At 44.2% G+C, this 70897-nt stretch overlaps 6 protein-coding genes across 6 annotated transcripts; 4 read left to right on the top strand and 2 right to left on the bottom strand.

Annotated features, from left to right (window-relative positions):
- Positions 1-736: 736 nt before the first annotated feature.
- LOC127770701 (uncharacterized) lies at positions 737-7015 on the bottom strand. Its single transcript, XM_052296513.1, has 7 exons — positions 5086-7015; positions 3273-3363; positions 2997-3154; positions 2861-2912; positions 2673-2755; positions 2495-2588; positions 737-1928 (listed from the first exon to the last, which is right to left on the bottom strand). The coding sequence occupies exons 1-7, from the start codon at positions 6409-6411 to the stop codon at positions 1375-1377; spliced, it is 2358 nt and encodes a 785-aa protein (XP_052152473.1). The 5' UTR covers positions 6412-7015; the 3' UTR covers positions 737-1374.
- Positions 7016-39432: 32417 nt separating this feature from the next.
- On the top strand, positions 39433-41913 carry LOC127769876 (ethylene-responsive transcription factor ERF054-like). The gene has a single exon (XM_052295537.1). The coding sequence runs from the start codon at positions 39950-39952 to the stop codon at positions 41351-41353; it is 1404 nt and encodes a 467-aa protein (XP_052151497.1). The 5' UTR covers positions 39433-39949; the 3' UTR covers positions 41354-41913.
- A 6305-nt stretch (positions 41914-48218) lies between these two features.
- Positions 48219-49034, top strand: LOC127771298 (ferredoxin-thioredoxin reductase, variable chain-like). The gene has a single exon (XM_052297180.1). It carries the CDS (start codon positions 48321-48323, stop codon positions 48813-48815), a length of 495 nt encoding a protein of 164 aa, XP_052153140.1. The 5' UTR covers positions 48219-48320; the 3' UTR covers positions 48816-49034.
- A 7648-nt stretch (positions 49035-56682) lies between these two features.
- Positions 56683-59348, top strand: LOC127769705 (uncharacterized protein At1g65710-like). Its single transcript, XM_052295326.1, has 2 exons — positions 56683-57827; positions 57923-59348. Exons 1-2 carry the CDS (start codon positions 56802-56804, stop codon positions 58859-58861), a joined length of 1965 nt encoding a protein of 654 aa, XP_052151286.1. The 5' UTR covers positions 56683-56801; the 3' UTR covers positions 58862-59348.
- A 1138-nt stretch (positions 59349-60486) lies between these two features.
- Positions 60487-65810, top strand: LOC127770714 (uncharacterized). The gene is made up of 7 exons (XM_052296527.1): positions 60487-60669; positions 60783-61258; positions 62011-62188; positions 62331-62413; positions 62500-62569; positions 62668-62804; positions 65663-65810. Exons 1-6 carry the CDS (start codon positions 60618-60620, stop codon positions 62787-62789), a joined length of 981 nt encoding a protein of 326 aa, XP_052152487.1. The 5' UTR covers positions 60487-60617; the 3' UTR covers positions 62790-62804; positions 65663-65810.
- Positions 63813-69347, bottom strand: LOC127770713 (ABC transporter G family member 11-like). Its single transcript, XM_052296525.1, has 10 exons — positions 68771-69347; positions 66795-67084; positions 66526-66697; positions 66245-66367; positions 66010-66138; positions 65660-65854; positions 65424-65510; positions 65070-65342; positions 64361-64468; positions 63813-64272 (listed from the first exon to the last, which is right to left on the bottom strand). Exons 1-10 carry the CDS (start codon positions 69203-69205, stop codon positions 63949-63951), a joined length of 2136 nt encoding a protein of 711 aa, XP_052152485.1. The 5' UTR covers positions 69206-69347; the 3' UTR covers positions 63813-63948.
- Between the last annotated feature and the right edge of the window lie 1550 nt (positions 69348-70897).

Raw genomic sequence — 70897 nt, 5'->3', positions numbered from 1 at the left:
CACTGCCATGTGTTGGAGTGCTTTTGCTTCTTGCAGACCATCTTGATCCTTCAAAATTGTTCTCTAATTTAACAACCGCTCTGAAAACCATCTCTTCGCTACCAGATTTTTCACAGAAATGATTAGTTTCGACATCTCATGCCTGCTGCTTTTGATTCATTATTACGTGAATACTTCCCGAAAATGAGGGGCGGCTTCTTTTTAGACCCTGTTTAGATGGGACTAAAACTTTTAAGTCCCTATCACATCGGATGTTTGAACACTAATTATAAATATTAAACGTAGACTATTAATAAAACCCATCCATAATCTTAGACTAATTCGCGAGACGAATCTATTAAGCCTAATTAATCCATGATTAGACTATGTGATGCTACAGTAAACATTCTCTAATTATGAATTAATTAGGCTTAAAAAATGTCTCGTAAATTAGCTTTTATTTATGTAATTAGTTTTATAAGTAGTCTATATTTAATACTCTAAATTAGTGTTTAAATAAGACTAAAGTTAAGTATCTGGATCCAAACACCACCTTAGTTCTGTGACTTCTGGTACCGACGTACCGTGGTCCGTGGCACGCGACTCCTTGAGACGCAGGGGCGTATATGACTGGATGGCGTTTTCTTGCAGCTACGGTCTACACACCTACACGAGAAGTTGAGAGCAATACATGGCGCACAGGCAAAGCATATATGGCGTACATGATTACAAAAGATAAAAGACACTGCCAGAAACAGCAAAAGAAAATGCTGAGCAGTAGACGATTGAACATTGAACGAGAGAACAAATACACCAGAAATGTAACTCAACTATTCCAGCCTTGTCCATGAGCAAGGACTACAAGCTCCAGAACCCAAAATTTTCATCTCTTTCTAATTACTTTACCCGCGTAACACTAAATACTGCAAGCCTGCGAAGCTAGTGTAAAGAATTTCACCACTCTATGCAACTCCTTTTTTCGCTTTTCTATTTGTGTACCACTGAGATTTCTTCTTACAAGAATATATAATAATAAAGAAAACAAGAGAAAGAAAAGGATAAAAAAGCTAAAACGGACTTGAGCGGGGGGAAACAGAGAAAAGATGGATGGCAAAGAGAGAGATCTCACTCCGACTGCCGGCGCCCGTCGCTCTTTCTGGGCCATTCCCATGTACAGTTTCGGGCAAATGAATTCAGCATACCTTGTGTGCCCAGGCCGTAGTAAGTTAGTCGAAGAACGGAGCTTTGTGCACCTTGGTAACAAGTAACCAGATCCAATCCCAGACCGCTGTGCAAATTGCCCACGTATCCTCCTAGCTATACACAAAAAATTATCTCTGCCGCAGGGGCAGCGACTACAGAGTACAGGCAGCATCTTCACCAGGATAATAGCTGCTATACTCGAACAGGAAACCCAAAATTCTGAAATGCTCTGATCTGGCCTCCACGGCCTGCCGTGACGATCACTAAACCCCAGGCCGACCGGCTTGGTGCTTGGCCAGCACCGTTGGGAAGGCTGGTACTGGACGGAGGGCTCTGCTTACTTGGTGTCATCAACTCTTCAGGCCAAGTTGCAGATGTTCTGTCACCACTGTGGTTTGAACTAGTGCTTAGGCCGTTGCCGCTTAGGCATTGGAAATCAGAGGAATCTTGCTGTTTGTCAGGTTGAGTGTGCTGCTGCGGTATGCTATCCTGCTCCTCGGTCTTCCTGGAATTTGTTCTGGACGTCATTGCTGATCCAGCAGATGGCAAAGCAACAGCTACAGTCACATCCTGGCAGTGGAAGTGTTCATACGAATTTGTGACAGACACAACGGCCTTGCTTCTGCCCTGTGCAGAATTGTCATCGTTTCTCCAGAAGTACACATGGGAATCCTCACTCGCAGAGATCACATACCTCCCGTTCGAAGACAGGCAAGCTGATATTTGGCTGTTGGTATTTCGAAAACCTGAAACGGTGCATGGTATCAGAATTCAGAAGACGTTAAACTCAAAACAACCAATGATAGAAGGTCACGGGGAAAGGTATACAGAAATTGGACTCATCGAAAGATGGATATAACTATTTTATAACATGTTAAGTGAACATTACAACTATTGCCTCAACAAAGTGGATTCTGACAGTTTTGGCACTTTGTTGAAAGAAAACGACAGGAGAAACTAGTTTTAACTAGTCACGTTCAAAATTTTAATCAATGAGCAGGGAATTGCAGTATTTGTGATCTGATGATCACAGCATGATTTGGTTACTGCAGACCTATTATGACTTCCTAGCATAACTCTATACACCTGGATTCCAGTGCAACACTGCAACAAAAAAAGAAGTGGTAAAAGTAACAAGTAACAAAGGTGGTTTATGGATGAATAAGAAGTTTGACTGGGACTGTACTTAGTACAACCAAAAAGAAGCAGGTAAGTAACATTCAGGAGTATTTGTATATCTGAGAAAAAGGATACTAAACCTTGAACAAAAACAATCTGATATGAATAAGTTCCAAGGCACAAAACTTAATACCTTTGAATTTATGAACTAGTTCAAAACCATCAACAACTCGTATTCGTGAATCTGCAGATGTGATGAGCACCTTTGAAGAACTTCCTGGGAGAAACTATTCAAGGAACTACAATTCAGTAAGAGAAGATCTGTGATCTGCACATAGTTTGCTTCATATTCAAAAGTGTGTTAGAAGCACCTGAAACCCTGTGATTTTCTTCTGATTGGACTTCCTTTTCTTATTTTGCAAGTCAATCTGTTTCTTTTGGAGAAGCTTGTTATCTGGCCATAAGATCGAGAGACAGGTTATTCCTGAAGGAAAAGTAAGCCAAAAACATACAGAAATACACTCGTAAGATATGAGGATCATGAGAGGGTGAGATATACCAGATGTATCATAAATATGACAGCTGCCCTTGTGGGAACCGACTAATGCTCTCTTCAGAAAATATGAGACAAGGTATTAGAGCTAACATACAAAAAGACCTTTTCGGTCACATACATCAGTATATAGTGTAGAAACCTGTCCATCAGGTGTATAGCAAGCAGCAGTGACCATTTCATGCAGATCATTCCAATCAACAATTTCACGTCCCGGAATGCTCCATATGCGAACCTTTTCATCCAGAGAACCACTAATGAAGTATCTATCATCAACAGGGTTGAATTGGATGCATGTCACTGAAACGCAAAGCAGCAAAGGAAAATTTAGAGTATTTTTCGCAGAGTGAGAAACGTCATATGTGCTTGGGGGAGAGAGAGAACACGCGAAACTGCTAATGTCAACTCGAGATCTTACCATAGTCACTATGTGAAAATGTTTTCAAACATGAAGTTCTTGACATATGCCATAACTTCACTGTTTTATCCATTGAAGATGAAAGTAAGTACTGCACGATGTTTGAAAAAGAAAGAAATTAAAATCTGGAATAGCTACAAAACCATAAGAATACCACTACAAGATTCATGGAATTGTAGCAATCATAATTTGGGGATGCATTGCTGGAAGCATGTTAACTGTTGTTGACAAATGTGAAGTCTGGATATGTAACTAGCCACATAAGGTATATAGAAACCATATATGTATAACTAGCTGCAAAAGGTAACTACCCTCTGGGTGTGTTCAATACTCCCTCTTCCCATCTTCTACTTTCTCGTTTTCCATGAGCATGCTTCCCGGACTACTAAATGGTGTGGTTTTTTGCAAAAAAAAAAAAGTTAATTTAAAAATCATATTAATCCATTTTTCATTTTTAAGCTAATACTTAATTAATCATGTGCTAATGAGCCGCTCCGTTTTGCATGCATGGGGAGAAGTTCCTATCTTCTCCAGCCAAACACAATGTAAAGCCAATTAGATACTAATATCTTCTTACAACAAGGGCCCAACAAATTAGGAGCATCTGATCATGCATTTGGACTTTCAAAGGGCAATGAACTGCTAGTAGGATGAACTAACATTCTCTCAATAGACATCTGAAATTTCAATACATAGTTGATGATGCGAGTCCTGGTTTCTAGACCATAACTCCATAAGTTACTGATGCGCATGAAATTCAAAGTCAATTGGTCAAGCAACATATGTCATCCATGTTATGCAGCATGCCATGCTGAATATGAAACATGCTAGAAGGATTTCCTGACAGTCCTACTTTGGACAAATAATGATATAACATGGTACCAAGTTAACTTCATCTATGTATACAGGAGTCACCAGAGTCATGCATCGGGACCTTTATTGAAACCTATATCCATCTTAAACATGAATAAATGAAATAACCTGTAACGTAGTACCAAAAGAAGGCTGAAACTCCTCTAAATATATTTATATTATCTACTAGTACTAGCATGGGAGATTATATTAAGGCTAAATGGATTTTGCAGAACAACATATTTTACATTGATTCATAGGACATAATCCAACAAACTTATTTTTCTAATTGTTACATTATCGCCATTTTAGGGATTACAGCATGCTGAAAGGTAGATCATAGCATTCCTGTGTATCTTATTAGTGAATCATTTCTAAAATTTAGTCACTAAATGAAAAACAGGAGTATTCATGTCACATCATGTAACAGATATAATAGAATTGATGAGCTTGGACATGGTAAGTAACTAGTCTATGGCAGAATTTGGGCAGTGCCTCTTCTATATGATGCAATCGATAGGAAGGCAATTCGCCAGATTGCTGCTTATGCACTTCTAACCTTCCTTCCAATGAACAAAGAAGGATTAGTTCAGAGCTAAAGGACACCAATTTGCATCAATATGCTCCATGTTTCAGAAGAACTACACCAAAGTGTGATAAGGATTGAACTGTACCAGCCCTTGACTACTCGATGCCAGTGTCTTGTTCTGACACAGTTGGACTAACAGTTATGACAAAGATGGTTTGATGGAAAACAATGCACTTCGAGGTTTCACCATAGATGTTAAGACTACAGTTGAAATTAACTGAGAGTTAAGAAGCACACTCTGTCACTACTAAATTTTAGTGGAATTTAGGTTGTGAGATTATGTTCAACCTTCACCCTTTTTCCTTTATAGGAGTATTCAAGGAGCATCAACAGTGGAGGAATTTTGAATGAACAGAAACCTTGTAACATTACCTGAGATTTAGACCAGCAGAGATCAAGCACATCCTCCGAATGCCCCTCAAAAGTTTTGACCGGTTTTTCTGATAGTGCGAACACATGCTCTGGAAACATCAACCGGTCAGAGCTCGCAGACTTCCGAGTTTCCAAGATTCTAGCCCGATGCTTCTTCTCCCAACAGCTTCCATCAACACTTGCCAATGCCAATATCGGCTCCGGCGAACCATTGCACACGACGGCAACAAGTTGATTGCACACCCCATTTCCCTCCCGTTTCCTCTCAAGCTCCGACACCTCCCAGACATGGATCACGCAATCCTCCCCAGCACTCGCGAGGTACCGCCCGTCGTGACTAAACTTTATGCTCCAGATGGACCCGTTGTGCGCCTGTATATCCTGGTTCATGAACAGCCCACTGAGCTCCTTGCATGTCTTCCCGTACTGCCGTACCTTGACACGCTCCGGGCCACGGCGCACGGCGCTGGCACTTTCCTGGCTGTCGTCTGTGGCTGAGCTGGACCGACGCCCTCCCTTTTCCGAGGAGGTGTCCTTCTCGTCGCTGCTTCGGCGGTCGCGGGAGCCGACCACCATGGAGCCAGCGACGTTGCGGATGCTCCGGAGCCAGCTGCCGCGCCGCCTGTGGCGCGTCGCGCCGTTGCTTGAATCAGAGCTGGACCTCTGGATGAGAGCGGACGCTCCGTTGCTCGAACCGGAGCTTGCCACGTTCTGGCGGCGCATGAGCTCCTGGACGATGCGGGAGCGACCGACGCAGAGGTCGAACTCCTCCATGGTGAGCTGCCTCCCCGTGCCCACCTCGCGGAGCGCGGACTCCTCCTTCACCACGAACTCGCTGCCGTCGTCGAGGTTTCGGATTAGGCACCTGGGGTCCGCGTCATCTCCCCCTGGCGTGGCCTCGGAGGAGTCGGACGATGTTTGGCGCGACCGGGCCGCGAGCGGGGGCTTGGTGGCGGAGGCCGGCACGCTGCCATCCGATCTGGATCGGGAGATGGGCGACACCGTCTCCGGCCGGATGGGCCCGTCGTAGGAGGCCGATCGACCCATCTCGAGGCGCGCCAGAGAGGGGTCACCGGAGAGCCCCATCATCTGGAGAAGCCTCCGGCGTCGTTCCTGCACGGGCGCTGGCTCCGACGTCCACACGTCGAGCGCCGCCGCCGCCGCCGCAGCAGCAGCAGCCGCCGCATCCGGACCTCGCCGCGGGTGGTCGTCGTCGTCCGAGGCCGAGGTGGAGGAGCAGGAGGAGGAGGAGAGCACGCGGTCCCGCGCCTCATAGAACACCTCCTCCTCCTCCTCCTCCTCCTCCTCCTCCTCGGCGCCGCTCATCTCCTCGCCCGCATTGACCACCGAGGCAGATCGAGCAGGCGCGCGGGGAATTGCCCGGCCGCCCGCTAGGGGCAAGGAGGCGACGGCGACGCACGCGACGGCGCGGCGAGGAGAGGAGCAACCGAGCGGCGGCGGCGGCGGTGGTGGCGTCAGATCCACCACGATTCCCGAACGCGCCCGCGCGCGACCGGTTCGTCGTCCGCCCAATCGCGACGGGTTCCTGCCCTCGCCCCCGCGCGCGCGTCAGCTGCTGCCTGTCTGCGCGACTGGTGGTTGGTGCTGGTGCCGTCGTCGTTGTTATTGCGGTGATGCCAACGCCTCCCCTCCCCTCCCCCCTCTCTGCCCGCCTCGCGTCGTCGTCATCGTCGGTTTTGTTACCACCGGGGGTTACTGTTTACTGTCGGGTTGGTGACTTGGTGGTACGCTCGTCCTTGGCCTTTCGGGGGCGCGGCCTCTCCTCCTCTCCTCTCTTGTCCTTGGGGATGGAGGGGGTAGAGGGAGTTAAAATTCCGCGACCGCGGGGGCCCAGGCTTCAGCGGGTTGTGCCCGGCCGCGGCGCGAGGCAGTGTTAACCGCTCGTGCCGTTTCGGGGAAGTGGACTAGGCAGGCAATGCGATTTTGGAAACGGAGAGGAGGTGGCGCGCCGTCGTTTGGTTTTACTTTTCGGTTTCCCGTCACCAGCAGCCGACGACGCGTCCTTTGGAGTATGCACATACCATTGACTTGTTGGCACTGTTTGATGGTGCCATTTGTCCTCTCTTCGTTTCAGCGTACTACCCTAGAATAGTACTCCTACCCCTGAGTATGCCAACGAAATCTCCACTCAGCATCTGTTAAGCCTTTTTTTTTTCCAATAGACGACCTGCAGCGGTGTGCACGATTTGAAGTTTCGTTGCGCAGATGCATTTGATAAACCGAAAGAAAGAAAGATGGAAAGAAAAGAGGAGATGCTAAACCCAAGCACGTAAAAAGAACGGATACACCTCCCAGGCTATACCAGGGTAGCACCACATGCACAGGGCCAGGACCATCACGCGCCCGGCGCACTGGCGCAGTACTCCATCAAAGCTCTCCCCCTCTATACCGACAACGGCATCCGATGCCCAAGCCGGCATCACCACGGCCGAGAGCTCTCAGTGGTGCCCGCGTTGCGCTTGCGCCCCCGTATACGTGAAGGCCTCAGAGAAAAGCAGAGGAAAACCCCCTCGGCCCGATCGAGCGACGCAGAGCGCGCGGTCCCCGTGGCGTGCAGAGGAGCACGGCACGGCGGCACGCACGCATCTGATGTCGCTCTGCCTCCTTTGGCCCCTGCGCGCGCGAGCGGTGCATAAGCCGTCGGCCCGCTCGGCCGGGCGCGGCATGATTAAGCAAAGCACAAAGCGCAAGCACAAACCACCCGGTCGAGTAGCTGTGGTGTCTCGTGCGCTAATCAAGCCGGCTTTCATCGAGACGCAGGCCGCGGACCACCCATGGTCCGGCCGGGCCCCGTCCATTTTTCTGCCCCTGTCAGCCAGAGGTAGTAGTAGCTCCTATAGTTTGCAGCTGGATTGTTACTGCTCCTATGAGATTCTCCTTGCTAGTACGTGCCACTAGCTGATTAATAAGGGATTAAGTTGTCCGTTTAATCGGGACGGATCACTCCAAGTATATGCGGTACAGCCGTGTAGTAGTAGTATATCCGTTACTTATTCGACGTCTGTGTTACTGTGTGATCGATCTGTTTCTATATAGACACAAAACACATTGTCGCTGTCTCAGTGTCTCGAACGTACTGAACACCGCGTGCTCATGAATGGCCGAGATAATTTGCAGAGTAAAATAGCGAGCGATCGGTTTCACGTTATGCGTCTCCTTGTGGAGTTGTGGTGTGCATCGATCCGCCGGAGCTTGGAATTGAGGGAAATGATGCGATGAAAACGAGGTTAACTACCACTGGATTGTCTGCCTGTACATGCCCCTGTTTTTATTGCTTTTGCGATTCATGCCCCTGTCGTTTTTGACGCCATGACCGTCCAGTGCGGTCTCCTTGCGATGGATGGCTACGCACCGAGCCACCGACCCATCGATATAGAGGTGGCGAATTATTGCGGGGTCAACAAAGCAAAGCCCATGCCTTTTGATCAAGGGTTTTTCGTCCTCTTTTATGGATTATACAGATCCTGAAAAGGACCGATAGAACAGCAACTGAGTTTCTTTAGAACAGCGACCGAGTAGGCCTGTATTTTGCGAGTTGTTTGTTCTTCTTACCAAGTAATTAAAAATCTCCGGTAGTAGGCGAATTTGGTAAGCAGCTGCAGCCAGACGTTACGCTTCTTACATGATAATTACTAGTATATTGGTGCAACTTGATGCACATTCGTAATCCGCTCCTAACCTGGCTCAGACTGCCCTTCCGCTGTACATACATACTTGCTGAGTTGTGCTCTGCTACAAAGTCAGCACCAAGCCACCAACAATTGCCACCCCAAACCTACATTAGCCACGTGAAGTAGGATTAGGGATGCTAATTAGCCGCATTTAACAATGCATCAAATCGCGCACATGAGGAAGACATTGGCGAATAGTATATTAGTAGTCGCAAAGCAAGCCTCCAAAGAGCTAGGTAGATACCTTTTTAGCTCTAAGCCTGGGATAATAATTTTACACCCACAGGAGTTTGACTAATAAGGTGGATGAGGACCAGGATTTGCAGTGCGAGCACGAATTAACTTTACTCTAATCAAGTCCAATCCCAGTGGCAAGAGTGGAAAGGCACGGTGTGATGACATGTGAACAAGAGTTGCCAGGATTGCAAGGGAAGGTAATGGATAAGATAAGTATACATCTACTCCGTACATAGCAACAGCACTAGGATCCTGATTAATTAACTCGCTAACTAACAGCTTAGTTCTAAGCAATTCTTTGGTTTCGGTGAAAGTAGAGAGTCAGAGAGGAAGGTAGATCGGGGAAAGCCTACCTACTAGCTGCATAGGGTGAGGGTGGTACTGGGTGGAAAAGGCTGAAAAGGATCACTAAAAACATGTGTCCCCATCAATGCATGCCCATGAATTTACCATGGCCATGGCTTATTGCTGCAATGGAAGCACCACATGTAAAGTGCTGCCAGATGACCTGTTGCTATCTTGGAAAACAGTTGCACGTCTCTGTATATCTTGCTTTGGACTTCTCCCAACCATTGACTGGTTACAATTAGGTTTGAGACTGCCTGATTAACTTACGACACGAATCCTTCTTATATCATGTGTACCTGCAGCATGATAGTCTATGCAAACTATACGATTAGCATCATTATATATTTTCTCTCACGTAATAGTATATATATTTTTATATTTTATTAATAAAATATATCGAAATGGTAACATAATTTAAAATTTTGTACTAAACGAACCAAACTAACCAATGGGTAATTTTCATATTGTATTATTTTTAAATTTTGAGTTTTAATTATTTCTAAATTGTATTCATATATAAACTCTAGACCCCTCTTTTAATATTCCTTGTTTTTAATTTTAAAGTTTTGCTATTTATAAATTATATTCCTATATGAACTCTAAGCCCTTCTTTCAATATTTCTTATTTATAAATTGCATTTATATATGGACACTACTCTCCTCTTTTAATATTTTTAAATTTCAAAATTTAATTATTTTAGAATTGTATTCCACTACACTCTTATTCTAATATTCCTTATTTTTTTACTCCCTCCGTTTCAGGTTATAAGATGTTTTGACTTTAGTCAAAGTCAAATTGCTTTAAGTTTGACTAAGTTTGTAGAAAAAAGTATAGCATTTTCAATCCAAGACAAATTTATTATGAAAATATATTCAATTATTAATTTGATGAAACTAATTTAGTATTATAAATATTACAATACTTGTCTATAAACTTAGTCAAACTTAAAACAGATTGACTTTTACTAAAGTCAAAACGTCTTATAACCTGAAACGGAGGGAGTAGTTCTTAATTCTAGCTATTTTCTAAATTGTATTTCTATATGAAATCATATAGACTCTTCTTCCAATCTTTCTTTCTTTTTTATTTTAACTTTTAGTTATTTATAAATGATATTTCTATATAGACTTTAAACTCTACTTTTATTTTACTTTTTATTCAATTGGTTCTAAATTTCTACATGGACACTAGACTTTTCTTCTAATATTCCTTATTTTTTAATTATGAATTTTCAATATTTCTAATTGTATTTCCATATGAACTCTAAACTCATCTTTCAATATTCCTATTTTTTAATTTATAATTTCAATTAATTCTAAATTATATTCATATATAAACTCTAAACTCTTTTTTCAATATTTCATACTTTTAAATTTTAAATTTTAGTTATTTCTAAGTTGTATTTCTATATAGACTATAACCTCTACTTTTATTTTTTTTAATTCCGAATTCAGATAGTTCTAGATTGTATATCTGTATGGACTCTAGTCTTCTCTCCCAATATTTGTTATTTTTTAATTTTAAATTTAAGCTTTTTTAAATTGTATTTCTATAAAGACTCTATTTTTTTTTCCTTTTCTCTGATTAATATGAAATTTTCTAAGGTGTGAGAGTGAACATGGAGGCTTCTTTTTTTATTACTTTAATATGTTGATAGATTATTGACCATTTAATGTGGGCTTTGTGATTCATGCACATAAGTAATCTTATCCTCCCTCTCTCCCTTCTTCCCCGCTCACACGCGAGTGAGTGAGCGGAAGATCGCCGTTTAGCCGCCACATTCCCCGCCTATCACATTAACCCCCACCTCATCAGTTAATCGGAAGGCGTGAATAGCGTTGGTGAGCCCCTCTCCTGGTGACGTCGTCCCCCTCCTCATTCTCACATGTCCTTATCTTCAAGCTAGCGGTAGCGAGGTGCCCCCTACCGTTGCATCCGCCACCACAAGCCATCGCCTCCTCACCACTCACATGGCTGTGTTGTTCGCCCCCCGCCCCCAACACCAATCCATTCCCAGCTACCACCCCTGTGGCTCCGCGCCGCCACCAGCATCTCACCACCCGCCCATATCCACTACTCGCTGCCATCCCTCTATGTTTTAGAGAAAGCCCCATCCCCTCCCTCCCCTAACCCCTCTTACTCCAACCCCTATCCCAAACTCTGACTTGTATGTCTTCTGTTAGAGTTCGTGCCCCGCAGGCGCTGGAGAAGAGAACATGCTCGTTAGAGTTGGATGAGAAGAAGCATGGGCATGCATCCGATGGTCTAAAATCCATAAGATTTCATACCAAAATTCTATTGAGTGCCATTTAGCAAATTTGATTAGGTTTTTCAACATACTTCTGCTTGGAGAAACATCGACCAGCCTGACACGTCAATTCTACTCTTCCACAACTAGAAGTGAGCAAAAATGACCGACACTGAAATTTAATTTCAGCTTGTGAAATCATTGTCATGGTTAATATTTGTGATGAACAATTGGCTTTGCAAATGATTTAATCAACAAATAGGTTTGAAAAGATGTGTGGATGTTGGTGTGAGTGCGTGTGACTAATGTGGGTCAGGTTGTGATATCTGTGCCCAGAAACGGTTGTTTTGTCTGATTGTGTGCAGGTGACTTGAGGTCAGCCTTGGTCAATGGTAAACACATAGTGAAGCAATAAAGTTGTCATCTACTTTGAGAGTTCTTCGATTTGTGTTTCTTCGATTTCAGGTGGCAGGGCGGCGATCTAACCGGTGGCGTGCGAGCAGTCCGACCGGCGGCGATAGGACTACGTCGAGATTTCCATCGATTTGAGGGTAACTTTTATTTCCGCTAAAAGTTTTTGGGTTTTTGGTTTTCCCTACCATTCACCCCCCTCTGATAGGCTTGGTTGCTTGTGTTCGATCCTACACAGCTAGGCTCTCACTAATCGAAATTATTACCATTATTTCGGTCATCACACAGCAACAGCCAATGATTCAAATTATTGTGACTAACTCGTTGTTTTTTATTTGTATGAATGAGCAAGAGAAAAATGTAGGAAACTTTCTTCCACAAATAGTCTTGATTTGAAGGGATCCTAAACTCTAATAATCCAATTAACATATTTTTATGTTTATTCCCATAAAATTTATTCTTCTCCAATTCTTTGTTTTGCATATGTATTTTTATCCTATTCATTTGTGTTTTTTTTTCTATTTATGTGTTTTTTTCAATCATGCATTTTAAACGGTGTTACCCTGTGCCTACTATCCATATCAACTAATTGCAACAATATCTTATTTATTTTCTCCACTGAATGATTTGTCAGTATTTCACTAATCACAACTACCAGAAACTTTTTATAGTTTATACTGTACTAGTTTGGGATGGAGTGAGTACTACCAGAAACGTTTTGCTTTGGACGGGGCCCACGGGGGAAGTAGGCAGTAAACAACGGGGCAAATTCAGCAACAGATATAGGGGCGTGAATGTTTTCCGCATATCACAGTTGTGCTTTTTCTAAAAAGGTTCCTGTCCGGAAAAGAAGAGAAAATTGACATTTTGCCATTATCTAAATAGGGTTTTGCTGAAATGCCACTGTCAAAAGTGGTTTCGTTAAAATGCCACCTTCAATCAGGGCAACACGTTGTAATGCCATTTTATCTATTTTTTCTCACTTTAATAATTTTTGTAATGCTTTTTCTTGCTGAGATGACCAACATACCTTGGTTCCTATCTCATTTCTCCCTCTATCTCTTCCTCCTCTCCGACTCTCCGTTGTAGTTGGTGGGCAGCGCCGGCGCCGGTGCCAGTGCCACTCGGTTTGGAATGAAATCAATGTAGTGGATGACAAATCTTTGGCTTTTTTATCACTCCTCCAAAGAAATCAATGTAGTACACAGTTTTTTATGAACAACTTGCATACATCAATAAGGAAAAAAGAAACAGAAAAACAGGTGAAAAAATTAATCCCCAAATCCACGCATCTATCAGAACCTTCAACGATTCCTCCCAGCTAGCTGCCAGTTGATTCAATGAAACATGCACATCTAACGTGGCTTTAGCTTCTGCTTCCTTCACATGCTTCATGCCTACGAGAGCTACAAGCTAGGAAGCAAAGCAGCAGGATGAAGGGATCCGACGAGTCGGCATCTTCCTCTGCGGATCCAGCAAGGCGAAGGCTGCAGCAGGTTCGTGAGACGGCTACGGCGAGAACGACTGCCCGCACCAGCTTCGTAAGACGACGGCGGCGGCGGCTGCGGCTGCTGTGCTCATGATGGTTGCGGCGACAACGACTGTGGCAACTTCGCGAGACAACGACGGCTGCTCGCGATGCTTCGTCTGGCGGCGGAGGAAGAGATAGAGAGAGAGACGAGGACGGGGATGGCGCCGACGTGGGTGGGGAAGGCTGCTCGGCTCGGCGGCGCAGCTGGGGACGGAGACAGCGCCGCCGCCGCCGTCCTCGTCCCCAGCCGCGCCGCCGCCGGCGCTACCCACCATTTGCAACGGATAGAAGGAAGAGATAGAGGGAGAGATGAGACTATCCAAGGGTATTTTGTTCCATCTCAGCAAGAAAAAACATTAAAAAATCATTAAAGTGAGAAGAAATAGATGAAATGGCGTTATAACGTGTTGCCCTGATTGAAGGTGTCATTTTAGCGAAACCACTTTTGAGAATGGCATTTCAGCAAAACTCTGTTTTAACAATGGCAAGATATCAATTTTCTCGGAAAAGAAAATGCTACTAGCCCGACCAACAATCATCATTTTTGAGATAAGTAAAACCATAAATGCGAGATGAAACGTGTGTAGCTCTCCGAGGTATGCCTGCTGCCTTCTCAAGACCGTCGCCGATTTCGTTGTCCCCGAATAGGGAGGCATCCTTCAGAGTACACAGTCTCAACCCATAGTGTACATAAATAATGTCTACAGTACAATATCAATAAGACATCACAATAAAAACTACATTCTATAATCCATGGTTCTTAAAGTGGGCTATTAATAAATACATCATCTCTCTTCTCTACCAATCATATTTATTCTTCATCTATTATGAAGACACTATTCTCTCTCAATACAAAACCTGATAGTGTCTAGTGCATAGGTTCTCGTGTTGAAGCTGTGTCTTGCATGAGACCCAGTTTCTTCCTCTTTTCACTCTCTCTCTTAATTAATATAGTGCCACATAAGTTAAAAGTCCTACATGACAATGTAGTTAATGCCATATACACCATCCTATGTGGAGGGTTGGGACTGCCCTAAGAGCATGTACAATAGTAAACTATTAGCTAGCTATAAACATATTTTAATGAGATAAAAGATGAGAGAATAGCAGCGGACTATAGATCTGTAGCCAGCTGCAGCATGGACTCCAAGATGCAATGTGTGTATGACAGGTGGGACATATGTTTATAGTATAGTAAGCAATTATTGTATGAATTAGCTATTAGATCGGTTATAGATGAATTGGAGCTAGTAGGGGACTATACTATTAAACTTGCTCATCTATAACCAATGTAATAGCCAATCCATACAGTAGTTGCTTACTATACAATTAATATCTGGTCCCACTGTCACACACACATTACGTTTTGGAGTCCGTGCTGCAGCTGGCTACAGATCTGTAGCCTGTTGCTCTTCTCTTTTCTTTTATCTCTTTAAAATATATTTATAGCTGGTTTATAGTATGCTATTGTACCTACTCTAAGTTGCACCACTCTACCAAAGTACCCGGTAATAATCCAGTATGCATTGTGCCGTATCCTCCCAGACGGCGGTGGCGTAGGCGTCGATCCACGCCCTCGGCCTCGGGCCAAAAGGGCAGTGAAGTGGCGTGGGTGGCGTACTGGCGTGTGGGGGTGTGGCCACGTTTGTGTGTGAGACGGCGGCAGTTTGCGAGAGTTCGGGGCACTGGGAGCTGTCAGTACGTCAGTGCAGGGCGCTGCCATATGGGCCCCACTATGAGATTAGGGCATTAGGCACCGGGAGTTTATTGATTACTCCGCGGGGAAACTTACTGTAGGAAAAGTGCTGGTCTCAGCAAAAACACATTGATTTGATATGGTATTATGCTAAAATTTTAGGTCCTGTTTAGATCGCACATAAAAATTTCACATCATACCACATCGAACATTTGAATACATGTATAAAGTATTAAATATAAACTGAAAAAATAACTAATTACACAGATTACGACTAATTTGCGAGACGAATCTTTTAAACCTAATTGCTCCATAATTTGACAATGTGGTGCTACAGTAAATATTTGCTAATGATAGATTAATTAGGTTTAATAAATTTGTCTTGCAGTTTACTGACGGATTCTGTAATTAGTTTTTTTATTAGTGCCCGAACACCCCATACAATAATTTATATAATATCCGATATAACACGCCAAAACTTTATAACATGTATGTATGTATCTATCTAGACACCCCTAACTGGTTGTATAGCTTGATGGCCTCCAATGTACGCGACAGCTTTCTCCGCATGTGACGGATAGATGCATTGTTATTTTTTGGACACTTGGCCAGATCCAGACTACGCATTTCTTTTTTGCATAGGACCATCCGTTGCCTATAGGCTATACCATAGCGTATACTCCGTAGCACTGTTGAGATGCGCGTTGAACCATGCAAAACAGACAGCCTCCACTGTAGGGAGGGAATGGCCGGTCGCTTGGTTCTGTACTTCTGTCGTTCTCGTTCTTCTCCAAATACTACTCCAGCTAGGTAAGGCAGTGTTGCAGTTTCCTTCGAACTTTTAAAAATTTCATTACATCAAATATTTGACATATATATAAAACATTAAATATGAAGAAAAAAACTAATTGCACAGTTTATATGTAAATTAGGAGATAAATCTTTTGAGTCTAATTACACTATGATTTAATAATATGGTGCTACAGTAAACATTTGCTAATGATAGATTAATTAGGTTTAATAAATTCATCTTGCAGTTTACATACGGAATCTGTAATTTGTTTTATTATTAGTCTACATTTAATACTTTAAATGTGTGTCTCTATACTTATAAAAATTTTAGCACATAAACTAAACACGGCCTAACTTAGGATGTGTCTTGAGACATCCGTAGTCCTTGTACACTCTACTACGACGGATCATCTCGTTACCTTAAATAGAATGGCATCTTATGTTTTAAATTTGGAATATTGCTCATGTACTGCTACTCCAAAACCTTAAACAGAAGTCATGGTAGGCGGAACCACTGTTTTCGTTTGCAAATATGATGTTTCGTTTATTAGCTAAAATATCATCAGAATGGAATATTTTCTGTTAGGTCGATGTATCTAGCTTTAATTAATAATGGTTATATTGAGAGAAACAAGATTATTTAGAAGCTTAAGATGCCACTTAAGATTAAGATTTTTATGTGGTACTTGCTTAAAGGGGTTGTGCTAACCAAGGATAATTTGGCAAGACGAAATTGGAATGGTAGTTTAAGATGTTGTTTTTGTATGAAAAATGAGACTATTCAACATCTTTTTATAAAGTGTCATTATACAAAATTTGTTTGGAGAGTAGTACAGTTCTCTCTTGGTTTATACCTTCCTACTACCATATCTAATATGTTTGATGGTTGGCTTTTGGGGTAGACAAGAAGAAGAGTAAACTCATACTTGTAGGAGCTTCTGCCATATGTTGGGTTCTGTGGTTGACTAGGAATGATATGGTTTCTGACAAATCACCATCTATCTCATATATGCAGGTAATTTTCAGGGCAACATATTGGCTCCGATTTTGGGCACAGCTGCAAATGTATGAAGATGATCGAGAGCTTATGAAGGTTGCATGTCGTAGGCTTGAGACAACGGTCATGCAACTCTTTGCAAACTATGGATGGAGATTCACAAATAGACTTAAATAAATGTGCTCTCCTTATCTTAGTTTGATTTTTTTATTTTGTTGGGTGTGTGTTTAATTCATTTGAACTACACTCAGTAATTGGGTGTTACTTTTGTAACAATTGGCTGTAACTCTGATGAGTAAAGACCGGGATGTTTTATTCTATTATTTAAAAAAAAATCTCGTTGGCGGAACCACTATTCTCACATGCATATTGGTCATCATCACATCATGCTCTGATTGACATCCTCGTCGCGCCCAACAAAATCATGGGGCCTTGCATGCATGCATATGCCTCCTCTCCAGCAGAACGTTAATTAGGCAGCAGCCTGCGAACCGCCGCCTGGTTCTTATGTCAACCAAGTTGGCGATCGAACACACCGCGTTGCCGTTGATGTCAATCGCCTTCCCCGCAGTGCAAATTGACACCCTACCTCCGATCGGTCGACACATGTTCTTGTAGCTAGCTTACGGCCGTCCTGCCTGCAGTGGATCGAGATCTGGAACGAACCCGGCCTATCGTGCCGGTCCACGTATATTGTATACTCCGCGACCGCGAGGAAGACGCTGCGGGAGCACGAGAGCTCTCGTACGACGACCGCGTGTGCTGGCCGGCGTCCCGCCATTCTTTTCTTCAACCGGTTGTTGTGCGTGTTGCACGCGCGAGTAGTCAAGCGTTTCTCTTATCTCGGCCACGCAACCGTGCCCGTGCCGGCGGCCAGGACGGTTTCCTTGTAGCTCTCACCTACCGTGTGTACCCTTGCAGTCTTGCAGATCGACCGAGGTCTGATTTAGTTCCCAACTTTTTCTTTAAACTTCTAATTTTTTCATCACATCAAAACTTTCTTACACACACAAACTTTTAACTTTTTCGTCCGATCGTTTCAATTTCAATCAAACTTCCAATTTTAGCGTGAACTAAACACACTCCAAGTGAGAGGGGTGAAGGCATTGGTGGAGGCAGCGTGTGGGGGCCGGGGGGGGGGGGGGTCTTTAGACCCCCCTACCCCCTAATAAACTATTAGAGACCCCATTAAGACCCCCCCTAAAATTTAAATCCATATATCTATTGTAAGGGGGCTAAAATAGACTTTGTCTAAGATTGTTATAAGGCTCAGAAAGCTGAGGAACCCCACTATAATTTTATCCTGACTTCACCACTGGATGAAGGCTGACAAAGCTAGACATGCATGCAGCTAGCTGCACGCGAAACTGCGGAGTTAGAGATGTGATAGGCACAATGTAGGACACGCATTTGCTATGTCCGGGAATTAGTTGGACCATGACAGTGGCATTAAGGGATCCAAGCATCCAGTAATCCAATGAGCTGAGAACATGGGTTGGTGTCACGGTGAGCCTGCTGCTTTGGTTTATTGTCTCCTTCATTGTTTGAGTGCGTACGAGCAAATTATTACTGTATGAGCGATGGCCCTGCTTCAGTACGTAGATCCATACATATACATAGTGCATGGTGCTATTTAATTAGGTTGCATGTATGGATTCTCAAAATAAATAGATTCCTAGTGTCCCTCCAAATCTCGTTTGTTCGTTCCCTAGTATCCCAACAAAAATTTAGTTTTTGGAGAGAAGATCAAAATACCGTTATTAATGAAAAAATACTATTGGTAGATGGATAGATAACATATTGAATGGAAAAAAGTTCTCGATTTATGAGAAAAGGTAGATAAAGATGAAAAATTAACTGATTTTGGGACAATATGATTAGACTCTAAAAACAACTTATTTTGAGACTTATGAAGTATTAACGATGGTATACTTAATCTATATTTGCCGCAAAGATTAAATAAAAAAACCATGTTAATTAAAAAAAACTTACTTTATTACTACATCGTAATATAACGAATTTTACTCATATAAAATATTTTATATTTTAGGATGAATATAGTAGATAATGATGAGTCTAGATTATGACGGTGTAATTTATATATTGTATCTTTGAAAACATACATAATCTAGGAGTTGCATATATTAATTAAATCTAGTTTTACTTTAAAATTTTATTATATGCAAAATATTATTGTGTACATAAAAGTTTTTTTTTGCCTGGCCATGTAAATAAAATATAGAGTAAGATAGCCCTCACAGAGCACAATTCTTTAAATTAGTGAATTTAACTTTTAGTTACATATTTTTGGTATACTTGTGCATGTTGTAGCTAGGTCCCACTCCCTCCACTCCAAAATGTAAGTGTATTGCTAGTTTTGTTCTAAGTCAAACTATTGTAATTCTGATTAAATTCATTGAATACTAATATTTATGATATCAAATGAGCATAATTAAGTCTATTATAAAATGTATGTTTATAATTTATTTATTCATTTTGATACTCCATCCATCCCAAAATAAATCAACTTCTAGAGTTTAAAAATTGTCCCAAAATAAACAAGTTTCTACCTTCTTACCTACCACCAATCCGCAAAATGAGAAATTCTATTACTTCAATACCCTTCTCCTACATATCCGCTAATATAACTTTCACATTAATTAAGGGTATTATGATATTCTATTTCTCTTCTTAAAGTCTTATTGGGATGTTAGGGTTTGAGACTTTTAGAGACATAGAAAGTATGCAGTAGATGTTAATATTACTTTTCTATTTGTATAGACTCGTTCAAACCTGATTTACGATGAAATTAGAAACACACTTAGGTTGTGTTATTTTCCCTCTTTTCCTAACTCACCTCTTTTTTTTCCGCACACGCTTTCAAACAGTTAAACAGTGTGTTTTTTGAAAATAAATTACAGGAAAATTACTTTAAAAAATCATATTAATCTATTTTTAAGTTTTTAGGCTAATATTTGATTAATCATGTGTTAATGGGTAACACCATTTTTCGTGCTCCCGAACTCAGCAAGCGATCATAAAAACGTAGTGACGGATCTCCGGAAAGCCGGAACACGAAACATTAGCTGCATGCATATATATCGTGAAACAATGAAACCAACATATAACCACAGCGGTACGTGGCTGTCACCTATGCTGTCCCTTCTGTTAATAATAGATCAACTCTAATAATGGAAGTGAACATTGCTTAAGCTTGGACCCTCCTGCAGGCAGAGTCATTCTAGCCTCCAACAGTACAACTGTACAAAATTCCTGTACGCACCAGCGCAGAAGTTTGCAAAGACCAAGAGTCGTCCTCCACGCCTAGGCTGTGGATCTTTATGCAACCAATACCGTTGATGCATCCTGCACGTCACTGGGATCTGGCTCGTAGTACGTGAACTCCTGCAGAGAGCTTCTGTGTGCAAACAGTAGGAAACATCGGATGCAGTCAGTGTGTGGTGGGTTTAGGTCTTTCGTACTGTCCCAGCTTTTTCTCTTTTACTCTCTTTCTCTCCCCCTCTCTTAGAAAAGTATTAGCATGCCGCTACTAATAAAACTGGTTAATTAGCTTCTCGTTGGTATATATATCCGCAGGGAAATGTCGCTCTTAAATTTAGTATCAGTATGCTTAGCTGTAATCGAAGTCCGATTGAGGAGAATAATGTGACATGGACTCTGCAGAAAAAATCGTATGAAACGGACCAATTCTGGACGGGTTTACTTACCGTGTCCACGGGCTCCAGCTAATGCGCTCCGCGGTGTTCCACCACAATTCAGCCCACGACGACCATGCATTATTGTACCATCAGGGCATCACGTACCGTGCTCATAAAGAAGGAACAATGGATCGACCGATCGACCGGCGCGCCACTCCGCCAATAATTCCCCCCATGACCCGGTCTCGATCGCTAGCTTTGTTCCAAAACCCACCACCATAGGTACCCATCCCCATCAGGGCCATCACCCGGAGATCGCCCGAACAGTTCGCCGGTTTGCCCGTTTGCCCCGTGCGCGCGGCGAAAGCACCAACTGAAAGCTAGCTACTACAGTAGCTATGTACGCCGGCTTCGCGGCCATTGCTTCTCGATAGCGGCATAGCGCGCGGGCCGCGGGGCACGGGGGCACGGCACGGCACGGCACGGCAAGAGGATGATGGCGATTGGCGGTTTTCCACGTGACGTCTCGCACGGCAGCACGCGGGTGACACGGGTGCGTGCAGATATAGGTATGTATGCGCATGCGTCGCACGACGAAAAATCCGAATGCTGGAGCAATGCACGCTAGGTAGCTACGCGATCCGATCGAGCCCGTGCCCCGTGGCCGTGGGTCGGGTGGCCGGTGGCGCGCCCACACCGGCAGGCGTACGTACGCATCGATCGCATTAACACCCCCCCTCGTCGGTCAGAGCTAACATGGTCAGAAGTGCGCCTAGAGTACTCGTACTATACTCCATGATCAGCAGCTTTACAACTACACAAGGCCCTTAAAGGCCATTGCCCACAGGCTGTACGTACCTGCTCTGCCAGTCTACTCTACTCTACTCCGATCTCCATGAGTGATGTGCAGTGACGTCGTCCCACGGTTAAATACGAACCGTTTCACTAGTAGCGCACCATCATGAGCATATCACATTTGACGCAGTGACAATAAGTATTCCTAGGCCATGTTTAGTTCACCCCCAACTACCCTAAACTTCCAATTTTTTATCACATCACATCAAAAACTTTCCTACACACATAAACTTCCAACTTTTTTTTTTCCAAATTCCCAACTTTTCCCTAACTTCCAACTATTTTCAGGAACTAAACACACCCCTACTCTCACAGCGTTCACGGTGCATATACGTGTTATTTAGATTAGACCTTCCACATCATAGATTTCATCCACCTTAGTTTCAGTCGCTACCAACTGAAGAACGCGGAGCCAAACAAAACACCGCATTCCTCGTCAGTGTTTGTCAGAGCTGCCTAAACTTTACGCGTGCCAGATGATGAAAAGGGAGAAAGGGAAGATGGCGACGGTCTAGCTACTGCCGCCGACGCCCGAGGCTAGAGCCGGCGGATCTGGCGAGCTCGGCGGTGCTATCGTCTGGTGAGGTAGCTTCATCCGCTCCGTCGAGGTCCGTTCATGCTCGACAGCCGCCGAAGAAGAGGAGGATGGGAGGGGGCTAAGGGAGGTGAGGACGTTGCTAGCTTCATCGGGCTCGCTGCCAGATCCCCCGAGCTCGCACGACCGTGAAGGAGTTTAGCAAAGAAGGAGGGCGTTGTGGAGCAGCCAGATCCACTCGGCATCGTCGCCGCTTGACCGCCCCGTCACTCGGGCTGCCCGACGCCGTCACCGCTCAGGTCGCCCGGCCGCCTGACGCTGTTGCTACTCGACCGCCGTGCTGCCTTGCGCCGGAGCCGCTTGGGCCGAGCCGGAAATCGGCCTCGGATTCCCGTGAGAAAAGAACAAGAGGAGAGAGATTGGGAGATGAAAAGGGAAAAACACGGTACCGGTGGGATCCACTGTAAGATAACTTTGCATCGTGAAGTATGTTGCTTATATAGTTTTTATCTAGTTGGCGGGTGAGGTTCGGTAAAATCTCAACACGCGCTGCTACTGCCCTTAGGGCTGATAGGTGAATTGCATGGCAGCAATTAATATCGGAAGGCTGATAGGTAGTGTACGGTTCGCATTTGTACAAAACATGTTCAGAAGATGAAGGAATGTGCTACGCTACGAGGACAATCGCATCGGCAAAGTTATACCGGACAGGCGCCACCCAGCTCACACCCAGTATCGCACACTGAATCACTGTGCGCATGTGCTGCTTGGACGGGATGATAACACGCAGCTCGACGTTCAAGCAGTAATGCAGATGCTGCAGCCTGCAGGGGACAAACATCCATACCTAATTAACTGTAGCCCTAGCTTAAAGTAGCCGCTTAAAGTAGCCGTACGTGTGCAGAATGCCACTGAGCGGATCTTATGAGTAGGAGTATATTTTTTATCAGATCGATTTGCGTGGTTGGTGTACGTGTGATGATTGAGAAGTATGCAGAACATTACAGATCAGATGGATCGCCATTCGCCACATGCATTGTACGCATCCAGGGGATTCGTGGACTTTTTGGAGGGACAAGCTGCGATGCATCACCACGGCTGCATTACTATATGGCCTATATATGTACGTGTTGTTAAACTATCAACCAAGCACGCGTCCTTATAGCTCAAATAAAACAAGGGACTATCTATACAACATTCGACTAAAAATTAGCTCAAAAATCTGTCAAATGTAACTGTAATATAATTACATATGTAATTTTCATAATTACACTATATTTGTACTATAATTACATATGTAAACTCGCATGTAATTATAGTATAAGTAAGATGTAAGTTCAATCTAGATCATAAAAATATAGTAGCCTAATGGGGTAGTCACGCCTTCATCCCATGAGGTCACATGATCGATTCCTAAATATGATTTTGTTTTTCTTTCTAAAAGTACATATCTTGATGCGTATTAAACTGTTAGTATGAATTTAGGACACATCCAACGATTTAAAAAGTGAAAGATTTAGCCATAAAAAATATGTCAACGAATATTTAGCAATTCCGATAAAACAATAACCTAAGTTGGTGGAATCTAGCTTCCTGTGTCAATGAGAACTAGAGAGCACGAGGGGGTCGATGCCCTTCCCTCCTGATTTGGCGAGTCGTTACTAAACTAGGATAAACTTGTGCCAAAACAAGCTGGTGCCAACTAATCCCTCTTTTGACTATTCCGACCTCCCTAATCAAGTAACCGGTCTACACAGAAAAGAGCAAGAGCTTTTGCCGCATTGGATATCTTATATATCTAGGCTCCTGTTTGTGTTCCTAAAAGGAGCTTCACGCATATAATTGGGAGCAACGAGATGCCTCGATCATGTGCTAACCCGCCCTGATGATGATCGATATATCGCCAGGCCGCCAGCTGCCGATGCAACCGCGCACCCACAAATCGCAATTCCAGGATAGTCAGTTTGTTTCGATCGGGCCCTCGCATGCACGATCACCTTCACACACGAGCGCACGTCCAATCCGGACCCGGCCTCATGCTTCAAGTGCAACTGATGAATGGATCTGCACTCTCATCCGTTCATAGCTAATCAGCCAACAAAAGATTTAACACTTAATTATAAAGTTGATTTTAGGATTAGGTTGTTTTTATCGTAGTCTACTTTTCAGCGTATACTTATATGGTACCTTTGAAACGTAAGACTAAGAAAATACAGGAATATGAAAAATAAAGGAGTATTATACGAATATATATTCAAAACAGATGATTGAAAAACACATAAAATTTATAGGAATGAGTGTTTGATTGAACGGTAGGAAAAACATTAGAATAAATTTGGATTAGAGTAAATTGGGTTGGTTTTACACTCTTGTATACATCTAACTTACACTAATTGAATAGACAAGTGGCCATGAGCTAATAGATTTAGTTCGATCCTGAATAGTTGGAACAACTTAGCTTAATGGCCTCAAAATGTGAAGTTTGGGATTATCCTCGGGTTTCCGTTTTTAAGAATATGCTTGTAACTTTCCTATTTACTGCTCGGCTATTATCAATGAAAAATGAGATAATAACTCTATTAATAATCACCGTTAGGCATTGAGCTTGAGAAACCTATTCTCCATCTATCCCTATTTTGTTTGTCCCAAAACACGGAGAAAAAAGATATCCATAATTATTTTTACTTTGCTATTTTTTTTTGTGGCTTATTAGTAGTAGCTCAAGGGCTAGTTTGAGGCTTCGAGGGATGTGCAGTTGCGTATGAACGTGTTGTTTACATCGTCGTAGCACCTAATCAGTAATCAAAGGCTTTGGGATATTACGGGTTGGTTTGGTTTGTTTTGTGGTCTAAATAGGTCTTACTAAATTTTGTCAATGTTAAATTTTGATAAGTTTTGACATGATTAATTTTGGTAAGTCTAATTTAGGCCTCAAATTAATCCAGCCCTACATTGCTTTGGTAGTTCACTCGAAACTGGGGCGTTGTCCCATGTTACTGATCTACTCCCTCCGTCCCAAAAAAAGGTAAAATATGGGTTTTCGTGTCCAATTTTGACTGTCCGTCTTATATGAATTTTGTTTATAATTTATATTTTTATTATTGTTAGATGATAAAACATGATTAATATTTTGTACGTGACTTGTCTTTTTAATTTTTTTTAATAATTTTTTTAAATAAGACGGACGGTCAAACGTTAGACACAGAAAACAAGGTTTGTTTTTATTATTATTATACGGAGGGAGTATGTGATCGCTGTGGCTGGCCATGGTCCTCCGGGAGCCGACAATCTGTTCACTGTGCTCCTTTCCGCCCCCTTTTCCCTATTCACGATGGATGCACGGCCTGACGCATATTCCGTCTCCGGTTGTCAGTCTGGTGGCTATTGCGTGGCGCTGCGAGACGAGACTTGTGATGCGTGACACGGACAGGTTCCCAGCACCTAGTAGTAGTATACTAGCGCCTCCATCTGCCGTCAATCGGCCGGCTGCTCCGGCTGCTGCTGCATGCGCTGAGCGATGGTACACGTCCACTGTATCCCATATGTGTCCCGTAGCTTTAACCGATTGGACATGGCCCTGTCTTGCTCGCTTGTCGATTTTGCCCGATGCGGCGTGGCCATGACGGTATTCTCACTTGCATGTGGGAGAATAGCTTTCTTCTTTAGATAACCGATGGGGGAATAGCTCGCATCGGGCTTTTTAGTTGAAGCTAATTAGCCGATTACAACGCGTACTGCCCGGCCACACCAATCTGATTCGAAGTTTTGTTAGCGTTAATGCGATCGCTGTGCGCGACTCGTGACATCTCCCATCACATGGGCCGATCGATCGCCAGCTCGAGGGATCGAAGCCGACAGCTGGATTGGCCGACGACGTTAATTTGGTTGGGGGGGGGGGGGGGGGGGGGGGGAGACAGGACGCCACGGTCTCCGTTGATGAGCAGCAGCGGAAGGATTCGATCGAATCAGACCACAGCGCCATTTGCTTGTGGCGGAGGAGACCGCGAGATCCGGGAAAGCAGAATTCGATGTGTGCACGCGCTATTGGAGGTTGGTGGTGATGATCCATCGGAATGCAGTGCACCTGATGTTTAATTAGGCGCATTCTCTGTCAATTGGCCCGGTACATATTTGTTTTTTTTTTAAAAAAATGATCCAACACACCTATAAAAGACAAAAAAAAAATGGTCGGCACAATTATCATTCCTTTATTATATATTTACATTCGCTAGCTGTCCGTAAAAGATGTAGTGCAATTAGTCCAAAGAATTCCATGAGACAAAGTTAACCGTCAAAACTCACTGTCCTAGACAACACTATTGTTTGCTTTTCAAATTATCAGTCATAGCTAAAATCTAAACGTAATTTTAGAGTTGAGTTGATTTTGATGTATCGTATTTCCAGCACGACTTTTAAATAGGTAAGAACACACATGTAAAAGGTTTTATCCATAAATTATTTTTTATCGCTAATAAACTTTACTGCATATAATTAGTTTTATGTGCAACTAGTATGGTGGCCTGCATAGATTACGCGGCTAGCATCGTTATATATATTTTTCATATAATAGCTTAAATATTTTCATATTTTATTATTAAAATATATTAAAAATAGCAACATAATTTTGAATTTTGTATTGTACTTATAGTTATTAATTGTTTTCTAGTTTCGAATTTTACTTATTTCTAAATTATATTCCTATATGGACTCACTCTTCTTCCAATCTTGCTTAATTTTTAAAATTTGAATTTTAGTTATTTATAAATTGTATTTTTATATGGACTCTAAATTCTACTTTTATTTTTTAAATTTTTTATTCTGATTTTCAGTTAGTTCTAAATTCCTATATGAACATTATACTCTTCTTCCAATATTCTTATTTCTAATTCCGAATTTCCATTATTATAAATTGTATTCCGATGTAGACTCTAAGTTTTTTTCCAATATTAATTTTTTAATTCCAAAATAAATTATATGCTTAATTGGACTCTAGTCTCTTCTCCCAATATTACTTATTTTCTAATTTTGAATTTTAGTTATTTCTAAAATGTATTTCTACTTGGACTCTAAACTCTATTTGTTTTTCTTAATTTCGACTTTCAATTTGTTCTAAATTCCTACACAAACTCTAGACTTTTCTTTCAATATTCCTATTTTTTAATTCCGAATCTCCATTGTTTCTAATTGTATTTCTATATGGACTCTAAGCTCATATTTTAATATTCTTTATTTTTAACTACTAATTTCAGCTTTTCTAAATTATATTCTATATGGGCTATAGAATCTTCTTCAAATATTTCTTATTTCTTATTTCAATTTTAGATATTTTTAAATTGTGGGACTCTGACTTCTAATTTAGTTTTCTTTTTTTTAATTCCGAATTTCAATTAGTTCTAAATTGTATACTTGTATGGACTCTAGTCTCCTCTTCCTATATTTTTTTTATTTTTAGTTTCAAATTTTTATTATTTCAAAATTGTATTTCTTTATGGACTCTACTTTTCTTTTTTTCCCGATTAATGTGAGAATTTCTTTATGTGAGGCTCCTTTTTGAATTACTTTAATAAGTTAATAGATAGTGTAACTATCTCATTTTAAGATTTATTGATGTAGTGCGTTTCAGCTTACCGTCTTATAATAATTTGGGCGGTCAAGTATTGGGTTTAACGCAGAAAGTGATATGGGCGAGAAAAAAACCAACAAAAGGTAGATAGAATCCGAAGTATACAAAAGATCAGTCATCGATCAAAACATTGGTTTTTGTGACCAATCATTTTTCAGGTCGATTGCTTGTATACCTAATTTTAACCAAAATACCTAATTTTAGCCCAAATTTAACCGCTGGCTTGATAGCCTACCACCTCAAGGGCCACCCACAGATATATGACTACTCCTAAACCCTAGATGTGATGGCTCAGTACCCTCCCTAGCTCAAGCTATATCGCCACCATGCTACACTGCAACCCCACCTATTTCCGTGGCGTGTCGTCTGCTGCTACGTCTCGTCGCTTGTTATGGTGTGCTACCGAGGTTCCTTCTTTTATCGTGCCACCACCTATTGCACCTCACCGTTGTCGCTGTTGTGCTTTTGTACCTTGCCTGTGATAATATATCGTTCGGTATAACAAATTTAGGTAGGTTAGTCAAACGAAAGACCAAACTATCGATTTAATTGAACTATTGGTTAGTTGTTTTATTTTACAAGTTCGGTTTCTCATTTTCTGAAGACCGAAAATTTTAAAGAATGAAGTCGCCGGACCAATTTTTTGGTTAAGACCAAATGCCAACCTCTAGATAGGAATATTGTAGCATGCACAACCTTATGTGACTTTCATACAGCAAACGTGATATGGTCGCAGGGTGTGTTCAATGATTGGACGGCCATGTTGTCAAGAGAGGGGTTTGGACGGGCTGTGACAAAAGATCTGCAAGCGTAATTGCACAGGTGCACATAGGGATATTATTAGATATAGATTCACATTCACAGGTCAGCTGTAGCCTATAGGTTTGTTTATTTGGTTAGTTATAGGCCGTTGGTTAGCTTTTTAAGGTTTAGCTAGGCTAGTTGCGTCATGTGTTTGGAGGCTTTTGAGAACCAGTGTCATGCATGTGTTGCTGTGATGTCATCAAAGTCATCCGGTTCTTCAGTTGTGATTGACAAATGACAACATCGTAGTATCTGATGGGCTGTTGTGGAGCAGGCAATTGGCCTGTCGCTTGGATCCGAGTGTTCAGTGATCATGGCCAAATCAAATAGGAGTGTACTGTGCGGACCAGTCGCAAGGGGCCTTGCCGACTGCGGGTTGAATTCTTTGCATAAAACTCGAATGGCGTATATATCAACCGAAATCGCAGTATAACAAGGGTTTTGAATTGTTTAATGTGGGATTTTTGACGAGGCGAAAGAAATAAAGCAGGAGGAGTTTTCAAACAAACTTTACATCTACCGTCCCTCAACTTTACACCGAATTTGTCTAACATCCCTTATCCTCAGTACCAGAAATCTTCACCCCTAAACTATACAAAACCTCCCAATCTAGATCCTATAGCAGTATAGACACCTGGTTTCGCTGACGTGACATCCTAGGCAGCAAAAATAAATAAATAAAGTATATGGGGCTCACATGTAAGTGAGAGAAAATGATGTGGGCCCCACATCTCTCGCTCAGCATTACCCTGCCCGTCACGGCCTGTCGTCGCCTACCCGCTGAAGAAGATGAGAGAAGAAAATAAGAGAGAAAAGAGAAGAAAAATGGAAGAATGAAGATATGTGGGGCTCACATTATTTTCTCTCACTTACATGTGGGCCCCATATACTTTATTTATTTATTTTTGCTGACTAGGATGTCACGTCAGCGAAACCAGGTGTCTATACTGCTATAGGATCTAGATTGGGAGGTTTTGTATAGTTTAGGGGTGAAGATTTCTGGTACTGAGGATAAGGGATGTTAGACAAATTCGGTGTAAAGTTGAGGGACGGTAGATGTAAAGTTTGTTTGAAAACTCCTCCTGCTTTATTCCTTTCGCCTCGTCAAAAATCCCACATTAAACAATTCAAAACCCTTGTTATACTGCGATTGAACGGTTTTGTACAGTTTAGGGGTGGAGATTTCTGGATTTTGAGGACAAGGGATGTCAAACAAACTCGGTATAAAGTTGAGGGGCGATAGGTGAACTTATTCCTTAGCTTTATTTGTCATCTCCTCATTAAAAGCCTCTTCCAGTGATCGCAGGGACTGAGCGGTCCAGGCCTAGATATTGGGCTTCAAAACAAGGTTCGAGGGTCCAAAGGTCTGCAGGTGGCCCATTATTGAAACCGTCGAAGTCTGAAGAATTTCCGGCGAATAGGCTATGCCGCAGTGAGGACTGAGCAGGGTCTTTTTTTGCGAACACGCGGTGAGGAGGGTCATGCACTCATGCTTAGGCTGTGGTCTTATCCCCAAGTTTCTTAACTCATCTCTCTCAGTTTTTCGTGCGCACGCTTTTCAAATTACTAAACGATATATTTTTTAAAAAAGTTTCTATACGAAAGTCGCTTAAATCATATTGATCTATTTTTGAAAAAAAGCTAATACTTAATTAATCATGCGCTAATGTATTGTTTCGTTTTTCGTGCGTATTGTTGGAAACAGGCTGGAGCGCGAACACAGGCTTAGTATTGTCAGAACATTACAGTTCACAGTGGAGGCATGGACTATATAGCTGTGCAATCAGCAAATCACGCAGATGCAGCCTGCCCGTCTGAACCGGCAATACACTGGAAAACTTGATCCTAGGCATATCTCTTATAGGTTCGCAGTGAAATGTCGCTATGTCAGATGCCACATTAATTCCGATTTTCACTTTGTGTTATTGCATCGCAATGATTGAGCAATATGTGTGCCGTTTAAGCAATATGTCATTTTTTTTATGGTTCGTTTAATCAATATGATGATGCCGATCATATCTTCTGGTTCCGGAGCCGGACGGATGAACAATTTAGCATAGATCATATTGATATATCTGCTCTTTAATTTAAGGGATCTAAAAAAAAGACCGCCAGAATTTAATTATTCTGTTCACCCTGCAGTGTCATTTTATTAGATCCTCTGATTACTCCTAATTAATTAGTTCCATTTGTAATTGACTTGGTGTTGTTCGTAATGTGTACTATGACCTACCTACAGTACACCATGCTGTATTTTCAATTTTTCATCTAGCATTCGCTGTTACGGTGCAAGCTAGTCAGCTGATGCTACAATAAAAGGTTCAAAATATTTTACCATTAGCTACTCTTGGTGCTTTCTACTCTGTCCTTTCCTAATATAAATATTTTTAGCATTCAAATTTTATATAGGAGTATAACATAAGCATCTTTGAAGTAGTAGTTGTCCCGTTCATCATATCTCATTTAATATTATCCGTTTTACCCTAAACACCTTACGGCTTGTTTGGCGATATGAGGGAAGGGGATTGGGAGTTTACATGAGGGAATTGATGGTGAGATTAAAATGAGAATTTGATTTTTAATCCCAGTATCTTGTTTGGTAGAGTTGGTGGAAATTGATAGGGAGTTTAGTTGGAGATTAGGTCATTAATGAAAATGGATGGCTGAGATTTATTTAGTCAAAGTAAAGGAGAAATTCCCTCCCAATTACCACCCCTACACAGGTATTGAAAAAAGAGGGAGTTCCTCCCTCAATTCTACATCCTCATCACACCAAAATTCCCATGTATCCCAACCAAACAAAGCAGTTAATAGTATCATCCTTCTAAACTTCCAATCCCTTCTAAAAACTCCCTCCAACCAAACGGGCTGTTAACGTACTCCCAGCCAGGTATTATAGTTTTTCTTTAAACCTTATTCTTTCTGCTATAAAAACCTAAAAATGCTTTAGATCTCATTGAAGCGTTACTGATCAGCTACTTTCTGTATTAGATCCAAAGCCAATCCAGAACCCAAGCAACCATTTTGCATCCACATCTCTTAAGTGTGAAGCGCGGATCAATCAAATATTCAAATGGATCTAATTAAGTGGTTCGCCCATAAAAAGGTAGACATCCAAGTAACAACGACTAACAAGTATCATGTTTTTGCTGTGAGTTAAAAGCTACTATTAATTACCCTAAAAAAGCCAGTTTTAATAAACAGCGATCAGAACCGATCAGCCTCAAGGATTGTCATATACAGTAGTCTTCTCTATTTACTTTTAAGGCGTAGTGCATTTCGTCAAGGTAAAGATTTGTACGTTCTGACTCATAAACGGACAAGAATGTACGTACGTAGGAGGAGTTGGTTATATTAAACGTGAAGGTTTCCGTCGATCTCTTCTTTCGCATGTTGTCTTCTTTATGCACCAATTATTCATTCGGTAAACACTAAATGCGAGATCACGTAAAGTTGTTTGAACCAGTTGCATGAATGTTTTTTTCTTGTCTTGCTGCTCACAGTTCAATTATCGTGGGTTATACCGTTATGTCGTTGTCAATTGACCAGTAAGGTAGAGTCCACCACGAAAAACATGCTTGTCAACAATCGCGACCCTCAATTAAAAATCCCATGCTTATCAAGATTGTCGTTTTACTGTCTGAAACAAATCCATTTTAATTCAGTTGGACGACATCATCTAAGCCACCCCTAGCACCGCTAGCTATATGATAGGATGACGAGATTCACCTTAGCAATCGTAAAGACAAGCAAAAGGCTAGCCCGAGTGCCCGACACACCCAAACTAAATTCACGTATGCTATACTCCACCGAGTCTAATCCTCTCAGCATCCTTAAAATTTAGTGTCTTTCTTTCTAAGATTTGTTAAAAAAAGTTATCTTCCAAATAAGAACCATTATATATTAATTTGTTATTTCCTTTTCGTTTTAGTTGTCAAATGAGGAAAATGACAGGGCTCGGGCGCCCAACAGGGGTGGAGCCGATCGGGCGCTCCCCCGCGCGCCCCTCCCCCCACGCGCGTGCATACAGGTCCTGGGCCTCACCGCATTCTCTACTCCACCTGCCATTGCAACAAATCACCCACATATTTTAGAAACCTTCTATTAAGAGAATTTGGTTTATTTTTTGTTCCACAAAAAATATTTCACCTAGTGTACTCACAATGTTTTACTATGTATAGATTTAATGTTGCAGTGAACTAAAATATTTCATTGCAACAAAAAAACCCACATATTTTGGAAACCCCCTATTAAGGGAATTCGTTTCATTTTTTGTTCCACCGAAAAATGTTTCACCTAGTGTATTTATAATGTTTTATTATGTATGGATCAAATGTTGCAGTGAACTGAAACATTCTTTCGCTATTTGCTGAAATATTGTTTATATATAAGGTAAAACAACATCCGATTTAAACGAGTGAAACATTTTCGATCTACTTAGTGGAACAATTCCGATATACCTGGTGGAACATCGTGCAACATTTAAAAATAATTTAATAATAAGCTATTTTTTTCATCGGAATATATCCATGTGTGGTCTAGTTTTGAAGATTTAATTGCAACGAATTTAATGATGCAATCGGATCATGATTTGGATAAGTAATTTAAGAGAAAAATCAGTTTAAAGTAGTTTTGCACGTAAATCGGGCGCTGATGTTGTGCTGACAACAGCGCCCAATTTTTCTCCAAACCGATCGGGCGCCCGACCCGTAGACTCGTCCGTCAAATGAATATCATTTTATTCTTTTCGTTTTCCCTCTACAATAATGAAAGGTATAATAGTATTTTAATATTTTACTCAATCTATTTTAACTAGATACTAAAACCCAACCCTTTAGGGCGGAGAGAGTACTATTAATATTAAATTTGTACAATTTATCTCTCTGATTGTTAGAAACTTCAAATTAATTAGGCGTGTAGGATTAAATGATACTTCCTATGTTTTTTGTTATAAGACATAGGTTAGAGCAAGGATTCGAAAATAGATATACAAAGCATAATCATAATTCACGACTCCAATTTCGTAAGTTCTTTTTACTAATAACATCAATTTCGTAAAAGAAAAACTATATTCCAATAAAATAATTGGTCAAAATCTTATCCCAATGAAATAAAATACATATTATTTTTTTTAACGGAGGGAGTTCTATATGTTTACTTATCACATACCTTTTTTATTCTTTAATTTTTATTAGGGCAATTTAATTCTCCAATTTATCTTAGTTGCTCCTTTTAATGCAACTGTTTGATTAATATTCTTCTGTTACTCCCTCCATATTAAAATACAGGGTGTACTTTGTTTTAAACAAGACTTTGACTAACAAATTTTTCTAATATATTATTTATGTGATAAAAAATATAATCATACAAAAGCTAGTTAATCAAAGTTTGTCCCAACAAAACAAAATATGTTCCTATATTTTAATTTTAAAATGAAGAGAGTATTTATCTATAAACATGCTTCAATAGCATTGTGATGTATATCAAACACGCAAGCACATGCTACCAATGTCAATATACCTGTTACAGATGTCCTTTGCTCATGAATATCCTATTTCTAAAGTCTAAAGATCTCATCTTCCATCTCTTCATTATAGTGATTCCGTTTATGGCGTGAGGTGAAGTGTGTATAGATTCTAGCAGCCCAGCTGACATTGTCAGTGGTACATACAAATAGGAATGTAGACCAGGGATCAATTGTGTTGATAATTTTGTTAATTTGTACTAGTATATGCGTTGCTAGCTTTCTTGGATGCTCTGATGCTCAGATGCAAATGCAGCATAACATTACAATCGAATACTAAATTCTCATTGTAGCGATTTGTTGAGCGAAGACTTAATTTAGCCATGCGTACATACTGCGTAATCCAAAGAGTTTAGGTGAAACTGAAAGGCCTTTTTTTATTCCCTTGTGAAGTACATATGTTTTATATTTGAAGATGTCATTACCACGGAATTTGTTATCACTGTCGGTTTTTCGTCTGGATTAGGCCGTCGACAATGTTAAATGAGAGCAACATCATTAGTTTTAGAACCGATGTATCATTGCCAGTTCATGGTGTAATTATATGGCAATAAGTGAAGTATCACTACCAATTTGTGGAGCATATTGCAAGTGAAATATGGACAATCATTGCTGGTCTCCTCGTGAACCGTTTGTGTTATCGGCTCATAGCAAGTTTTTATAGTGGAGGTGATAGCCACCTCTAAATTTATACACATCATCTAGTTTTTAATTAAGAAGTAATGTATACAACATGATACTTCAATCACACTTACCCCAATACAACATGATAATTTTACTTCTCTTAATCTATTGGTCTATTTGTTTCATCTCCCTTGGAGTACATAGCTCAGACAGTCTGCACAATGGTGTACCTTAGTCCAGTCGATATTATCAATGTCGGTTGGTGGCAAGAAGTGACAGTGTTGTACCACTATCGGTTCGTGCCGTGGGGCAAGCAGTGATCGAGAGTGTTCCATTGTCTTTTCGTGACGCAACCAACTGTGATACTAAGGGCCTGTTAGGCACAGCTCTAGCTGGAGCTGGAGCTCAGCCAAATAGTTTTAACTCCACCAAAAAATGGGAGTGGAGCTGAGTGGAGCTCTCTCACAAAATGAACTAGAGTTGTGGAGCTGGGTTTAGACAGCTCCACAACTCCACTCCAGATCCAACTCGATCCTAAAGTTAAATTTAGGAGTTGGAACTGTACCAAACAGGCTCTCTAACACTTCCGTTTAGTGCCACTAACCTAGAAATAATGAGTGTCACTGCCGGTTCTTGCCGGTTTGGGCAGGAAATCGTGAGAAACTGTGGTAAATGGGCAATGGTAGAACCGGAAGTGATGATTGTTTCTGTGATAGTGTGCCAACAATAAACATTTTTTCTTTGGTCATAAATATTTAACAAGATTTTATCATTTTCTATTGAAATTTTGACCACCAATATATAAATTCTTAAATATGTACTTTGTTTAAAAAATTGTATAGGTAGATTGGTACTGGAGAGTAGCATCATAATAATTATGACCGTATGAAGTATGTATATATAGGGCGTGGTTCAATGGCGGTGGGTGACGTGTAAACGTGCTATGCTTTCTCTCACAAAGCTTACGAGAGCATACAATGCGCATTTGCCCCCAAAATTAGTTTGATATAGTACTATAGCCAAGCCTCACATTGAGTACTCGTTGTGCGCGCGAGCTAAATAGTTGCAAGCAACGCGTATTTTTCGTACCTTGCAAGAGTGTGAAAGTTGGACGCGACAGAATCATCTCACCTTCGATGGAGACTGGGGAGTAAGTGGTGACCAGTACGTAGTAATATACCTGCTCCTCAACGCAATCTATATGTGGCGTGTACTAAGTTGTGGCTAGTCAAAACCACTTGTACAATTTCGGGCTCGATCGATAAATATCCCAACGCGGCAGCCTACGGCAGCACGCCTCGAGTGCTAATGACTTTGCGCGGTGGCGGCGCGTGCAGCTTGACGTCGCGCTGCTATAAAAAGGGAAGGAAAAAAAAAAAGAAGTCATCGCGCGCACTACTTACATGCGGCAAGGTCAGCGCCGGAGCTGCCAATGCACGCGATCCATCGAGCAATAAGCTAGCCCTGCACGGAATTGAAACCACACAACGCCAGCTTGGTCGGTCGCGGCTGACGGCGCCGGCGCCCACACCACCGTTGCAACGGCCCCGGCCACGCGCGCGCGCCCGGCGCACGCACAGCACATACATGGGCTTAGCCACAAGCGCACGTAGCTAGTCGTACGTCGCGGCCGGTGCTCCGTTGGGAGTGGGTGGGGTTGGGCGGCTGTCCACCGTCACGCGGGGCGGCCGACGTGGGTGGTGGTGGCCGCGCGGGCCAGCAGCCTGCAGCTTCGATGCCCTGCCGTATTTTGTACTAATAGATTTTTGTGTGGCAGTGTGGCACACTGGCACGTATGCGCGCGGACTTTTTTCCGTGCTGGTAGGGTGTGTTTAGTTTCTGAAATAAGTTGGAAGTTAGAAGTTTGGAAAAAAAAGTTGAAAGTTTATATGTATATGAAAATTTTTATGTGATATGATGTAATGGAAAGTTGAGAATAGTAGAGATTACTAGAGATTAGGCCCTGTTTAGTTCCCAAAAACTTTTCGCAAAAACATCACATCAAATCTTTGAACACATGTATGGAGTATTAAATATAGATAAAAAGAAAAATAAATTACACAGTTTGTATGTAAATCGTGAGACGAATCTGTTGAGCCTAATTAGTCCATGATTAGTCATAAGTGCTACAGTAACCCACATATACTAATGGCGGCTTAATTAGTCTCAAAATATTCGTCTCTCGGTTTCCAGTCGAGTTATGAAATTAGTTTTTTCATTCGTATCAAAAAATTTCTTCCGACATCCGGTTAAACGTCCGATGTGACACTCAAAAATTTTTATTTCAGCGACTAAACAGCCCCTAATGCCTGTGCCGCTCTTGCCGAAAGCGATGCGAGATCGGCGCCGGCCCCGGCCTCGGCCGGCTGCTGCGAGAGTTAGGTATCTGGGCAGGATGTACGTACTCACGCACGCGTGCCCCAAGACCAAAAAGAAAGCTGGGGAGCGGTCGCGAACCAACGGCCACTAGCTGCTTCGATCTCGGTCGATCGATCTGGCTAGCTCCTCCTTTTTGTCACATATCTCCCCGGGGAATCTGAAATTGGTCGATGGAAGTGGACCGGCAATCACACAATGCCTTGATGCATCCATGGCTTGATCTTTCGAGAATCAAGTGACAGCGTTGCCTGCGGCGCCAATCGATCGCTATACGAGTAGCCGGAGAAGATCGATGCGTGCTTTCCTCGGAGGCTTTAAACTCACCGGTTTTCGGTACCGTCAGATGGCGATCGAGCAGCCAGAGAAGGTCAGATATGCGTGCATTCCCGGGGAGCTTTAATTCACCGGTTCTCTGTACCGTGAGATGGCGACTTACCATGAGAGCTTTGTGCTCGTCGTGGTCTCAGTCTCGTTCGGCCTTTCACAGATGGGAGAATAACAATAATCGTTGCTAGTATTGACTATTTTACTTCGTTTTCAGTTTCATCATAGTACTAATTGAAGTTCATAAGGACCTACAAGGTCTACGTACCCTTTCATCAACGTTACCCCGATATGGCAGCTGACCCTCGTATCAGTATCTGATACGCGCCCGGATACGGATACGTGCGGGATACGGCCGGATACATATCCCATACGTATCCCTCATTTTTCTCTTTTTTAGATAATTAAAAAAATACCGATACTTCTTCGATACGGCGGGATACGTACATGATACGGGGAGCCCTAAATCACACAGAACAAAACGCATCTCCCGTTCTCCCCCTCCAAACGCGCCGCCGCTCGCAAAACCCAATCCCCATCGCAGGGCCGCCCGGCCGCCCCGACCACGCCGTCGCTGCGTCGCCTCGCCGCCGGCCCGCCCTACGCCGTCGCTGCGCCGCCTTGCCGCGGGCCTGCCGCCAGCGACTGGCGCCGCGCCGCGCCGTGCACGCCTACGCCGTCGCTGCGCTGCCTCGCCGGCGCCGCGCCGCGGCCTATAGCCTTCTCCGCGCCCCCTCCTCTGCACTCTCCTCCAGGAGCTCCAGACTCCTCCACGAGGCATCGCGCCGCTGCCTCTGATCAATCCTGCATCACCTCCGACGACGACGACGTTGAGGACTTGAGGTAAATCCTGCATCATCTACTATGTGAACAATGTTGTCTAATGTCTACCATCTATTTGAAGAACTATGTTATTTTCATGATTTCATCTACTGTGTAGTCTTGCACTTATTTATACATGCCTCTTCAATAAATGATGACTTGGTGAGATGCTGTGAGCCTGTGAATCTGTCGTACTGAGATATCATATATATGATGATTGGTGCATTGGTGGTTTGATGCTATTTGCTTCCTATTTTTTTAGTCTATATTCTACACTCAATTTTTTAATATGTATATATATATATATATATATATCCCCGTATCCATGTTTTTGGAAAGATGGTGTATCCCGGAATCACCGTGTCGCGTATCTGTATCAGCGTATCGGGGTAACGTAGCCTTTCATAACCGCGATTGTTCCAAAGAAAACAGCAGAGTTTACATCATTAGATATACAGCTCGTAAAATAGCAAGCTAACCTCACCGTGATGATGCAGTGCATGTAGCAAGTGACCGCAAGGTGATCAGGAGAGGAAGCCAACAGGCGTGCTTAATTAGCCTCTGAGAGAAAAGGAGAGAGATATATCGCTAGCCCTGATCGAGAAATTCACGCCGATGGATCGTCCAGACAAATCACGTGGTGAGGTGCCTAATTAAGCAGCTAACAGTACGACAAAAGAAGCTCTGATTATGTTAGCCTGTTAATAATTTATGCGACAAAGCTTATCACTTCCCTTAACTAATTCGGGGAGATAAGATATTATACAGTTCTAACAGTTCGATATGATTTAATTAATCCATTCCCCTTCTGGCATGCCGCTAGAACATGCCAATCGCGAAGCCCTACAAGCCGGGTTGTCATATGTCATTAAGAAAACTAATCTCCCTAGGCCCTTCGTCACCTACTGAATATGTTATTAACACGGTCCAACAGGATTCAGGAACATCAGAATTTTCCTCTTTTTTCTTAAACATGAAACTAACAAAGCAATTATTGGCAGCGTGATCGGATTGGCGGAAAACTCATAAACTCGAGTATAAAAACGAGCCACTAAGCTAGTCCTCTCGAGAGATTGGAGTACAAGGAAAGCAATGGGAGGGGTCAATCTAGCAAAGCCCACATTGACAAGTATTTCTTTCCAGATCAGTACCGTCCACGCAGCCGTGACAGCAACAGAAGGACGCCATGTCGCGATCCTGACATCGTCCTTGAGATTCGTGCTCCCGTGACGTGTCGGCATCGGAGGGCCCCTCGTCGGGGTCAATGGGCGGTGGGGCCAGACCACCGACCGGGATCTTTTTCCTGGCGCGCAGAACCGTTTGTTTCCGCCCTCTCTTTTTTCACAGGAGCACCGGTCTCTGGCTTTTCTCTCGACCTTTTTATAAGCGCGGGGGTTATCGGTCGCACGCGTCGCGGAATCAGAACCAAACCCCACCACCACACAAACGCATGCGCGCGCGCGCTCCCCCGCGCGCGCCGCACCGGTCGCCCACTCGCCCGCGGACGCCAAGCGATCGTCTCGTCTCGCACTGTTTCACCGGTCGCCCAATCGCCACCCCGCCCGTACGTCTATACAGCGTGGCAAGAGGTGCAAGTTGGTGTCAGGATCAGTTTAATTACAAGGTTGTCTGATCTATATATTGCTGCAGCACGGCGGGCGCGGGGTACGTTTGGCTGCACCCTGTCTCGCGGCTGATACGTTTGCACAGGCGTTCAGATACAGCCGATACACCGGCGGCGCTAGCTGCGTTTCTTCTCCGCATGGACGCTCCGAGCGGCGAGAGCGGCGGCGGCGGCGGCGGCGGCGGTGGTGGCAGGAGGTGGAAGGGGAAGGGGGTGACGCCCATACAGCCGCGGCGGCAGCTGGGGACGGTTTTGGAGGACTCGTCGGCGGCATTGCTGCGGCCGCTCAAGAAGATTGGGCGGAGCCCCGACCGCCTCCTCCGCTCCGCATCGTCGCTCTCCACGTCCTCGTCGGCTCCGCCTTCGCCTCGCTCTTCTTCGGCTTCCGATGCTCCAGTCCGCGTCATCTCGTCGTCGCCGTCGTCGCCCTCGCCACCGTCGGCGCGACACGTCTTCCCCTTCGCGTACGAGGCCTCCACGACGACGGTGGGTGGGAGCCCAAGGCTCCACCCGCTGTCGTGGCAGCAATCCAGCATGTCCCAGCCCGCGTCGCCACAGCAACAGCAGCAGCAGCCGTTGCAGCACCAGCAGATGATATCGTTCGGCGCGTCGCCTCCGTGCTCGACGACGCAGTTCGTCGTCCCGGAGAACGCGCAGCAGCAGCAGATGCTGCTGCGGTACTGGAGCGAGGCGCTGAACCTGAGCCCGCGCGGTGGCCCCGGTGGCGTGCCACCGTGGCTGTACCAGCAGCTGCTCCGGGTCCCGCCACCGCCGCAGAAGCTTTACCGCGGCGTGCGGCAGAGGCACTGGGGGAAGTGGGTCGCGGAGATCCGCCTGCCACGGAACCGCACGCGGCTGTGGCTTGGCACCTTCGACACCGCCGAGGACGCCGCCATGGCGTACGACCGCGAGGCCTTCAAGCTCCGCGGCGAGAACGCGCGGCTCAACTTTCCGGACCGGTTCCTTGGGAAGGGCCGCGCCGGCGGGAGCGGCCGCACCAGCGTAAGCTCCTCGGCCGCTGCCGCCGCGTCGTGCTCGTCGTCGTCGCCATCGCCACCGGAGACACCTGACGACGCAAACACGCAGCAACAAGCTCCTCAGCAGCGAGAACAGCGGGACACGGCAGGAGTGTCCATGGAGAAGAAACAACCACAGCCTCCAGCTCCAACCTCTCGTCAAGAAGGGTGCTCTGGCGGCGACGCAGCTGCGCCGTACCCGGCCGAAATGCTTCACGCGCCGGCGGCGTGCGGCGGCATGTGGGTTGCTCCCGACGAGTCATGGTTCAGCACGTGGGGCCCTGGCAGCTCCTTCTGGGACGACTACGACATGGACAACGCTCGCGGCCTCTTCCTCCACCCTCGCTTCACCGGTGACGAAACTAGCATGGATCATTCCGGCACGCAAGCAACCGTGCCGGCAGTGGCAGCAACAGCGGCAGGGATGAGCATGCCATGCGATGATGTTCCGGTAACCTCTTCTTCTTCAGATCTCCCTCCCCAAGGGACACCTCAGACTCCTACCTTCATGTGGAAGGAGGACTAAGCATGCATGCACACAGCCACGCACCTCGACGAGACGACTATCTCTTCCATCTCCCATCGACTTCGACGATCTCTTTCATTACTCATCGACTTCAACCACAAAGGTATGATTAGGGTAGGGATGCTTGCAGATTGCAGTTTTAAAGACAATTTTGCAGCATCACACAGCTCTACGTACAACAGCCACACCTATATCAATTCTCAAGACTTCTAAACCACAAGGGAACCCCTGTTCTAGGCTGTGATTTTTAGGTCAGCTTGTTGGGGTGACCACAGTACAATTCCCTTTATTTCGTATCTTCCCAAGATTGTGTGTGTCAGATATTCGTTGAACTCGACTTCAAAAGATTTGAAGTATTCATGTTTTCTTTACTCATGCGATGGCTTTGTCGATCTAACTAGGTATTGATTCTTGGGGAGATTAATTACTACTTCAGTTAATTTACTAGCTACTAGAATATTTCATGCATGTATGTGTTCAGGTGATGATTAGTTTTACTTATATTTAATTATCCTGTACCCTCCGTTTTCTGGAACATCTCTGGCATTCCACTGTTTTTGTGTATACTCTGGGAAGGTGATTAGTAACTTCATACTATTTGCTTCTCGAGATATTTAGTGCAGATAGTTCAGAGCAAACGATGCCAAACTGTTGCGAATCGTGTACTAAAGGCAAGCACATTATAACTCTCGTAAGTTCGAGCGAGCAGAGCAGCCGGGGAGTTCTTGTCAACTACACAACTCACAACGTATGTACGTGACAGCGTGCGCAACTGAATCACACGGCAAAATAATCAAGGCATGCCGCAACTTGACTATGGCAGCGTCAACACGATAGGTGGCCAACCACTTATATCAGATGCAACCCTGCAAGTGGTAGTCCGACACTCCGACTGATAGGAACGTGCGCTGCCATATGCCGCCATGTATATGTAACCGTGAACTTAACTTACGTGCCTTTAGTGCTGTACGTGCAGGGAAACGCGCGAGTCCTCCCCGGCAGCGGCTGCGACGGTGCGAGCACACTCTCGTTCTCTCCGATCGACCAATCAACGACCTCAGAGCATCTCCAACAGTCTCCCCATCTTACTCTCCAAGCCAAATTTTAGCCATTCTAGCCAAAAAAATGTGCTCCAACAGCCTCTCTAACCCTAAACCCTATCCGGCTGGCCAAAACCCCCCCTCCACTAGCCAAATTTGGCTAGCCACAAATCACTGGCCAATCGTGGGCCCCACACAGATTCCCCACCACCCCCCATCTCCTTCGTCTCTCCAGCGGTCCAGCCACGACTCGACGCCGCCGCCGCCGTGCACAGCCACGATCTCAACGCCACCGCCGGCGCAGCCACGACCTCCTCGATGCGGCGCAGAAGGGCAGGCCGGTGGCGGAGAGAACGACGGCGCGCGTCTTGAACCCACGCGGAAGCGCCACCATCGTTGTCGAGGTCGCCAGCCGCTGTCGCCGTCGTCTGCACCGTCGCCAGTTGTCGCCATCCACCGCCGTCGTCCCCGAGGTTGCCGTTGCCGTCGTTTGGATCCGGCTCTGCCCGACCTCCGTTGCCTCCGGCGCGACGTGGGTTCGGGGCGGCGCGGCGTGGATTCGGGAGGAGGGGGCAACCTCTGTCGCGCGGCCTCCGCCGCCTCCGCCTACACCTCCCCGGCGCTGCGGGTGCGGCTCGGGAGGGCGGCGAAGAGGCAGGCTTGGCCCTGCACGCCATCGCCGTCGTTGAAGCTGGAGGTGGCGGCGGCGGCGGGTCTCGGATGCGCAGGAGCAGGATGGCCCTCGCCTTCGGCGATAGCAGCGGTGGTGGGCTGGACGGCGCCGGCGGCGTCTCGCTTCGTCGTGGTGGTGGCAACGGTGCCCCCCGGCTTGCGTCAGCCCTGAGAAGGGGAAAAAAGGAGAGAGGGGCTGACGCGTGGGTCCCATGGCTAAAATGGAGAGGATGAATGGAGAAACTGTTGGAGTGAAAGGCAAATTTGACTCTCTAATTTTTTAGATGGATGGCCAAATGAGTATTTGGAGAGCTCAAAATAGCCAATCTGTTGGAGATGCTCTCACTCACGCCGCCACGCGAGCGCTCGTTAAATTCGTCGTCACCAGGTGTAGCCGTGTAGGAGTCCCAGCACCACGCCCGCCGCAGTCTGTGTTGTGTGTTCCTCCTGGGTGGGTGGCGATCGAGTTTGATCGGCGGCATGCCGCATGCCTCCCACGGACATGTGCGGTTGCGCGCTGCCGTCGGTGTCCGCGGATCCAATCTGCTGATGCCGTGCCGTAACTTGTGAGGTAGTAGGAGAGTACTGTGGACATGCATCCTGGACCTGGACTACTGGAGTTCTAGCGGTCTACTAGTGGATATGCATGTTGCCGCAGATTAGGCCTAGATAATCATGGCCTCTGGGCCCTGGGGTCCAAAAAAAGCTTTAGACGTTTAGATTTGTGAAGGACTTGATAGGCCCATGGTATGGAAGTGGTTGAATCCTTCGGACCACTTTAATGGGCCGAACAGTCAATAGGCCTCTCCGGAGAGAATGCTAATTAGCGCAGACGTGCTAATTAGATATCTCCGGCCCAGTTAGTCGCGTGCGGTTCCAGCCGGCCCACCAGTGAAAAAGAAGTCTTACTTTTCCAACCAAAAAAAAAAAAAAACGTTGGGAGCACATGCTGACGCGGTATTGGAGGAAAAATCGCATTCCATAATAACCGTATTAATTAATCTTTTCTTTTTTTTATTGCAAATTTGAAAATTACGTGAAATTTTAATCATTTAACGCAGATTTGAAAACCTTTCAACTCAAAATTTGAATTTTTTGAAGTCAAAATTTGAAAACTTTCAACTTTTCATTTAAAATTTGAAAACTTTTGATCTAGATTTGAAAACTTCAAGTCAAATTTGAAAACTTTCAACACAAGATTGAAAACTTTCAACTTGAAATTTAAATTTTTCGAAATCAAATTTTGAAAACTTTCTACTTTTCATCTCAAATTTGAAAAACTTTCAACTCAAATTTAAAACTTTCAATCCATATTTGAAAACTTTCAACCCAGATTTGAAAACTTTCAAGTCAAATTTGAAAACTTTCAACTTAAAATTTGAAAACTTTCAAATCAAATTTCAAAACTTTCAAGTTAAAATTAAAAACTTTCAATTCTATATTTGTAAAGAGGTATGCGAAAGATTGAAAAAAAATAGGAAGAAACGAAAAAACGCGTCGAGAAAAATTACAAAAAAAGAAAAAAAAAGGGCGCGCGGGGGCCTAGTTGACGCGCGCACAAGCTAGATTGCTGGCGCGTACGCGCGCGCTAGGAGCCCCCCTCTCCGGAGTCCTGAACCTACTCCGTTGCGTCTGTTGTCTCGTCCACGATTTCGGGGTTCACGTGTTGTCATCATTGTAGACCACTCATGTAACAAATGTATCCAAAATCTGTCTATTACTAACTTATAATAAATTAGTAGAAAAATGAGCCTCTATGTTCACTCTCACGATATAGAAAATCCCACATTAATCGAAAGAAAATATGAAAAAAAAAATGAAAATGAAAGTGTATTAGAATTAGGTTGTGTAAACGGACAAGAAAATTTTAAGTGGAAACGGACAAGAAAAAAAATGAAACAAAAGTCAAAGGAATGATATAAATATTGTGCAACAGACCAAGATTCTTTGAAATCCACGTGATACAAACTAACCATAATTATAGTACTTTGTATGGCCATCAGTTATCCGTTATCAAAATTTAAACAATACTTACATGTCAACAAAATCATACTCCAAGCACAACAAATTAATTCAAACTAACAATTAGCACCATAGAAACCTTTTCACCGCAGTCCGCTTCGTCAACATTAACTAGCAGAAATCCTCTCTTCGCAATCCAATTAATTCAATCACGCCGACAATCATTCCTTTCAATTAATTTTGTCTTAATAATTAATTGAAATTGTCATATTAATCAGACAAAAGCAAAAAGAAATGGTGAATAGCTAATATGGTTCCTGAAATTTCGCTTCGGGCTCACTTTAGTCCTTGAGGTTTCAAATCGTCCAAATTAATCATTTGGGTTAATATAGTCCTTGGACCCATAAAAAATACCACGTGAATACGCCAAGTCATTCTCGCATGCAGCGGTATGAATGAAACGAACATTCTACCCTTATATACCATATAGAAAAGAAATAAAAGACACAAACAAAATAATAACAGGCTAGCCCAAGCCCAACATTGTTGCGGAGGGTGGCCGACAAAGGAATTTATACAATCAGTGCTTGGCTGCAGCAATCGTAAGTGACAACTCTAAAACGATCATACATGTGTGAAATACTTGTTTTCTTTTTTTTTCTTTCTTTTCTATATGCTATATAAGGGTAGAATGGTCATTTCATTCATATCGCTGCATGCGAGGATGACTTGACATGCTCACGTGACACTTTTTGAGGGTCCAAGTACTATATTAACCCAATTGATTAATTTGGAGAATTTGTTTGGACGATTTGAAACCTCAAAAATTAAACTGAGCCTGAAACGAAACTGCATGCACCATATTAGTTATTCACCCAAAAAGAAAAAAGCCAAATCGAAAAATAATTTAAAGTATAGGAAATTCGAATTTAGAAAGGAAAAGAAAGAGTCAAACTAGAAATACAAAGTTCAAAATTAGAAAAAAAAATAAAGGTAAAAAAAGAAGAGTTCATGTACAAATACAATTTTGACAAAAAAAAAAAAGAGGGGAGTCTGTCAGTGTTACGGATAAGGTATACCCTTTATACTTGGATATACGTTGTATACTGATACGGTATACCCGCGCGTACACGGATAGTTCCTGTATACGTTAAGGAAATCTATTATGTGATAGAAACAGAATCCACAGATAGAAGGAGTCCTACTCGGACAATACTGGGTCTTTACCATATCGTGAGGGGTCCGATATCTCCGAGTCCTACTTAGAGATCAACTGACCCGCGGTATAAAAGGGACCCCTTGGGCAGTACTGAAGGCATCGAATCTCACCGCCAACATATCCACCACAGCCTACAGAGTCGGAGCTTATAGGAGCCAAGTCGCCGGGTGATCTAGTCGAGCCAACTCGACTACGGTCTCGTCGGTATCATCGAGTTCCACCATTCCCTTTGTAATCTGTGGTTTCCATCATATAATCCCATACCAACTGGATAAGGGCTATTACCTACCAAGGGGCCTGAACCAGTATAATCCTTATCTTTTGTTTGCTTGATGTCGTATTACGTAGATCCTCGTTCCAACGTACCCCAATACCCTCTATATCCGGTCTACGGGTATCCCCCGTCGACAGAGTCCAAAGTGAAATACACTTAAAAATTTCTGAAATTAAAAGGAGACCCCAAGTGGAAATACAATTTAAGAAAACAAGAAATACAGATTTAAAAAATAGTAAAGGAAAGGAGGAAGAGTCCATGTAGAAATACAGTTTTTAAAAATTTTAAATTCAAATTTAAAACAAATGATAAAATAGAAGATTGGATTTGTAAATACAATTTGAATATCTGAAATTTAGAAAATAAAAAAAACTCCATATACAACACAATATGGGTTGATAAAATTTGGAATAAAAATATAATAAAGTTACTCAATTTGATTTCTGTACAACGTCATACCTAAATTAGTCAATCACAAAATTTTAGAATAAAATAAACAGATATGCAAATAAGTGTCCATGTAAAATTTATACAATAAAAGGCCTGTCGACGTTTGATGTCGTGATTTTGGTATTTGCATAGTATGGGGATCGTTGGTACTAGGATATATGCGAGATTGTAGTAAAAGAGATGGTGATGAGGATTTTTATACAAGTTCGGGCCCTGAATTGTCAGGTAATAACCCTACATCATGTTGGCCGAAGCCGGTATTAGTCTTATTCACCATAATTACACCAGTACAATATTTGGGGTAGCCTATCTAACTGTTGTCGACATGGCGGTCTGAAGGTCTGACTCGTAGTCGACAACAGGGTAGTCTTCCTCCTCGAATCCGTGCCCGGCGAGATCAGAGATAGCGCTTTCGTCTCTCCTGACAGTATCCGGAGACACCGTAGGGGACTAGCCGTGCTTATCCCTGAAGTCGATATCCGGCGTCTTGTCTTGGCGTATGTTGACTTGTATTGGCTTTGTGGCTTTGTGGCGTCTATGTTGTCCGTGTCCCCTCTCCTCTCAGGGGGCCTTGTATTTATACCCATAGGTGTCTTCTTGTCCAAGTAGAACTAGGGAAACCAATATGGATACAATCCGAGTAGTCCTTATCGTTTTCATGTAGAACTCTAGTCATCATTCCTTATACGGAACTCCTCCTATATCCGAAGGTTGTTTCCGTATAACACATGGTATGTGGTGGGTCATGTCGAGATTTAGTCAACTACTATTAGGTATGTGGTATCTATAACCCTGACAAGGCCCAAATTTAAATACAACATATAAACACCCAAAGTTGTGATTGAAATACCAAAAGATAATAAAGATTATTGGAAGACGAATCTAGACTCTATATAGGAATATAATTTAGAAATAACTTAAATTTGATATTAAAAATAACTACTATCATGTATGTACAATACAATTTGAATATTCCACATTACTAGTTTGGTAAAGTGAGTACAAAATTTAAAATTATTGTCATTTTAATATATTTTAATAATAAAATAAGAAATATATATATGCTATTATATAAGAAAAATATAAGAATGCTAGCCACCATGCTAGTGTTAAAGAAAAGGGGATCAGATTATTGCAAATTTGAATACAATTTGCTAGAAAAAAAAAATCTTAATCTCAAGGATGCATGAAATTCGGCTTCTTTAAACTGGTTGGCTCGGAGGACCAAATGACCCTTGGGATGGTCGCAGGTCAGTGTAGACATCCACCTCGCCAATTGCCATCAACCCCCAACCTTCAGCTGGCTCGGCAATCGGCATCTCTTATCCTCACGTGCGCACCACCTGCTCGATGAAATTCCCCACACGGCCACCAACCGTGCCGATGGCACCCGCCACCGCCACCGCCGTGGCGTCCCCCTCCACCTCCTCCCGGCTCCTACACCGCAGCCTCCTCTCGCCAACACCCACGGCCGCTCGCTGCCTCCGGCCGCCGCTGTGCCGCGGGCGCCTCCGCACCGTTCGCCAGGTTGTCGCCAACGGCGACGTCTCCTCGCCGTCCTCGGACGTGGCCGCCGAGGAGTCCGCGGCGGCCCCCAAGATCGGCAAGCGCGTGCGCGTCACGGCGCCGGTACGCGTCCACCACGTCTCCAAGGCGCCGGACCTGGACATCTGTGGCATGGAGGGTGTGGTCAAGCAGTACGTCGGCATCTGGAAGGGCAAACGCATCACGGCCAATCTCCCCTTCAAGGTGGAGTTCGAGCTCAGGGTGGATGGGCAGGACAAACCGGTCCGGTTCTTCGCCCACCTTCGAGAGGACGAATTCGAGCTCGTCGAAGACGAATAGCTGAATAGGTCTCTTTTACAGAATAATGTGCTCTCGTCGTCTGCAGTCTGCAGATGCAGTATCTGTATATTAGAAGAGAAGATTGAAGAGGGTGCGAGGAGATCGCAAGTAAGTTGTTGTTTGTTTACTTGTCGCGTGCTCTTCCTCACTCTTTTGTAGTTCTGTTAAACACCAACATTTTGAGATTTGAGAAACTGAGAACGGTTCGGATTATGACAATTATGAATGAAAGTGGTTATACTGATGGTTCTGTTGTTGGCTGCATTCAGTAGTATTTTTTCCAGTTATCTTTTCAAGAGAATTCGCTGCTTATAAGAATATGTTACTCATCAGGATGGAAATCAATCTCTCTGACTAGCGTAACCTTTTAGCATTTGATTGGAATATCGGATCGTATTTATCTATTGGTCTGTTCACTTGAACATTTATCCCACAGTCCCAATTTCAATTGTTATGAGCTTATTTAGTTGCTGCAGTAATAGCATTGAGAACTTGGCTCAGGGTTGCTAGCCAACTAAACTAGACATGTTAATTCTTAGTAGCACAATTGGTTTCTCAAGACCTCGGTTATTGTTGGTGGCTCGGTTTACTCCACAAACTAGTAAATTACCAGTAGTGTTCACCAGGATTTTACCGTAGGCTTGTTTCGTCCCTCTGCCCATCAAATGTGGCCTTGCTGAGTTAGCCTTCCATGTTTCCAATTGAGTTACATGGTTTGAAATGTATTCACTGTTCTGGTTGAATTCCCTTGAATCTTGATCTGTCGAGTGAGAGCCATGCTTTAGGTTTGGCCTGTGCACATACATGTTTGGACCTGACCAAACATAGATGGCACATGAACTGGATTGTGGAGGGTATTTAAGCTACTGTAGTTTGCCTCAACTTTAGACCTTGTGATTAGGTCCTGTGTGAAGGTAAAGTGCACATAGTTATTTATAGCACATGTTGGTGGTGATTCTCTCCAGATATATTACACCAGGTCATTAATGCTGGAAAACTTACTTATGTGGATATACTTTCTCCTCGTCCTCTACGGTGCTTGATGGAGTGCTTACTTATAAGCAATAGCTTGATGAAGGGACTATTACTTTTTAAGTCTATAATATGGATGATCTGAATATATTCTTTGTAGGTGATAAAGGGATCTTGCATATTATCTTATCCAAGGAGATGAGTGTTATATTGCACTATATCTTTCAAGTCTGGTTTGATCTAGAAATTAGACATTTGCTTCTCTATGCTTTCAGGTGCTAGAAAAATAGCGTAAGTTCTTTCTTTTAATTTTTTTCTAGTTCATTCACAAAGTTAGTACACATCACCATAGGTTGCTAACCTGCTATTGCAGTCTGGATGTGATCAAGAGTGAGAGTTTGTCTTGGGGCCTTATCGATTGCCCTATGGCTTATATTAATTTTAAGCCAAAGCCAAAATTTTAATTTTGAAACTTGATTTTGAAATTGACTTTGATGTTTTTTCAACATAGTTATTTTTTTTCAAGTTTGGCTTTTAAGTCGATAAGAACATTTATACAAAAGTTTTACTCATATATCATTTTTTAATTGCTAATAAGCCGTTATGACTTATAATAACCCGTAAGCAACCGATGGGGACCTTGCTGTGAGACCTTTATTTTTGTTGATTGGGGGGGGGGGGGGGTAGATTCTTTTTATTGTGCAAGAAATTATCACAACTCTTTTTCTTTACCGGTAAATACATGGGAAATCCTATATGTTTTCTTTTCCCATTTATAATGAGAATATGCAAGGGAATTATATAAAGAAAAGTAAATCGTCAACTTTCTCTATTTTTTTACAAACCTTCAACAAGGACCAATAAGTGGTTTTTTAAGACTATCTATCATTCATCTTTAAACGGATACTTCCAATTGTGAAAACTCATTCTTAAAAGTATAAACGAACTTTTGATTTTGCATGATTGTGACGTGAATCATACCTTGATGAGGGTCAAATTCAAGCTGAGTTCAACCATTCCTAATGTTCTTTTTAGTTTGCATGCTGGTGGTGATATACTGATTCTGTGGAGGCAATTTACTGTGGGAGATGATAGTAACAAATTCTAGAGATTCAAGCTGAGTTCAACCATTCCTAATGTTCTTTTTAGTTTGCATGCTGGTGGTGATATACTGATTCTGTGGAGGCAATTTACTGTGGGAGATGATAGTAACAAATTCTAGAGGTCTGACATAATGTTCATTCGAAGGAAAATATTTTCTTCATTTCCTTTATGTTGAACAAAATATATTGAAAGAAGAGTAATCAGGTTTTGTCCCTTTATTTCCGAACAGATGTTTTTGTGGTTCATTGGTATGGATTTCTGAAAGAACATGCATCTGTTCTGGCATGATCTATCACATCCTGCATTATTTGTTGATCATAAGGTCTCAACTTGTGGATTTGGTTTCCCCTTCTGCTGGATCCTGAGTTTCTGTTGGAACGTGTTCACATTCTGAAACATTGTTCATTTATCATATTTCTGTTGAAGGTTACACTTCAACATAGTAACTGACAGTATGCTGCATTTTTCTTCCATTCTCTGGATGTATAGTTAATCAGGTCAATATACACGTAGAAATTAGAGAAAAATCTTTATTTATCGTTGCATAATGGGAATTAATGCTTACATTACCACATGGAACTTGGTCATTCTCTGAATCGACGGAATTGCATCAGATATTCCAAAAGGTCTTATCTGAACAAAGCTTTCTTCTTTTATTTTACACTATCGCACTATATTAATATGCTTTGGTCATGAGACTGTCTTCCAAATGAGGCATGTGATATGTCTTTTATTCGTTTTAGGCGCTCGTACAAATTACAATCATGTGTTCCATGTCTCCCATTAATACGTAGGAATGTAGGATTATGTTGACAGTTGTGATCATCAAAAGTTGGGTGTCATGAGGGTAGAGAATGAGACATGAGGTAGCAGTGCATTGTACTTCTAGCGGGTAAGCGTTTTGTTTACTTTGCTAGATCCTGTTTTCGTTCAGCTTTTCAGCTTTTGTGAATGCGCCAACTTTGTACAGTAAACGTCAGCTTGGGTTCTGCTGAAAACTTTGGATTCTATTATTACCAAGTGAAAGAAAGTTGGTGATTTTATCTCTCAGGCCATCACCAATGCGGTGCTTCGGACCGTGCCCCTAGCGACAGCCGTTCGCTTTTCCGTCGGCGTCGTCTCCTTGCGATGGAACGCGTCCCTCTGGTAGGGGACACGGCTCTCTCCGCGCCTCACCAGCTTTTCATGGGAGACGCAGCCAGGCGTCGCGCTGAGCGCGTATGGAGTTCGTGGGTACGGCGTCGTCCCCCCAAATTTCCCCTTGCACCCTCGCCTCACTCTCGCTCTCCCCTCGGTCTCGTCGCGTCGCGCCCGACATCGCTGGTGCCGCGCCCACCACCGGCGGGACCGCCACCGTCGATGCATTGCTGATGGCCTTAGAGAGAGAGAGAAGAAAGAGGCGATGGCGACGACGACGACGACGGATCCACGACGGCGACGACCGGATATGGCCACCGAACGCTGCAGCAGCTGTCGGCCACCAGCCGGCGACGGGCGGAGATGGCTTCGAGGAGCCCGTGCTCACCGCCTCGCGCGCCTTGCCCGGCCTCCTCCGCCGGCGCCTTGCCCGTCCTTGCCGGCGTTGCGGGGGGCCCAGATCCGCCCACTACGGCGCCGAATCTGGCGCCCCCGACCGGCCACAGCGCAAGGCGGAGGATGCCGGGGAGGACGCCAACGGGATAGAGGGAGAGAGAGGGGCGACGGTGGACGCCGGCAACGGGAGAGGCGGCCCTCCTCGTCGTCCTCGCCGATGCTCCCGTGGCGCCCCGTGACGCCGCTCCCCGGGTCTGACGAGGCCAAGGACCGCGCCATCGCCGAGCAAGGGGATGTGCGGCACGCCTCGCGTCTCCGGTGAGCGGCGGCGCGCTGGATCTAGCGCGGTGTGGCGTGGGATCGGAGGGGGGGCGTGGGATCTGGCGACGGCGGGAGCACGGAGCGGCGGTGGAAAAACGGGAGAAGGGGTAGAGACAGGCGACAGACAGAGGAGAGTGGCGAGCGGCGGCAGCGAGAGGGAGAGTGAGAGAGAGAGACGAGCGGCGGAGGGGAGGAGGCGAGCACGCGTGGAGGCGGAGGGGAGGAGGCGCGCCGGTAAATGAGGGGAAGAGAGAGAGAGGGGGGGAGAAGAGAGGGGTAGTATAGTAAAATACCTACGTGGGCTCTTTGGGCTAGGGACACTCGTTGGACCACTAGTGGTATCCTCTATTATAAGGGGAGTTTCCCAGAGAGTACCCTCAGTAAGTGAGGGCACCTATAGAGTGTCCCTGATTGTAGATGCCCTCAGCCCATTCGATGTGTTGGAAAATAATGCTATGCAATCGACTTTGGAGTGCCCTTCTACAGTTGTACTCACCTGACGTGAATGGTCCACTTGCGAGTTAACCCTTGATGCATGGTTGATGGCTGTTGCCGTTAGAGCAATCCTAACCCAGGAACTATGAAGTCAGAGCCATTGTTTCGACATATTTGCAAACGAAAAATAATTTGTGAATAAAATTTTTATATACGTGTTCTTAGCGATCTAAAAGCAAATGCTGAAAAATAAACTTCGATGAAAATACTATAAAATCAGCTTCAATTTTAAAGTTGAAAATTTAAATTTTGACGCATAAGCATAAGCATAAGTGAAAAGATGAGACCATATAGCTTCTTCGTTTGCCCCAGTTCGCATGTGAGAGTTGCTAGTAGGCATGGTAATGAAATGTTCAGATGCACGTACTCCCTTCGTCTCAAAAAAATGAATAAGATGTGACACATTATAGTACAACGACTCTGGGCTGAGGTCACATAGAATAAGATGTGACACATTATAGTACAACGACTCTGGGCTGAGGTCACATACAATACTAGGTTTATTTTTTATGGGAATAAGGAAGCACTGCGTGAGCTGAAGTTTTATCCGGCTGGTTCGAGGAGGTAAGCGTACTTGAAATTCAGTGGGATACTCCAATCCGGTCAAATTGATAAGAGAATGTCAACGAATCAAGGGTGACGGAATCGTCTTCTACCCCAGGAACTGAAACATCAGCTGCGAATTCCCATCACGTGAAAAACTGAGATGCTCTCCAAACAAAGCTCGGCGAGTCGCTCCAAGCCACCAATGGTTTGCTTGTTTGCAAGCGACGAATGTACTGTACAGGATTACAACGGTCGACCCATTTAAGTTCAAAATAATATAAAGAACTAACTGTGTAGCCCGCGCAATTGCGCGGCTAGCAGAAAAAAAATCATATATTTTTTTAAGTATAATTTTACTTAAAATTTATTAAAGAGCTATCTCAATGTTAAGACTTTGAAAGACCAAACCTTATCATCCTCGTGTTTCTAATTACATAGTTTTTAAAATCACACCAGTTGCTACCTCTTATGTCATCTCCTTCTTTATTTGCTTGCTCGATCTATCACCATTTCTATTTATTATTCTTAGAGCCTTTAAAAATTGGATTTTATAGTTTTTAGAGTTTATTGTCACGTTGGGTTTCGTTTTTATAATTTCTAGATGTCCCGTCAAATGTTGCCATTATACTCCCGTCCACTATCTCTTCTCTTTATTGTCATTGAGATTTTAAAAATCGAACATAATTATTGTTTGGGTTCATTTTTACTTTCTAGAAGTCCCGTCATACCGTCAGCGGTTTTGCCATTATGCTCCTCTACGGCTCGCTGCTACCTCCCTTCTTTATTGTCATTGAGATTTTAAAATCGAACATGATTATTATTGGTTTTCTTTTTACTTTGTAGAAGTTCCGAACCTTTAAAAATTGGACTTGTAGTTTTATTTTTTATAATTTTTAGAAGTCCCGTCAAACGATGCCACTATGCCCCTCTGCAGCCCTCGTCCGCCGCCTACTCTTTATTTTCATTGTGATTCTAAAAATCGAACATAACTATCATTGCAATTTATTTTTTATTTTCTGGAAGTCCCGTCAACCGTTGGAGGCTCTGCAACTGTACTCTTATACACCCCGCCCACTGCTTCTCCTTTTTATTGTCATTAAGATTTTAAAAATCGAAAATAATTATCAATGTTGTTTTTTTTCTTTTTACTTTCTAGAAGTCCCGGCAACCGCTTTACTTGTTTGCTTCACGTCCTGCCTGATGTCCCTCCTTTTAATCGTCATTAGGATTCTATTTGGTGTTTCATTAACAATTTTTATATGCCATATCAACCGCCACCAACTCTACTTATTTATAGGCCTGTTACTTAATTTATCTCGTCGTGTGTTTTAGATGGTCTTTTTTTTCAATAGTCTTTATTTTTATCACAAATTTTAGTTATTTATAAATTTTATTCCTAATTGAAATCTTTTTTTTTCTAATTTCAGAATTTATTTTTTTCTAAAAAAATTAGTTAATACCATATTGTGTTCTTTTAATGTTTTTATTTCTTATTTTCAACTTCAGTTGTTTCAAAATTGTATTTCTACTTAAACTCTCTTTTAGTTTTTCTAATTTTGGATATTATTATATTTTTATTCGAAATTTTAATTAATCTCGTATTGGGTCCTTATATGTATTCTTCTTTCAATATTGCTTATTTTTAATTCCGAATTTCAGCTAATTTTAAATTATATTCCTACTTGAACTCTTCTTTATTTTCTTTTGCCTTAATTTCGGATTTATTTTTCTTTTTATTCCGAATTTTAATTAATCTCGTATTGGGTTCTTATATGGACTGTTCTTTTAATATTCATTATTTTTAATTCCGAATTTCAGTTATTTTTAAATTGTATTCCTACTTGGACTCGCGTTTCCTTTTCTAATTTTGGCTTTTAATTTATTTTTATTTAGAATTTTGATTAATCTCGTATTGGGTTCTTATATGAAAACTTCTTTCAATATTGCTAATTTTTAATTCCGAATTTCAGCTATTTTTAAATTGTATTTCTATTTGGACTCTTCTTTCCTTTTCTAATTTTGGTTTTTATTTTATTTTTATTTTGAATTTTGATAAATCTCGTATTGGGTTCTTATATGGAAACTTCTTTCAATATTGCTTATTTTTTAATTCCGAATTTCAGCTATTTTTAGATTGTATTTCTACTTGGACTCTTCTTTTCTTTTTTTTTCTTTTTCTCCGATTAATGTGGGAATTTCTAACCCCCACAACGAACGTGGTGCCTCCTTTCAAAGCTGTTTTAATAATATAATAGATAGATAGATAGTAGATAGATAGATAGATAGATAGATAGATAATAGATAGATAGATAGATAGATAGATGCGAGATGGTCCATCGGCATCCATCTATCACCCGGCCTTCTCTCAGAACAGTGAAGTACCCCAGTAGAGTACATACTAGCAATACGACTCAATTTTGAATCCACTCAATAGCTGATACAGTACTCCTACTAGCTGGTTGAACGGTAGGACTACACACACAGTACAGTGTGCTTCCTTCCAGATGCATCAACGCGTGCCTCTGCCACCTTGGGACCAGACAGCTGAGTAATTATGGTGTATTTTGCAGTAAAGAACTCCTTTTTGGGAAATTATCAGCACAAATCCCTGGGATTAGTATGGATCCAAATTCTCCCTGGGGGAGTAGATGACGAGAACCGTAGCTACTGTAAATTTGGAGGTAGCACTTGTAACTTCAAGCTTGTTCAGTGAGTTGTACTGTTACTGTTACTGTACGCCGTGCCAAAGCATACTCCGTCACCCCAACGGCTTTCTCCTGTGGAGCACGCGCATCGTGCGCCGCTGCGGCCGCGCACGAACCCCGACGACGCAACAGAAAAATTTGAAATCCACCCACCCCTCCCCCCTCCCCCCTGCCTCCTCCGTCCACCGCAGCTGGCTTCACCTTTTCCTCGGTTGCTACAGACGCCACGGTTCAAAACACACTCTCCAACGCACAAAAAACCCTCCCCTAATCATCCACGCCTCACCGGAGCCAAACACCGCCACCACCCATGGGTCTCTGTTTCAGCAAGAAGCAGCAAGTGAGGCGGCGGCGAGAGGAGCAGCAGCAGCCGCCGTGCCATGAGGCCAGGAAGGCCGGCGGCGGCAAGAAAGCTGGTGCTAAGGAGGTCGCTATAGTCCCGGAGGCGGCCAAGAGGGCGCCGCCGCCCAGGAAGGCTGTTCCCAAGGCGGAGGAGCCGGCGGCCGACAAGAGGACGGTGTTCGTCGTCAAGGCGGCCGCGGCCGCGGCTGCTGCCGAGGTCGCCGCCTCGGCGAGCGGCGAGGCGGCGGATGAGGAGGCGAAGAGGCCCGCCCCGGAGGAGGAGGAGGCGAAGCCCATCGTCGTCAGCAGGGTGCCGGTGCGGACCTCGAGCTGCACCAAGGAAGAGGTGGACGCCATCCTGATCCAGTGCGGCCGGCTCAGCCGGAGCTCGTCGTCGTCGGGGAAGGTGGCGTCGGGTGAGGGCGGCGGCGGGCACCGGAGGTACTCTGGATCTAAGAGGAGCTACGATTTCGACCGCGAGAGGAGGGGCGGCGGCGGCGGCGGCGTGGACGACGACTGCGACTGGGAGAGGCAGGGCGCCGCCGTGTCCAGGCCGTCGCCGCGCCGGAGGACGCCGGAGCGGAAGCGGTCGGGGAGCCACGAGAGGAGCGGCGGAAGTGGAAGCAGGAGAGTGAGCCGGTCGCCAGGGAGGCGCGCGGACAGCGTCCCCGCGACGGCGAGCGGCGAGCGGGCCTCGCGGCAGCAGCCGGGGAAGATGGTGTCGGTCCCGGCCAGGGAGAAGGGGCGGGCGCCGTCGCCCGTGCCGGCCGCGTCCGGGAAGAGGTACCCGTCGCCCAGGTCCAACTCCCCGGCGAGGACGGGGGCCGCGGGTAATGAGAACGCCGCCGCGCAGCTGGCGCACGGGCCGTCTCTGAGCCGGAGCTCGTCGCGGAAGGCCGAGCACTCGCCGTACCGTCGCAACCCCATGGCGGAGCTCGACGAGAACACGCTCGGCAACCACCACAGTTGCAACAACAATGGCAGGCCCCAAAAGGTAACAGACGCATGAAAGCTTCACACTTCAGTTCACCCAATCTGAGCCATCATTTCTCCTCGCCGAATTACTCAAACCATCGAAATGCATTGCAGAAACCTACGGAGAGTGGCGGCGCCCTGCCGCAGAAGGTGGCGGAGCGGGCTAAAGATCAGGTAGCCGCAAGCCGGACGGCGGCGAAGGAGAAGCAGGAGATCGTGGAGGTGCCCGTGGCATCATCAGACACCAAAGGGGGGAATTCCGGGAGGATGAAGGCGACGCACTCGGTGAGCATTGTGGCCGAGAGCGTCGTCAACCAGAAGGGCCGGTCGTCGAGGAGATCTTCCCACGACTTCGACAACAATGGCAACTCGTACGCATCCCTGCTCCTCGAGGACATCCAGAACTACCACCAGCAGAGCACCGGCTCCGCCGCCGCCCCGGCGCCAGCGTTCTCGCTCCCGGCCTGCGTGTCCAAGGCCTGCTCCATCCTCGAGGCGGTCGCGGACCTCAACTCCTCGTCGTCGGAGAACAAGAGCTTCGAGCTGGACCGGTCGGCCAACGACAAGTGCTCGGCAAACGGGAGGTACGGCGACGGCAAGGTCGCCGGCGGCGGCACGCTCGTCGTCGAGTCGGAGGTTGTTGTGAAGGACGACCTGATGGAGCCGAGCCTGCACAGGTACGTCTCCGTGCGTGACATCCGAGGCGAGGCGGAGCCGCAGGAATCCGCCGGGAGCAACAGCTTTGCCGGCAACGCGTGGACGCCCTCGTGGGAGCCCAGTTCCGTCGATTCCACCGACCGGACATGGACGGCGTCGCAGTCCAACAACGGCGACGAGGTGGAGCAGCTCAGCAGCGGCGCGGTCAGCCCACTGGAGCTGTCGTGGCAGGGCAAGCAGAAGCTCCCGTCGCAGGAGCCAAGTGGTGGTGGCCGTTCGCGGGTGGGTCCAACTGGCAATGCTCAACGCGGACGCAGCGCTCATCGTGGCGGCGGAGGCGCTGTCAATGCGCGATCCGATGTTCGTGCTGCTCCGGTGAGCTCATCGATTGCTTAACAATGTCAGGTGGAGATTGTAGTCAGGTTCTCATCTTTGTAGGGGCAAGATAGGTTGCCGTTTCAGCTTTGAGTTTGCGTTCTTTCTGGTGATGATACATTGTTTAGGATGTAACCATGGCGGTGACATTTGCAATGTATACTTTGTTGTTCATTTCGCTGAGCTTTGGTGATCGATTTCATTATGATTTGGTGATCGGTGGTTGATCTCCTGATAATTTTATTGATCTTTGGATGAATTTCTTGTCAGGAATAGAATGCTGTAATTTCTGATGCTGATTTGCAGAGTACTATGCATGACTGCTAGGGCTGCTGTAACCATTTTGGTACTGCGACAGCCATGAGGAACGCATCAGTTATCCAGTTACTCCAGTCAGTTCGAGTTGGGCTGACAGATCAGTCCTGAATTCAGTTCTCAATGAAAACCATCTCAGTGTTTATACATACGTATGGAGCATCAAATGTAGATGAGAAAAAACCAATTGCACAATCCAACTGTAAAATTACGAGACGAATCTTTTGGGCGTAATTACACCATGATTTGACAATATAGTGTTACAGTAAACATTTGCTAATGACGGATTAATTAAGCTCAAAAGGTTCATCTCATAGTTTACAGGCGGAATCTGTACTTTGTTTTGTTATTAGTCTACGTTTAATACTTCAAATATATATTCGTATACTTAAAAAAAATTTGGCACACGAACTAAGCGCAGCCTTCGTTTACATTTCCTCATAGCTACAGACGAAAATCAAATGTAAATTCAAGGAAGGAAATAAAAAATTGGCGGTCCTAATTGCTATACGAATTTGTCAATTTGGACTTGACTATCTGGTGACATGCTACCATGAAATTTGCACCAGGTTCCAGCCCAAGGGGATGTGGCTTCTCTATTCCGATCCATGTCCCGTAGTCAATCAACGGTAGATGTCATCTGTGGTGGGTCACACACGTCATATTCGTCTTCTCGATTGGTTTCTCATCTCGTTGTTCATACATCATACTACATCCTTATTATTGCCTCCTCTCTCTCATGCCGTTAAACACGGAGGGATCAATCAAATCAAAATAGAATAACTGTGTAAAAACCATCGTTCAAACATAGTTTTGTGTGATTTGACGACCAAAACATGTTGTTTAAAGCGGAGTAGAGATTACTGAAACCAATCTGGAATCATTTTTCTTCCCGAGTTGCTTTGCCGTTGTGTACTTTCAGCGGCTTTGGTTCGTGTTCCTCGCTGAAACGATAGACAAAAATCACTCACAAAGTAAAGCGCCCAACAGAAATCACTCAGGATTGCAAGAGATTGGAGGGGAGAATGAAATCTCCATTTTCGTTTTCGATGGAGATGATTCCTCCAATATTTATTCTCTGACATGTACCAAGTACCATGGCCTGTAAAGAAGGGAGAAGATGAAAGGAAAAGGCTGCGGGTGATTAGGACCAAAACCATAGCCCATGTCAGCCGCATCCGACCCAAAGGGCCTAAATTTCCGATAGGCCGAGACCATAGCCCATGTTTCTCTCTAGAAAGAAGACGGCCCATTACATCAAGGCCCAAGCGAGGCGTGACAAAGAAGGACCCGAACTGCGGAACTGCTGCTACACATCAACGGATCAACCCTTGTCCTTCACTCGCGAAGTCCCCTCGAACTCCCAGGCGCGCAAAAAGTCCCCTGGGGAACTTCCAGCGGCGCACCCACCGCCAGCAGCAGCAGCTTCGCCGCCCGCCGACGCCGTAGCGGAGGGCAAGCCATGAAGTTCAAGGCCTTCTTCACCGACGACGGCATCGCTCTCCTCGACAAGCGTAAGGCCCTCGGGGGGCACGACTTTTCCTCCGCCGATCCCAATCTCTCTCTCTCTACCCCGCAATTCGTCGAGCACCTCACGCGCGTCGCGCCGTCTTGTCTGCCCCCGCAGGGTTCCTGCCGGCGATGGACAAGGTGGGCCGCGTGTGCCACGTCTACCTCACGCCCACGCACGCCATGCTCCTCCACAACCTCCTCGGACCCACGGGGACGGGGCCCGACGGCGGAGGGCCGCAGTGCGTCGCGCAGTTCGCCAAGGACCTCCTCTTCCGGGAGTACAGCGTGTCGTCGCGGAACGGCAACCGCGTGGCCTTCGCCGTCGACGTCGCGCTGCTCCACCGCGCCCTCCGCAGCGCGCTCGCCGTCCACGCCCAGTCGCCGGCCGCCGGGGACGCCTCAGCCGCGATACAGGTGAAGCTCGTCAACAAGCTGCCGGCCGGGTCCCGGTCTGCCTCGCCGTTCCTCACTTTCGAGACCAAGGGAGCCCGCTCTGCTGTCGTGCAGGACGTGCCCATCTCGCGGCCCCTTTCACGCTCCGACGTCGAGCGGCTGCAGGCTGCCCTCGACTCCGCCCAAGAGCTCCCTCAGGTGCGATGCATTTTACTGAAATGCTCGTGATATTTCATTAGATTATAGATTTCCTCGGAGTCGGATTTGGACGCCCAAATGTGGAACTAGTTAATCAAAGTTGAATAGGTTTTCACTGAACAATCTCTGCTGGGATTATTTTGGCTTTAGATGGAGGCATCAAATGTACATCCCTTAGTGTAGGCTTTTCTCATTCGAAAGCTTGAACTATGGAATTAGTGATGAGTTGGATTCAACTTGGGCTGCCTTATCAAATTGAAACTTGAAACCTCACGTGACATACTCATAGTTCACTATAGCAAAAGCACTAGTCCAGTTTATTTCAGTCATAAGAAACTAACTGCATTATTTGTTTGTACCTTGAGAAAATTTATAAATAGCCAACAAGACGCAGGATCACCGATCACAGGCGGTACACACTAAGTTAGTATTACAGAAGCAAAATGTAGAATAGCAAGTATACTAGTCTGGAACTGCCATTCATGTTTTATTTTCGTCCTGAAATCTTAGTCATGCTTCTTTATAATACCATGTCAAGGAGACTAAATTAGACACCCCAACTAAGTTTTCCTGGGGAATTGTGTATTCACTCAGGGAGGTTTATGTTGATTTAATATAAACGTCAAGAATCACAGACAACTAAAAGTATCTTCTATTTCGATGATTCTAATCTCTAAATTTATTCTTCTTTGCAAAAATTGTAGCCCTAAATCCTAATGGATGTTGATACTTGGTTTCTGTTCTTTCTGTAGACTCTAGTTCAGGTTCCAGATCTGCCACAGTTGCAGAGTTTGGTCGATCGTCTAAAAAATGTCGGCGATCTTCTGACAGTAGCTGTTACTCAATATGGTGACTTACATCTACACGTTGCCACTTCTCTTGTTACTGTTGGTTCAGAATTCAGGAAACTTCGTATCCTTGGTGTTCGTGGTAAGCTGCTCTACATTCCAAAGCAAGTGTCAATAATGTCTTTTTAGCAGTGCTGTCATTATGTTGAAATTACCTTTTTGTTTTAACGTGAATGAAATTACTTATCTTATCCATATTTTTATATGAATTTTCTGCATTTCAGCAACCGCACCTGTCGGTGATCAAAATTTGAGTGCTTCCACTCGTACCGATATGGCAATTGAGAGAGGGGAGGCGCTCTCAGTGGTATTACTCCTAAGAGCTTCACATTTTTTTTTTTACCATTTTTCATGCAGCTGTTCACAAGTTTCTGTCTTTCTGTGTTTTTACAGCAAGTGAATATGAAGCACCTAGCTAAAAGTCTACAATGTCATTTGGCTAAGCCCGACTGTACCTTCTATGGTGTGCTTTCCAGCTATTTCTGTAATCTTACTGACAAGTTCCAAATTTGTGTTGGAGAGTCACTTTTTGCTTAAATACTGTCCTTTTCAATGGCACAGGTATTGCTGCTGGTGGTGCTTGCTTGACTGTGATATTCCAGTATTTCATTCCAGGAACTAGACTGACGGACAAGTCCATTAGCTTCTACTGCAGGCTTCCAGTCCTTGACCCTGGCAGTTAAACATATTACAGCGTGGTAATTACTGACTTGCTTCTGATATCATCTAAGGATATGCAATACTATTAGCTTAGCTACTGTACCTTTCTGTTCAATATCTTACTATCTTATGTGTTATGACTTGCTTGTGGACTCAATATATGTTGGCTCAGCAATAATTCGCTATTTGGAACATAGCATTTTTATTATCGATACCTGCAAAACTGAACTGCTTCCACTCGTTGTTGTGATATCACTTCGTTCCAAGTTGAGCCAGTCTCCTATGCATGCGATCTATTTCCTAACTACTATTTACAATCCCACTGCTTCAAACATCCAGATCTCAGTATCATAGAAAAATAAAAGGAAACCAGATTTACGGTAAATGATAATTACGGAATTATGTTTTTTATTAACCGAGTACAAAATTTTCAGTACTTCCCTTTTGAGTGTATGAAGATAGTAAGCATTTTTGGAGCAGATGAAACATTTTTTTATCAATGATTGCATGGGGCAAATGTATACTCTTGAGCCCCATGTCCTTGGTCTGGCATAAGAGGGACCAAAATCACTGGAATCATTAATCTTCCTGTACACGCGTCCTGTACTAGCCACCTCGACGCTCTTACATGTATGGAACGTATAATCCTACGAACAGTTTTTTTATGCAGTACTAACAGTAATTTAACAAAAAAAAGTGTTGGTTTTTACAAAATACAAATAAAACTTGAAATATTCCATGTTTCCATGCCAAATGTTTGTTTGAAACAAGTTTATCTATCTAAACGTTACAACTTTGGTATTGATCTTTCGGCAAGCGAGCAGAATCAATGTGATGGTGTAGTGCGTATTTTGAACGGTGATTTCGCCTTTAGGGCCCCAACCATTTCTTTCATAGTTAATATTGCGGTACTGCCATTCTAGAGGAAGGATTTTTTTTACTGAATGTAGAACTGTAAATTATCTGTAAAAGAAGAGACAGGTAAATTCTGAACCACCAGCTATGTGTCAACTCTGCATCTCTGATGCCATTTTTCACACATTACATGTCTGTATATACCTGTATTCCGATCAGCTTCAGCTTCAGTTTCAAAACGTATAAATACCAGTTTCTCTGATCTTAGATACATATTCCACCAAGAACCGGCAAGAAATGGGCCTATATCTGCTAACAGTTTATATTCTAGCTTTCGTTAGGACCAAGCTCTGGATCCACAACGTAGCCTCTGAGGGAGGGTGTCTTGCCAAGAGGTTCCTTCTTTTGAAGCCTTTTCCTTGCAATGTACCCCCGAATCCATGGCAGCGCATCCTCATTTACCTTGATCATGAGGAAGAACAGAATGCGGTAGATGAAGATCATGCTGAAAATTACTGAGAGATCAATCCACTTTGACCGGTGCACGTTGATCTGGAATATGTACTTCAGAATGAAGTCTCCAGGGATCTTCGGTTGGTCTGGGTACTGGTTGTCAAATACGAGACCATCCATGTCATTCTGGCATTGCCCCTGTCAGGTTGATAAAAGTTTGGTGTCAAATTTTCTTCAGATAAAATTTTAGTGTGTTTCCCCTGTCAAAGAGTGGGATTTAATTTACCTGCAGCGCCCAGTAATGGAAGCTGATGTACTGCATGGGGTATCTCCAAACAGGCTTCGGAATGTCGTAAGGAAGTCTAAAGTATCCAGAGACAAGCATAAATATTCCCTAGGAAAAAAAAGTAAGACGAGTTATGTTTACTGAGTTATGAAGTTCTGAAATTTTAAGTGAAAGAAAAAGCGTTTCCTTTGTAAGGCAGCAATGTAATGCGGCCACTAAAGGATAGGATCAGCAGTTAGAAGAACAAAACATAGGAATAAGATCTTGAACGACCTCAAGCTGTCTTTAAACTGGGATGGGAGTAGTGTACAGTAATGCTGGGTAGCGTACGGTAAAGTTGTGCTGTCCAGCATTTATTTCTTTGTCAAGCTTGCTGGTTTATTTGACTCATATCAGATTATATTAGAACCTTTCAAAGTTTTGTAAGCTCTCATTCATGAACATATCTTAAATGCCACATGATCCTCTGGGACAACTTATGCCATGGAAATAAAAAACAGACTTAAGAACTGTACCAGACGGGAACAACCGAGTTCGGTGTTTCGATCCAATCTTTCTATAGCACTATATTTAATACATTTGGTCCTAATTAATATGATTGTTAACATGATAGTACTTTAAAGATAGACCTAAATGAACATCCATTACTTCAACAATAAACCAAGAGATATAGGTTAAGAAAGCTTATGAAAGAAGCATAAAGATGTACCTGAATCCCAGCTCCTATAATGATCCCCATGAGGAAATTAGGGATGACACTTGCAATGGCCATCATCAAGCTCTCAACCACAGTGACGCTGGCGTAGAGGTTGAGAACGAAGAAGATGTAGTGGGAGAAACCTGGGTGAAGGCGCACCATGAAGTAGCATATGGTCCCTGACAAGAAGCATATCAGGACCAAGAATGGCAGCGCCGAGATTGTGTTGCTGATGACAAAAGCCGCGACACCGTAATGCCCATTCAGCCGCTCCCTTTGGAAAACCTGTCAATGAACAAGGGAAAACTGAGCAAATTTGGCATGGTAATTCTAGCATCCAGATGAAACCGTTTGCTTGGAATTCACCTTCATTTCTTCAACAAATGAAGGGAACCCTCCAATTGACATGAAAGTGACGAATCCGAAGACGAATGCGGTACAGGCAGCCCTAGCCTGTTCAGAGTGTAAACCAAAACACATCAGAACCAGCCAATTAATGGATTCATGACAGATTACTCATCTGACTATGTTTTTTTTTAATATAAACTTCTATTACAGCATTCCAGTCATAAGAATCGCTTATCAGTTCCTTCATTTCTTACCAGGATGGATGTGTACTTGGTGCCGACGTCATAGTAGATGGTGCCAATGCAGACGGTCACGAGGAGATAGATGAGGAGCCTCAGCCAGTAATACCCGAAGTCCCTTGACATGTTGATGAAGGAGCGCTTGGTCAGTGTGCCTGCCTGCATCAAGAAGCTAGCCTGGCTTCCTCCTGAATCCAGCACAGTTCCTTTCTGCAACGAATAACATGGGTGTGTTAGTGTTCATCCTGTTATTGCCTGTCCTGGATGCAGTCTTAACTATACGTGGGGGCGCAAGAAAAAAAAAAGAGAGGAAAAAGAGTGATATCAATACGCGCTGCTGTATTAGGGTCGCCAAGAACACGTACCAGTCGTGAGATGTCATTAACTCTCTCCCTTGCAGCGTAGTAGTACTGGGACCTGCTGTAGGATGCAACCAACTTTCTGATGGCTTCAGATGTGGTCATCCTGTCCAGAGGATCGTCCGACCTCTCGATCTTCAATGAGAATGCCCAAAAATTAGATCATTTTTAAGTGCATCGTGACACGAACAAGTTTGAGCAGATCAGCTATGAACATTGGTGTGTCTTGATCTCTTCTTACCCTTGCCTTCATGGAACCTTTCAGGGTGGCCTTCACCTTGTCGAAGTCGGAGTTGACGCATCTCAGGAAATGATCCGATGGATTTCTCAGTGGCGGGCACGGGAAGCCGGTCTGGGCGAAGAACTGCAAGCACGAGCACAAGATGGTCACGTTAGAAACCATGGCGAATGATAGTGGTGACATATATATATATATATATATATATATATATATATATATATATATATATATATATATATACTGGTTGCTTTCTGAATCTGGTGACTGGTGAGATGACTTACCTCGCATGCCTGCGATGCTTGGCCGAAGTAGACGGTTTTGCCGCTGGAGAGGAGGAAGAGCATGTCGAAGAGCTCGAACACCTCGCTGCTGGGCTGGTGGATGGAGGCGATCACCGTCCTCCCGTCCCTGGCCAGCCCCCGGAGCGTCTGCGTCACGAAGAACGCCGACGAGCTGCGCGCACGATCAAGCCGGCATCACATCGCCGCGGTCAGTCCAGCGCACACCATCAGTCAGCTCAGCTGTGACTGGATGCAGGGAGGACGCGTACCTGTCGAGGCCGCTGGTGGGCTCGTCGAGGAAGAGGAGGCGGGGGCGCATGAGGAGCTCGAGGGCGATGCTGACGCGGCGCTTCTCGCCGCCGCTGACGCCGCGGAGGTGCCAGTTGCCGATGACGGTGTCGGCGCAGTCCTGGAGGCCCATCTCCACGATGGTGCCCTCCACCAGGGCGCGCTTGTCCTCCCGGGGCATCTTGTCAGGCAGCCGCAGCATCGCCGAGTACCCGATCGTCTCCCGCACCGTCAGCGTCCCGATCAGGTTGTCGTCCTGCGTCACGTACGCCTAAAAAAAAAACCCTCCGTAAACCTCGTGTTTCACCGCTAAATGCACTTGCTTTGCTATAGATAAATGAAAATACACTTATCATATGTCATAGATAAATATTTTTTTTCGAATAGGTTCTCGCTTGTTTGCAGGGCCGGTCCTGACTTTTTGGTGGCCCGGTACGGAAAAAAAATGAAGGCCCCTATTCACCATAAAAATACAAGATAATATTTAAAAACTCATTGTCATTAATGAATTTCACACTAATAAGTTTAAAATACAATCAAGAAGTCACGATATGCTCGATCGCCGATCGGTCTTCTATCTTTCCTCTAAACCTATCAGGTCTGATACCATAGTATACATATTTTGGAGACCCCTAATTTTTAGAGGCCCAGTACGGTCGCACCGTCCGCACTGTCTCAGGGCCGGCCCTGCTTGTTTGGTTATTGGTATTCACTTTTTGGAAACTAAATATTGGAGTATATATATTAGAAAATATCTGAGGACAATTTGTAATAATAACTTTAAAGAGCAGTGATGAGATGGCACCGCTAGTAGAGTCATTTAAATGAGTATATAATACGTAAATGCGACGGTACAAAACGGCGCCGTAGTTTTGGTACATCTAATAATGGTGTGTACACTGTAAATTAAAAGACCCGCCTGAAAAGAAAAACGTAGATTCAGAAATGAGCTGATACTTTTTTTTTCATGCTGGGCGAGCTTGGTTACAGCTTTGAGCCTACAGGTTTGGTCAGTTATTAAGGTATTGAAATTTGAAAACGACCAGCAAATTAAACGGCCCAAGTTGTCTCGCTCTATGAGGATAAACCATCAGATTTGTAATACTATTTTTTTTGTATGCAGAAAAGTCCCCCTCCTTCCTTCCATTACTCCTGTAGTATAATCGTTGGTAGGACAAACCACGCGGTCACTGCAGCTGAATGGTTCATGTCACCATAAATTCCCCACAGGTTCGATCACGAACAAATCCAAGTATATCCAACTGTCTGTATTTATGCTATGTAGGTCGCCGCACCACAACCTTTAAATCTCGTCTTTCGAAACTACTCCCACTAGTTCTCCATCTCTTATAAAAAAAAGAGAAAAGAGAAAAAAAAAATCTCGCGTACTACGCCCCAAATGAATGGAATCAGAGATCGAAGAGAGAAAACAGATCGAATTGATTGCTGCACCTAACAAGCAGCAGTACACGTTATGTGCACTTATGCTTCGTTGGGGGGTTATATTTACAGCCTTTCGCCATCGGGGACATGGCAGATGACAAAAGTAGTTAAGCCCTGCAACCCGCTGGATCAACGAGCGGACGTAGGTACGCGTTGCGTTTGTCCAGTATGTTTTGATGGCGACGATAATTAGCCGGTCGATCGGACCGTGGTCGCCTACTCGTAAAACGCCACTTGATGGGAGTGTGACTGTGTGTTTATGCACATGGCGCCATCAACACAGGCTAGGGCTAGCTAGTTCGTTAGTTAGCTTGACTATTAATGCTGAAACGGGATGGATACTTATTATGGATGATGACTGAACTTATCTAGCTAAGGAGACAGTAAAGTATAGCAAGGGCTGTGGTACGAGACAATTTTGATTCCTAGAAATGGAGATTTTGTTGGATAAAACAAGTGAAGCAAGAAGCTAGGTATGGAGTACTACATGAGTATATGGTTTTTGTATGCGTACCGCGGCGCCGAAGGAGAGCTTGGCCTTGCGGCCGTTGAGGAGGACGTTGCCGGAGAGGAAGGCGTTGGCGGCGAGGCGGCCGGCGAGGGCGTCGAGGAGGGTGGACTTGCCGGAGCCGGAGGGCCCCATGAGGGCGGTGAGCGAGCCCGGCTCGGCGTAGCCGGTGAGCTCGTCGAGCACGGTCTGCGTCTTGCCGGGGCCGAGCGCCACGGTGACCGAGAGGTCCTTCCACGTCAGCCTCGCCGACACGTCGCCGATGAGCGCCGCCGCCGCCCCGGGCATCGCCTTGCTGTCCCGCCACAGCGTCTCGCTCAGCGGGCTCAGCCCCACCACCATCGCGCCGCCCGCCGACGACGCGTTCGCCTGCAGCTCCACCATGGCCTGCCCGGCCGCCGTCCTCCTCGTGTCCCCTCCTCCTCCTCCTCCCGCTCTCATGGCGCGCTCTAGCTCGCAGCGACCGATCAGCTAGCTAGCTGTGAGCGACGACGCGATGGCAAGCGAACACGAACACGAGAGAGAGAGAGAGAGAGAGAGAGATGCAATGGCTGTTTTGCTAGAGGGGAGAGGCAGCAAGGGAGGAGTTATAAAGGTGAAAAGCATGCAAGCATAATAAAGAAGGGAAGTTAATGGATGGATGGAGCAATCAGAGAGAGCAACCATGGGAGGGCCACTACTTAACAAACCGCCAACCAGAATGTCTTCTTTTAGGCTTTGGCTGGCAGGCAGATGAGCCCTTACTCCTACTCGAATCGATCACTAGTCACCACTCCTGTTCTACATGCAACGTGTGGTACCCAAGTATGGAACACAGTTTTTTTTTTCGACGAAGTGTCGTGTCTTAGAAATGGAAAATACTGTTGGTACGTACAGTACTAGTTTTGTTGGATTATAAGGTGTAATTTTCATCATTAATCCCAGGTAGTTTAATGTAACATCCCGTGATCAGTATTCTGTACAGATAAAATATCTACAGAGCGTGCTAGCATCAAATAATTAGAGAACCCATAAGTACAATATACTGTCACTATATACTAGCAACGAATGGACGAATTAAAAATTTTATGAAAGTTAGAAAGGGTTTTAAATAATTTCATGGTTGAGACTTGATCCAGTCTAATTTATGCTCGATGGTGCCGGTGCGGTCGCTGGATCTTATTTGTGCGCCTGCAAGAGACGATGACATGCGTCACAGTTTCTGATCAATTTTGATCATCATTCAAAATAGGGGTAATTTGTACTTCGATTATAAGTGATCAATTACCGATCAAATTGTAAGTTGTACTATAATAATAGCTGTGCGTGAAAGTCCTTGAACATTTTGACTCTTCCTAGCTAGACTAACACATTCTTACGACCCTTGATGATGGTATCAATTTATTTTATCTAGATTAATTATTTTTTATTAACAAAAATATTCAATAACAAATAATACATGCACACATATATGCCGCGCAATGCCAATTCACAGTTCGTACGTACACGGGTAGAACAAAAACAGTGCATGGTTTTACATGACGTCTCCAGTGGCAAGAATAATACACTCCACACCACCACAACTACATGTTGTAGATGGGAGGGAATTAAAAGAGCACTAGTCAATTTAATTAGGGGCTGGCTGGCGAAGCAGCAACACGTTACGGCGTGTGATACCATGTCCACACACGCACACAGAGCACATGACGAGACGAGATCCGGCAGCAGCGAGCAGGTGCATTAATAGGGTACTGGTAGACGTTGGTGTCGTACTTTTATTGCCTGCCCGGCCAGCCCAGCCAAGCCAGCCTTCTTTCTCTCCCTCCCTCTCCTCCTCTACTACTCTCCCTTCATCCCGATAATAATTCTCGGTTGCTGATTCCCTTCATTTAATCTCGACCCTCGCCCCGTCTTACATTTCGAAATTCGCTTTCTGGACCACCATCACCGCATAGTCACAGGCCAGCGGTATTTCCCTCCATCGCGGTGCAAGACGATAATTAGTCCATGATCGATCCATCATGCATATACCTAGGACCGAACTGGAAGAAGCACCCTAGCGTATTGCCGCTAGTAGCTAGCTAGCCAAATTTGCTTCGACTTTTGCGGTGACGTACGCGCCCATATACATGGCAACTTTAGGCGTCATCACCG

The sequence above is a fragment of the Oryza glaberrima genome, chromosome 4 (assembly GCF_000147395.1).
Source record: "Oryza glaberrima chromosome 4, OglaRS2, whole genome shotgun sequence".
Classification (NCBI taxonomy): Eukaryota; Viridiplantae; Streptophyta; class Magnoliopsida; order Poales; family Poaceae; genus Oryza; species Oryza glaberrima.
The sequence above is the reverse complement of the archived record's forward strand: the minus strand, read 5'-3'. Positions and strand labels throughout refer to the sequence as shown.

Excerpts from the sequence above, each read along its gene's own strand:
- LOC127770701 (XM_052296513.1), bottom strand. The coding sequence starts at position 6,411 with ATGAGCGGCGCCGAGGAGGAGGAGGAGGAGGAGGAGGAGGAGGAGGTG. Across the intron at positions 2,913-2,996 it reads GCTATACACCTGATGGACAG|AGAGCATTAGTCGGTTCCCA; the intron begins GTTTCTACACTA and ends TATTTTCTGAAG. Across the intron at positions 2,756-2,860 it reads TCATATTTATGATACATCTG|ATAACAAGCTTCTCCAAAAG; the intron begins GTATATCTCACC and ends TCTTATGGCCAG.
- LOC127769876 (XM_052295537.1), top strand. The coding sequence starts at position 39,950 with ATGGACGCTCCGAGCGGCGAGAGCGGCGGCGGCGGCGGCGGCGGCGGT.
- LOC127771298 (XM_052297180.1), top strand. The coding sequence starts at position 48,321 with ATGAAATTCCCCACACGGCCACCAACCGTGCCGATGGCACCCGCCACC.
- LOC127769705 (XM_052295326.1), top strand. The coding sequence starts at position 56,802 with ATGGGTCTCTGTTTCAGCAAGAAGCAGCAAGTGAGGCGGCGGCGAGAG. Across the intron at positions 57,828-57,922 it reads ACAATGGCAGGCCCCAAAAG|AAACCTACGGAGAGTGGCGG; the intron begins GTAACAGACGCA and ends AATGCATTGCAG.
- LOC127770714 (XM_052296527.1), top strand. The coding sequence starts at position 60,618 with ATGAAGTTCAAGGCCTTCTTCACCGACGACGGCATCGCTCTCCTCGAC. Across the intron at positions 60,670-60,782 it reads CATCGCTCTCCTCGACAAGC|GGTTCCTGCCGGCGATGGAC; the intron begins GTAAGGCCCTCG and ends CTGCCCCCGCAG. Across the intron at positions 61,259-62,010 it reads CCGCCCAAGAGCTCCCTCAG|ACTCTAGTTCAGGTTCCAGA; the intron begins GTGCGATGCATT and ends TTCTTTCTGTAG.
- LOC127770713 (XM_052296525.1), bottom strand. The coding sequence starts at position 69,205 with ATGAGAGCGGGAGGAGGAGGAGGAGGGGACACGAGGAGGACGGCGGCC. Across the intron at positions 66,139-66,244 it reads AAGGTTCCATGAAGGCAAGG|ATCGAGAGGTCGGACGATCC; the intron begins GTAAGAAGAGAT and ends TTCTCATTGAAG. Across the intron at positions 64,273-64,360 it reads TCCATTACTGGGCGCTGCAG|GGGCAATGCCAGAATGACAT; the intron begins GTAAATTAAATC and ends TCAACCTGACAG.